Source organism: Pristiophorus japonicus, unplaced genomic scaffold (genome assembly GCF_044704955.1).
Source record: "Pristiophorus japonicus isolate sPriJap1 unplaced genomic scaffold, sPriJap1.hap1 HAP1_SCAFFOLD_138, whole genome shotgun sequence".
Lineage (NCBI taxonomy): Eukaryota > Metazoa > Chordata > Chondrichthyes > Pristiophoridae > Pristiophorus > Pristiophorus japonicus.
In genome coordinates, this window is record NW_027251050.1 from 1,237,535 (window position 1) to 1,309,623 (window position 72,089).

Consider the following 72,089-nt stretch of genomic DNA (forward strand, 5'->3'; position numbering starts at 1 on the left):
CAAAGTTTGAATTGGGATTTTGAGATATTCAGAGAAGGCACAGAAAATAAAGACGCCACTTTGAAAGTAAACAAAATGTGTTTGTGATGGAAAAAGACATAACTTACTAAATACTAGTTGATGTTTGCTGTGAAAAAGATATTGGTTTAATTAGAAAAAGAAAAAAATTTGGAAGAGGTTTAAAAACACTCAACATTTTAAATTATGAGAAAGTTTCAATGCAGTTTGAAAAGATTTCCAAAATGGACAGTGTTTATCAAGAAAAGTCCCGAACAGTCTAAACAAGCAGGAGGGTTTTGAAGATCTAAGCTATGCGAACTCAGCACAGAAAAAAAAAAACTGGGAATTAGAGAATCTTACTGCATTCTTAAATTCTTATAGAAAATAGAACTGGCACAGAAATTTAGATTTTGTGCTGAGAGAGAAATTTAAAAAAAAAATTTCAGTAAACAAAATTGCTATTAAAAATGTGTGGTCTCGTTTTATATCAATTAAAAAAAAATTTATTTGGCAAGTACTTAAATTAGAAGTTAAGAAAACATCGGAGTTTACTCTAAAATGCCGTCTTCCCTGATGAGAAGATTTTTATTATTTATGCTGTTTAACGGATTCCTAATTTCTAAGTAAGTTTTGAAGGCACAAAGACTTTTTTTTCAGATGATTACGTGAAGTCATGTAATGACATCAGGTCTTCTTACAAACCTGGAAAGGAGTTAACCCTTTCCATTGACAGCCGTTTAAGATACTGAACATTATTAGTCTGGATTTCTTAATAGAAAAAAAAGACTCACCTAACAGAGGAAACATGAAATAAAAACAGAACTAGCTTATGTAATAATACTTGCCTGATAAAACAAATTGAAGAGTTAAAATCTAAGATAAACAGGCTGGAAGAGATAATGGGACTAGACGGATAGTGCAGTGCGCAGCCATAGCACCATCACCTATGGCAATAGAGCCAATGTACCCCACGGTGGGTAGGTGTAGTCCACAAACCCAACCTAACGGTAAAGCAGACAACGATGTTTGGAGGAATAGCTTTGGCCTTGGTCATAATAGGAGTTTGGGTAATATTTAAGTGGGTAAAGACACGGGCGCACGCCCCACAGATTCAACTCGAAATGGTTCAATTATAACCTTGTGCTTCTGATTTTGCAGGGTGACAGGGATACTCGTAGAGCAAAAAACTTAACCCCTGGTGACGACCAGGTCGTCTGTTTAAAATTACAGATAATACTTACCGGAATGGGAATACGAACGGCGCTACTCGTAATATGGATAGCCCTGCGACATGCACGTACCCTGGTATACACCGACGGACAGCAGAGCACGCTGGAAATAAACAACTACATGAACTATGGAGTCTTGTTTAATTTAACAGATGGAATGTGCATCCCACCAGCCAAGGACTGGAGCAAGGACAGGACTTATTTTAATGCATGGTTACAAGTGAATCCTAATAAGAATCCTAATAAGAATAAGAGTATGTGTACAGTGCTCCACGGGTATAAGGAGCAGCTGCATTAAACGGAGAGATGTCAAAGGGCCCGATGAATATATTTTCGGCATAATTTGCGCGCCTCCGGGACAATCCCAGCAATCAGTCATCCGCAAAAAGGGAGTGGGGCTGTGTGGGTACTACGAGGAGGTGGGGCCGGCTGCAATATCATTGTATGTATGTTTCTCACCCCCTCCAACACCGCGCCCCATAAGAACCACTACATTGCCCGAGGAACTGCCTTGTCCCATAACTACTAAGGGACCAGAGAATGGGATTGTAATGTACAACGAAGGGGAATTATTGTATGATAATGTTAAACATGAAATTGTGCCTGTCCTAATCAATATTTCAGGCATCCAGATGCCGGAATACTGTACCGAACAGTCAAGGAAGATGTACAATGTATTAAGTAGAATTGTAATGCAGCAGGTTGCCGATGCAATGGGTGCCAGTAGGTTCCGGGGACAGGGGTTAGCCCCCAGGATAAAGAGGGGAATAGTTAATGATGTTGCTACCGTTTTCAATACAGGGACCTCCGTAGTAAACTCGATAGATATACAAGGGTTAAACGAGAGGGTGGAACAGCTTAGAGGGGTGATGAAGGGGTTATTAGAAAGGGTGGAGCAAAACCAGGAAGACCAAGCCAACCTAGGAAAGGAGGGTGCCAAAATCCAGTTGGATGGCATCTCAGTCCTGGAAGCTCACGCCAAAACCATCAATCACCTCATTGATAGAGAAAAGGAAGATAGAGAAAAGCAAAGACAGAGGCAACTCTGTCACGCTTATGGTCTGTGGATGGTGGGACAGATCCGCCACAATCTCGACAAGATCCAACGTGGGGAAGTACAGTTCACATTTAGCTCAGTTGGCTAACCAGAGGGGGACACTGGATAATTGTACTCTGAAGGGACTGACCCGAGTATACCCAGCAATCCCAGATTGCCAGATGGGTAGCAATACTGGGATAGGGATAGTCCTGATGATCCCTATAGCCACGCCGGACTCAGGGCCGTTCTTCCTATACCAACTGGAGAATATCGGAATAATATGGGAAAATGTCTCCATACGCTTCTACCTGATCACCACCTCTGCCGTTCGTCGAAACAACATACTTACCGGGATTTCCCTAGCAGATTGCAAGCAAAAGGGGGAAATCACAGTATGCCCTCACCCGGTGGGCCGAGGTGAGCTAGACGAGTGCGGGTTTAACCGAACCGACGGGTGTGTACTAGAAATAGTGCCCGCACACAGACACTTTGCGAGGGCAGGCTACGGAGGGAAGGGAAAATACTACGTTTCTACCACAGAGTGTTCATACCAGTATAATGACCTGCAGTGCCCGATACCACAGCCGAACTTTTGCTTTACACCACTACGACCTGTCGCGATCGGGCAAGTGCATATCACCCAGGTTAGGCGGCGGAAGTCCGAAGTTATTGAGGTTACCGATCAGCTCCACGATCATTTACAGGATTATGACGAGCCAGATCAGGTCCCTATCCCACATCTAACCGAAGTATTACGAGAGTTGAGGCTCAGAGTGGGTCAATCCATAAAGCTCTATCACCAACTGCAAACTAAAATCAAAGTACTGGAAGAAGATATCGATGTAGACTTACAAAGTCAGAGTTGGTGGAGAAAGGTCTGGGACTGGGGAATAAATGTGAACATACATCCTTGGATTCGAAAACTTTCACACATACTGGTCGGGATACAATTGATCTTAGCAATAACATGGGGCATAATGGCCTGCCAGGCATGCAGACATCACGCACAGCGAAGAGGGACAAATCACCGTTCCCCGGATACTAAATAAATCTGTTTAATAAGGGGGCAGGAGGATTTGGCCTTTGTCAATTTGATTTAAGCAACCGGGACTCCTGAAACCACATGACTGGCCAGCACGTTGAGGCAGGGAGTACCGGGCTGTGCACAAAAATCTAGTAAAGGTAGAATGGTCGGTTAAAAGGGGACTAGGACTAGTCCCTTTACCGAAAGGGGGAGTTGTTGTAGGAATTAGGCACCTGCAGAATATATCAAAACACTAGGCATTAGGCACCTGCTAAATATATCTAAACTCATATAAGTTTAAAGTGGCCACACATAAAATGGCTGCCCAGGCATGATGGGAAATCAGGTAGTCAAGCTGTGAACTATTGACTGAGCAATGACCGAGCAATAACCCTGTGAGGCCCACTACCAGGAATGCCTTGGATGCAGGATAAGAATAATAAACCAATTAATTCCCCAGGAAGAAAGAGATAAGAAGGGAACCCATCTCCTGTAAACAAGGTCATAAACCAATTATTTCCCCAAGAAGAAAGAGATAGGAAGAGAACCTATCTCCTGTAACAAGGTCATCAATCAGCTCGAGCTGACAATAACCGAACATGTAGTTCCTGAGACACCAGGGGAATTCTATTGGGTTAAAAGAACCTATATGTAATCTATAATCGTTGTGATTGGCTTGTGTCCAGCCGTGATGGGCTGTGTAATTGTAGTAAACTGTTGTAACTGTTGTGAAACATATAAAAGTCCATGTAACCCTTTGTTCTGTGGAGAGAAGCCTGGATACAGTCCTGAGCCTTCCTCCCCGCTAAGCGTTAATAAAGGCCGCAACGGCGTTGGAACCGACTCTGAGTGCTGAGTGATTCTTCTGAGAAAACATTCACGCTAACAGATTCCCTCTCATTCTTCTAACCTCTAATGAATACAGGCCTAGTTGATCCAATCTCTCCTCATACGACAATCCTGCCCTCCCAGGAATCAGTCTGGTGAACCTTCGTTGCACTCCCGCTGTGGCAAGTACATCCTTTCTTAGCTCGGGAGACCAAAACTACACACAGTACTCCAGGTGCAGTCTCACCAAGGCCCTGTATATATGTTGTAAGACATCCTTGTGCTCCTGTACTGAAATCCTCTTGTAATGAAGGCCAACATACCATTCGCCTTCCTAACTGCTTGCTGCACCGGCATGTTTGCTTTCAATGACTGGTGTTCAAGGACACCCAGATCCCTCTGTACATCGACACTTCCCAAGCTATCCCCATTTAAATAATACTTTGTCCTTATGTTTTTCCTACCAAAGCGGATAACTTCACATTTATGCACGTTATACTGCATCTGTCATGTGTTTGCCCACTCACTCAACCATCTAAATTGCCTTGCAGCGTCTTTGCATCCTCCTCACAACTTTCAATCCTTCTTAGTTTTGTGTCGTCAACAAAATTGGAAATATTACTTTTGATTTTCTCATCCAAATGATTTGTATATATTGTAAATCGAAACATAGAAAATAGGTGCAGGAGCAGGACATTCGGCCCTTCGAGCCTGCACCACCATTCAATATAATCATGGCGAATGATGCAACTTCGGTACCCCACTCCTGCACTGAATAACTGGGGTCCAAGCACTGATCCCTGTGGTACCCCACTAGTCACTGCCCAACACCCTGAAAAGGACCCATTTATTTCTTCTCACTGTTTCCTATCAGTTAACCAATTTTCAATCCATGCCAGTATATTACCCCCAATCCTATGTGCTTTAATTTTGCGCACTAACCTTTTATGTGGGATTTTAACAAAGGCCTTCTGAAAATCCAAATAGACTACATCCACTGGTTCTCCCTTATCTATTAGAAACACAGAAACATAGAAAGTTACAGCGAAGAAGGAGGCCATTTCGGCCCATCGTGTCTGCGCTGGCCGGGAAAGAGCCGCAACGGCCCTCGGTCAGCAGCCCTAAAGGTTACATACAAACCCATGAACAATAACGGAAAGGCAAAGAGCAGCCAGACCAACCAGTCCACCCCACACCACTGCAACACCTCTTCCACTAAAAATATCTGCATTCCACCCCAACTGGAGCCATGTGATCTCCTGGGAGAGGCAAAAAAACAGGTAAAAACGCAGGCCAAATTAGGGAGAACAAATCTGGGAAAATTCCTCTCCGACCCATCCAGGCGATCGAAACTAGTCCAGGAGATCACCCTGGCCGTATTCTATTCCCTGCAGTATTTACCATTATATCTGCACCAGCCAACAAAAGGTCATCTAGTCTAATCCCAATTACCAGCTCTAGGTCCATAATCCTGCAGGTTATGGCACTTTAAGTGCCCATCCAAACCTCTCTTAAAAGTGGTGAGGGTTTCTGCATCCACCACTCTTCCAGGCAGCGAGTTCCAGATCCCCACAACCCTCTGCCTAAAGAAGCCCCCCTTCAAATCCCCTCTAAACCTTCCACCAACCACCTTAAAACTATCCTTCTCATAATAGCCCCCTCCACCAATGGAAATAAACCCTTACTATCCACTAGGTCCAGGCCCCTCAATATTTTGTACACTTCGATGTGGTCTCCTCTCAACCTCCTCTGCTCCAATGAGAACATACCCAACCTATCCAATTTGTCCTCACAACTAAGATTCTCTATTCCAGGCAGCATCCTCGTAAATCTCCTCTGCACCCTCTCTAGTGCAATCACGTCCTTCCTATAATACGGCGACCAGAACTGCATGCCATACTTCAGATCTGCCGAAACAAAGTATTATACAATTTAAGCATAGCCTCCCTGCTCTTATATTCTATGTTTTGGCCAATAAAGGCAAGCATTCCGTATGCCTTCTTAACCACCTTATCAACCTGACCTGCTTCTTTCAGGGATCTGTGGACAAGCACTCCAAGGTCCCTTTGTTCATCTACACTATTAAGTGGCCTACCGCTTAATGTGTGTAGCCTTTCCTTATTAGCCCTCCCAAAGAGCATCATCTCACACTTCTATGAATTAAATTCCATTTGCCACTGCTCTGCCCACCTGACCAATAGATTGATATCCTCCTGCAGCCCATGACTTTCCTCTTCATTATCAACCACACAGCCAATTTTAGTTTTGTCTGCAAACTTCTTAATCATACTTCCAATATTCAAATCTAAATTGTTGATATATACCGCAAAAAGCAAGGGACCCAGTACTGAGCCCTGTGGAACCCCACTGGAAACATCCTTCCAGTCACAAAAACATCCATCAATCATTGCACTTTACTTCATACCTCAAAGCCAATTTTGGATCCAGCTTACCAGTTTGCCCTGTATCCCATGGGCTTTAACCTTCATGACCAGTCGACCATGTGGGACCTTATCAAAAGCCTTGCTAAAGTGCACTTTAACGAGTCATTCCACTCCTGATAACAACGACGATGATCGCTGACACGTTCACAACCCCGGACCTTCCGATGGGCAGTGACTGTGTGGCTCAAAACGTTACGTCATCTACTTCAAACTGGGAAGAGCAATGTTTTATTATCTGTACCATTTTTTGTGCTGGGCGATGTCCAGTCCTGGGTCCAATTTACTGCGTGATACTGGGGAGTATTTTCAATGGTTAGTGTGACTGGAAGAATTAGGGAGAACATGCTGGGTATTTACTCTTGAAATGTAATACCCCTTCATACTGACTGTACTTAATTCTACTTTGTGATAATGGGGAGTGTAGTTACTACAGTTGCGGATACTGAAGCTATCAGAGAGAACAGGCTGTTTATTTATTATTTAAATAAATGCAGGTTGTCGTGAATTATCGGAGAATATTCTGAGTAGTGACAAAAACACATTTGATTGTATCGTGCGTGGGGAAATGTTTTAACCCACTTTTTTAGCCCTTTTTTGCATTCCAGGTAAAAATCAACTTAAAATCCCGTATTCCATGTCCCAAGGAGTGTCGCAGACTCTCGGGAAATACTCTGCATTAAAACGAAGAGAATGTCTATTAATATTTATAAGAACATAAGAACATAAGAATTAGGAACAGGAGTAGGCCATCTAGCCCCTCGAGCCTGCTCCGAGATCATGGCTGATCTGGCCGTGGACTCAGCTCCACTTACCCGCCCACTCCCCATAACCCTTAATTCCCTTATTGGTTAAAAATCTATCTATCTGTGATTTGAATACATTCAATGAGCTAGCCTCAACTGCTTCCCTGGGCAGAGAATTCCACAGATTCACAACCCTCTGGGAGAAGAAATTCCTTCTCAACTCGGTTTTAAATTGGCCCCCCAGTATTTTGAGGCTGTGCCCCCTAGTTCTAGTCTCCCCGACCAGTGGAAACAACCTCTCTGCCTCTATCTTGTCTATCCCTTTCATTATTTAAAATGTTTCTATAAGATCACCCCTCATCCTTCTGAACTCCAACGAGTAAAGACCCAGTCTACTCAATCTATCATCATAAGGTAACCCCTCATCTCCGGAATCAGCCTAGTGAATCGTCTCTGTACCCCCTCCAAGGCTAGTATATCCTTCCTTAAGTAAGGTGACCAAAACGGCACACAGTACTCCAGGTGTGGCCTCACCAATACCCTGTACAGTTGCAGCAGGACCTCCCTGCTTTTGCACTCCATCCCTCTTGCAATGAAGGCCAACATTCCATTCGCCTTCCTGATTACCTGCTGCACCTGCAAACTAACTTTTTGGGATTCATGCACAAGGACCCCCAGGTCCCTCTGCACTGCAGCATGTTATAATTTCTCCCCATTCAAATAATATTCCCTTTTATTGTCTTTTTTTCCAAGGTGGATGACCTCACATTTTCCGACATTGTATTCCATTTGCCAAACCTTAGCCCATTCGCTTAACCTATCTAAATCTCTTTGTAGCCTCTCTGTGTCCTCTACACAAACCGCTTCCCCACTAATCTTTGTGTCATCTGCAAATTTTGTTACACTACACTCTGTCCCCTCCTCCAGGTCATCTATGTATGTTGTAAACAGTTGTGGTCCCAGCACCGATCCCTGTGGCACACCACTAACCACCGATTTCCAACCTGAAAAGGACCCATTTATCCCGACTCTCTGCTTTCTGTTAGCCAGCCAATTCTCTATTCATGCTAATACATTTCCTCTGACTCCGCGTACCTTTATCTTCTGCAGTAACCTTTTGTGTGGCACCTTATCGAATGCCTTTTGGAAATCTAAATACACCACATCCATCAGTACACCTCTATCCACCATGCTCGTTATATCCTCAAAGAATTCCAGTAAATTAGTTAAACATGATTTCCCTTCATGAATCCATGTTGCGTCTGCTTGATTGCACTATTCCTATCTAGATGTCCCGCTATTTCTTCCTTAATGATAGCTTCAAGCATTTTCCCCACTACAGATGTTAAACTAACCGGCCTATAGTTACCTGCCTTTTGTCTGCCCCCCTTTTTAAACAGAGGCGTTACATTAGTTGCTTTCTAATCCACTGGTACCTCCCCAGAGTCCAGAGAATTTTGGTAGATTATAACGAATGCATCTGCTATAATTTCCGCCATCTCTTCTAATACCCTGGGATGCATTTCAACAGGACCAGGGGACTTGTCTACCTTGAGTCCCATTAGCCTATCCAGCACTACCTCCCTAGTGATAGTGATTGTCTCAAGGTCCTCCCTTCCCACATTCCTGTCACCAGCAATTTTTGGCATGGTTTTTGTGTCTTCCACTCTGAAGACCGAAGCAAAATAATTGTTTAAGGTCTCAGCCATTTCCACATTTCCCATTACTAAATCCTCCTTCTCATCTTCTAAAGGACCAACATTTACTTTAGTCACTCTTATCCTTTTTATATATCAGTAAAAGCTTTTACTATCAGTTTTTATGTTTTGCGCAAGTTTACTTTCGTAATCTATCTTTCCTTTCTTTATTGCTTTCTTAGTCATTCTTTGCTGTCGTTTAAAATTTTCCCAATCTTCTAGTTTCCCATTAACTTTGGCCACCTTATACGCATTGGTTTTTAATTTGATACTCTCCTTTATTTCCTTGGTTATCCATGGCTGGTTATCCCTTCTCTTACTGCCCTTCTTTTTCACTGGAATATATTTTTGTTGAGCACTATGCAAGAGCTCCTTAAAAGTCCTCCACTGTTCCTCAATTGTGCCACCGTTTAGTCTGTGTTCCCAGTCTACTTTAGCTAACTCTGCCCTCAACCCACTGTAGTCCCCTTTGTTTAAGCATAGTACGCTCGTTTGAGACACTACTTCCTCAACCTCAATCTGTATTACAAATTCAACCAAACTGTGATCACTTATTCCGAGAGGATCTTTTACGAGGAGATAGTTTATTATTCCTGTCTTATTACACAGGACCAGATCTAAGATAGCTTGCTCCCTTGTAGATTCTGTAACATACTGTTCTAAGAAACAATCCCATATGCTTTCTATGAATTCCTCCTCCAGGCTACCCCGAGCGATTTGATTTGACCAATCGATATATAGGTTAAAATCCCCCATGATTGCTGCCATTCCTTTTTCACATGCCTCTATTATTCCCTTGATTATTGTCCGCCCTACTGTGAAGTTATTATTTGGGGGCCTATAAACTACACCCACCAGTGACTTTTCCCCCTTACTATCTATAATCTCCACCCACAATGATTCAACATTTTGTTCATTAGAGCCAATATCTTCTCTCACAACTGCCCTGATATCATCCTTTATTAACAGAGCTACCCCACTTTTTTCCCTTCTTGTCTATCCTTCCGAATTGTCAGATACCCCTGTATGTTTAATTCCCAGTCTTGGCCATCCTGCAACCACGTTTCTGTCATGGCCACCAAATCCAACAGTCTGAAAATGCTGAACGTGCTTTCCTTCACGATGTAACCATCACTTGATTTTGATCGATCGTCATAATAGTTCGAGTTAAAAGAATTAGATTTTGCTGTTTATATTTTGTCTGAAAGTTTCAGTGTTATATTTAAGTAACAATTTTAAAGCAGAAAGAATGTATTTCGGATCATTGCCCTGTCTGTATTATTAAAGTAATACATTGATCTGTATGGATGAAACAATTCTGTAACAGAGATTAAGAACGTGTGTTTATTAATGAATTGTTTATAGGAAGTTCATTTTGCAATCGCTTCAATCAAAGAGGATTTTGAATCCGCAGTGAGTCAAACTAATTGTCTGTCTCTTTTAACTCCCTTTATTGTAACTGTTCCCTCCACCGCCAGATACTTGATGTAGAGAGACAGATGCATTCTCATAATGTAAGTGTTGATGTACAAAGCATTTAAAAATACCTAATACGTTTATTAAATATGTTAGTTGGAATTTGTGCCTTAATCGATGTTAATGTATATTTCAGTTACGGAACATACACTAATTCCTAGGTACAACACAATGTTGTTTTTCTGCACTCCGCCTATTTCAGGCGAATGTGAAGTCTAGCAAGAGACCAGGAGAATCTGAATAGAATTTCACGGCCATTGTTTTGGAACTTTAATTCTAAAAGCTAAGGGGCGGGGGGGGGGGGGGAATTCAATTGATTAGCACCTCCCGTTAATGCCTGCAGAGGGCGATAATGGGGTGCTGATGAAGTAGGACCGGGGCGAGGCGATTCTAGCGCCGCACAGTAAATACGGACCCCCATTACGCTGCCGGTACCAAGTACCGCCGGGGACGCCGAACTGCCAAATTCAATATGGGCACTTACACATTGCGCCTCCACCAGAGAACGACATGGACAGGAGGCACAGAGCTGCAGGACACTGGCTCCAGGGATGTTATTTAACGGCATCTGCATTAAACACTCTCAGCTGTCAGGGCAGGTTAGTTTATCTGGTCTATTGTCAGTTTCAGCTAGTGGATGATTAACTTCAAGGTTCTTTTGATCAGCATTGTACTACCAAGTGCAATTTATTGTTCAAAGATTCAAACTGCTACACTTGGCAAAGTTAATGGGGCTACACTGGCACGGCATCTCGCCTTCCAGGATCTATGGCAGAGGGAGCATAGGCAGACAACAATTCGGAACATATGTGCAGACAGATGAGGAGGGAAATCAGGGCTGTCACCAGAATGACCTCATTCCGTTTGTGCACCACATGCCTATCATACCGTCCGTGTGCCATTTCATATTGCAGTGTCACCTTGGGTGCAAAGGTGTAATGAGAGGGACCAAAAAATATTACAAACTCCATTCAAAATATCACACATATCACATTCACTCTAATAAATAATGACCATTGTGCCTCCCATATTTCAATAGCTGTCATTGTGTGCAGGGTTTGAGATGTGGATGTGATCGTTGCTAGTTTGAGATTGTTGGTGGGTGAGTGCTGGGGGTGTGCTGCTTTGGGTAATGTGTGAAGCTTATGGTAAAGATGGTGGCATGTAACATTTCTTATAGCATTCAATCACCCTGACTCCCAACTGAGGTGGATCTGCCATGAGCCTACCTGCTTCAGTCCTCCAGCTCTTTCGCCTTGTTGTGCTTCTTCTTGCTGAGGCAACTGCACAGCCAGAAATACTGAGAATGAGGTGCTGTAGTATCAATGGACCTCACTTTTAAATATTGGGAAATGATGAGTTGAGACTAGACTGGACCCGATATTGGTCCAACCTTTGAGTGTAACATCACTGATCTAGGTCTTTAAGAATTGATTTAGTGCCCCACTCATTTCTTTGATCAGAGAATGAATTTTCGTGCAGTCTAAACCATTACCACCTGGCGCTAATTCTCAAACTTTTCATTAAAAAATACTGCCCGTTCCTGGGCTATAATGAATAAATATTTCAGTTGTTCACTAGCTGAGGGCTGGTTACTCAATTGGGAGAACGACTGTACTGTGCATTATCTGCCAGCAGGTGGCAGTCCTTATTCCATCAATATAACTACTGCAAGGCAAGTATCCACCAGCAGAGGGCGACCATTATTATAAATAAAAAAGGGAGAATGAAGGAAACACTCAGTACGTCAGGCAGTATCCGTGAAGATAAACAGAGGTTACAAATGCGATTGATTTCTTCAGAAGTGTAATATATTAGAGATTAACTACTTTCTGCAAATAGAGAGTCAGGGAAAAGGGAGGCATGTAAAGACCAAAAGGGTTTGTGACAGGATGGAGAGCAGGAGCGATGACATGAATCCTCAGCTCACTCACTATGAGCTATGTCCCTGTGCACTTGCAGCCTTCCATTCTCTCAGGTACAACCTTGACATTATAATTAAACCTTCTGACAAGCGAATCACCTTATGCTGTTTGGTGAAAAGAGCTCCCCTTTGTAGATCCTAAATGCAAACTCTCTGACATCTCCTCCGCCCTCCCCAGACCATGAGCCGACAACCGAACATCAGAACATTCTTTCCCAGACTGTCACTGATCTCATCTCCTCTGGCGAGCTTCACCCTATGGCCTCGAACCTCACCGTCCACTAACCAGGCACAGCCCGTGGCCCATGCTACCTCCATTCAAACATTCACAAACAGGAACACTCAGGTAGACCAATCATGTTAACCTGTTACAATAGAAAGATACTGCAGATGCTGGAATCTGAAATAAAATCAGAAAGTGCTGGCAATCTCATCGGGTCAGGCAGCATCTGTGGAGAGAGAAACAGAGTTAAAGTTTCAGGTCAGAACTGTCGAATGCTTGAAATAAATGGATTCTTAAGAAGCACTGAACGTGGGAGGGGAGGAAAGAACAAAAGGGAAGGTCTGTGATAGGGAGGAAGACAGGAGAGATTTGAGAGACAAAGAGAATGATAGGCTGACTGAGATGGTAATGGCAGTAGTTAGAAAACAATTAGCTTAGATAGGTTACGAATGGCAGGATAGCTCCCAGCAGTCATGGGAAACAAAGAGAGTGAAACAATGCATTTGATAAAAATATATGCAGAGGTTAAGGTCTGAAATTGTTGAACTCGATGTTGAGTCCAAAAGGCTATAAAGTGCCTAAACAAAAGATGAGGTGCTGTTCCTCGAGCTTGAGTTGAGCTTCATTGGAACAGTGCTAGAGTCCGAGGATGGAGAGGTCACTGGGGAATTAAAGTGACAAGTGACCAGAAGCTCAAGGTCACACTTATGGACTGAACTGATGTGTTCCACAATGTGGTCAGCCAATCTGCGTTTGGTCTGCCCAATGTAGAGAAGAACACATCGTGAGCAGTGAATACAGTATACTAAATTGAAAGAAGTACAAGTAACTCACTGTTTCACCTGGAGGGAGTATTTGGAGACCTGGACAGTGTAAAATGGCAGGTGTTGCCTCTCCTGCACTTGCACGAGAAGGTGCTGTGGGAAAGTGAGGGGGTGTTGGGGGGGGGGGGGGGGCTGCTGGTGGTCACTACGAAATGGTGGCAGAGGAAATGGCGGAGGGTGATCCGTTGAATATGAAGGTTGGTGGGGTGAAAGGTGAAGGCAAGGAGAACACTATTGTGTTTCGGAGAGGGAGGAGAAAGGGTGAGAGCAGGGGTCGGGAGATAGTACAGACATGGTCGAGGGCCATGTTAACCAGAGTGGAAGGGAATCCTTGGTTGAGGAAAAAGGAGGATGTAACAGAGGCACTAGTGTGGAATGCGGCAGTGTCAGGGCAGATGCGACGGAGACAGAGAAACTGGGAGAATGGAATGGACTCCTTACAGGATGCAGTGTGAGAGGACGTGTAGTTCAGGGAGCAGTGGAAGCCAATGGGCTTACTGCTACTGCCCCACTGAACTAATTTCTTCCGATCTCAACTCTAACTTTTCTCCCCCTGTCTAATCTCTTATGATGTCATCCACCATTGGAACCATCTCCAGTTTCTTGGCTATAGTTCTTTCCTTTTCACAATGGCCGCCCAGTCCTTCTACAACTCCATCCCCATGAGGATATGCAGGCCGCTACAACTTCAACACTCATGGGGACGTCCCGTCTCTCTACACCTCTATCACTCACCAGGATGTCCAGTGCCTCTACATCTCCATTTCTCACCAGAATGTACAGCCCTTCTACAGCTCCGTCTCTTTCCAGTCTATCCATTGCCACTACAGCTCCATCTCTTATCAGGACATCCAGTCCCTTTAAACCTCCACCCCCTGTGGGCCTTACGCTTCTTCCTTGCATGATGGCTCAACTAATCCCAATCCACAACCACCCTACTCCACCTGGCCTGACTTATTCTCACATTGAACAAATTCTCCTTTGACACGACTGACATACTCCAAATAAATGTGCCACTATAGGAGCCCATATGTGTCCTAGCTACGCGTACCTTTTATTGATATATGTGGAACATTACTTGGTTCAACCCTAGTCAGGTCATCCCTGAAATATTTTCCCAATACATTGATGACTGTGTCTGTGAGGCTTCCTACTCTCGCCCTCAACTGGAAAATATCATCAATTTTGATTTAACGTCCACTCCTGCCTTAGCACCACATGGTCCATCTCCAACTCTTCCGTTCCCTTCCCTTCCTCCACTTCCTATCTCTATTTCTCGGGTTATTTTGCTCACACTAGCTACTACAGGGTCACCTTCTCCCTCAGTTACTTGGATTATACTCCCTCCCATCCTGCTTCATGTACGGTTTCTATTGTATTCTTCCAGTTTCTCCGACTCTGCCACATCTGATGTGACGATGCCACCTTCCACACCCGTGCTTCTGAAATGCCTTCCTTTTTGATCCGCCGAGCGGTCATCTCCAGAGGTTGACAGGGCCCTCGACAATGTCCGCCCATCTCCTGCACTTCCGCCTTCACTTCCTCCGCACTGGCCTCATGAAAGTATTCCCCTTGTCCTCATCTTCCACAACACACCTTCACAATCAGCAGGTTTCTGCAATTTCTGCCACATGCAGCACGATGTCACCATCAAACACATCTTCCTCTCCCGTCACCATTCAGCATTCCAAAGGGACTATTCTCACCGGGACACCCTGGTCCACACTCCATCACCCCGAGCACCGCTCACCTTCCCCCGGAAACATTCCATGCAAGTATCGGAGATGTAACACCTGCTCTTTGCTCTGCACTCTGTCCACCGTGCAGAGGGCCAAACAGTCCATCACCATCAAAGTCATTTACTTAGACTTCTTCCAACTTATCATACTATATTCACTGCTCACGGTGTGGTCTGTTTTACATTAGAGAGACCAACACAGATTGCGAGATCCATTTGCTGAACACCGATGTTCAGTCAGCACCTTAACTTTATGTTCGGCACTTTCAGCCTGTATGTTCAGACAGCAGGTGCTGGTAATGGAGGATACATGGAGCAGAGCAAGTGGGAGTGGAGGATGTGTGTGCTAGTGCTTCGTGTGGGGATCCCCTGCCGATAGAGGACCAGTGGGGTTGTCCTGGGGTCTACCTGTCCTGTCACATTCAAGGACGTGGCCAAGGCAGCGGCGGATTTACTGATCGTTATCATTGACCTGATATTGATACCTATTGCTTTTTGGGAATAATTTAGTTTAGTGGAGTCCACTCAGGTCGTTAATATCTGCACAGTCCTGATCTGTGCAGCCATAGGCTGTTCTGTCTGGTACACAGTCTTTTTCATCTTTAGATCATTTGTTGCCAAAAGCTGAAAACGAAACATTGCCCCGAGATAATGGCGGCTGGAGGTCTCGGAACAGTGACTGTGCTCAGCTGCTTTTAAAAAGTGCTGGTGCTTTCTGTTAAAAGGTTAGTACATGCTTGGGAACTCGCCCTGGTTTTGTTTTGTAACAAACTCGGTTCACATTTGACGGATGTGGGGAGCTATCGATGTTCTAACCGCGTGTCCCATTTTTCCTGATTTTGGGTTCAATGCTTCAACTGTCAGACACATTTTAGTGGTCACCAAGGCCGTGCCAAATAGCGAATGTTATTCCTGGCATGTTGCAGTCAGTGTTGGCGCGGAGCTGCCGGGAGCGCAGGCACTCCGTTCCCTCGAGGCTGACGCGCACCAAATGTCGCAGTCCTGCTGAGCCGTTCGAGTGCGCAGGCGCATTTCTTAATTGTAACCCAATGGTTCGCAGGAGCGGGATTCTGCGCCTGCGCACTCGACCCAGCTCAGCGCCCACGTGCAGGAAGCAGCCACAGCCCTGACCCTGAGCCCAGACGTGCTGCCGGGGAACGCTGTGATTATCCACAGGGCACTTTGTACAATCTTCTGCGGCGTGCCGGCACAATACCCAACAGCTGCGGCCTTACAGTGTGACCACGTTTTCTTCAGCTGCGTTGGAGTACTGGCTGGGAGGGGAGGAGTGGGAGAGGGAGAGAGAGAGAGAGAGCATGTGGAGACGGAGAAAGAGTCTGGAGGGAGAGAGAGAATGGGAGAGAGATACTGGGGGAAGGGGGCAGAGAGAGAGAATGGAGAGAGAGAGATAATGGGGAGACGGAGAGAGAGACTGTGAGGGAGATACTGAGGGAAAATGATTGGGGAGAGAGACTGAGGAGAGAGAGAGAGAGACTGGGGGCGGGGGGGGGGGGCAGAGAGAGAGAGAGAATGTAGCGAGAGAAAGAGAATGGGGAGAGGGACTGAGATGGAGAGAGAGAGACCATGGAGAGAAAGACTGGGGTGCGAAAGAGAGATGGGGAGAGAGAAAGAGAGAGATTGGGTGGGGCAGAGAGAGAGAATGGGGGGAGAGAGAGAATGTAGAGAGGGAAAGAGAGACTGGGAGGGAGAGAGACAGGTAGGTGACAGGGGACAGAGAGAGAGAGAATGAGGAGAGGGAGAAAGAGACTGGGAGGGAGAGAGAGACTGGAGGGAGAGAAAGACTGGGAAGAGAGGGAGAGAGAGAGAGAGAGAGACTGGTGGAGAGAAAATGGGTGAGAGGGTGAGAGAGAGAGACTGGGAGACATAGAGTGGCTGGCGAGAGAGAGAGAGAGACTGGGGAGAGAGAGAAACATAGAAACATAGAAACAGAAAATAGGTGCGGGAGTAGGCCATTCTGCACTTCGAGCCTGCACCAACATTCAATAAGATCATGGCTGATCATTCCCTCAGTACCCCTTTCCTGTTTTCTCTCCATACCCCTTGATCCCTTTAGCTGCAAGGGCCATATCTAACTTCCTCTTGAATATATCCAATGAACTGGCATCAACAACTCTCTGCGGCAGGGAATTCCACAGGTTAACAACTCTCTGAGTGAAGAAGTGTCTCCTCATCTCAGTCCTAAACGGCCTGTCCCTTATCCTAAGACTGTGTCCCCTGGTTCTGGACTTCCCCAACATCGTGAACATTCTTCCTGCATCTAACCTGTCCAGTCCCATCAGAATCTTAAATGTTTTTATGAGATCCTCTCTCATCCTTCTAAACTCCAATGTATAAAGGCCCAGTTGATCCAGTCTCTCCTCATATGTCAGTCCAGCCATCCCTGGAATCAGTCTGGTGAACCTTCGCTGCACTCCCTCAATAGCAAGAATGTCCTTCCTCAGATTAGGAGACCAAAACTGAACACAATATTCCAGGTGGGGCCTCACCAAGGCCCTGTATAATTGCAATAAGACCTCCCTGCTCCTATACTCAAATCCCCTTGCAATGAAGACCAACATACCATTTGCCTTCTTCACCGCCTGCTGTACCTGCATGCCAACATTCAATGACTGATGAACCATGACACCCAGGTCTCGCTCCACCTCCCCTTTTCCTAATCTGCCGCCATTCAGATAATATTCTACCTTCGAGTTTTTGCCCCCAAAGTGGATAACCTCACATTTATCCACATTATACTGCATGTGCCATGTATTTTCCCACTCGTCTAACCTGTCCAAATCACCCTGCAGCCTCTTAGCATCCTCCTCACAGCTCAAACCGCCACCCAGTTTAGTGTCGTCTGAAAACGTAGAGATATTACACTCAATTCCATCATCTAAATCATTAATAAATATTGTAAAGACCTGGGGTCCCAGCCCTGCGGCACCCCACTCGTCACTGCCTGCCATTCTGAAAAGGACCCATTAATCCCGACTCTCTGCTTCCTGTCTGCCAACCAGTTCTCTATCCACGTCAGTACATTACCCCCAATACCATGTGCTTTGATTTTGCACAGCAATTTCTTGCATGGGACCTTGTCAAAAGCCTTTTGAAAGTCCAAATACACCACATCCACTGGTTCTCCCCTGTCCACTCTACTAGTTACATCCTCAAAAAAATCCAGAAGATTTGTCAAGCTTGATTTCCCCTTCATAAATCCATGCTGACTTGGACCAAACCTATCACTGCTTTCCAAATGTGCTGCTATTTCATCCTTAATGATTGATTCCAACATTTTCCCACCACTGACATCAGGCTAACCGGTTTTATCTCTCCCACATTTTTAAAAAAGTGGTGTTACATTAGCAACACTCCAGTCCATAGGAACTGATCCAGAGTCGATAGACTGTTGGAACATTATCACCAATGCATCCACTATTTCTCGGGCCACTTTCTTAAGTACTCTGGGATGCAGACTATCAGGCCCCGGGAATTTATTGGCCTTTAATCCCATCAATTTCCCTAACACAATATCCCGCCTAATAAGGATACCTTCAGTTTCTCCTTCTCACTGGACCTTCGGACCCCTAGTACATCCGGAAGGTTATTTGTGTCTTCCTTTGTGAAGACAGAACCAAAGTACTTGTTCAATTGGTCTGCCATTTCTTTGTTCCCCATTATAAATTCACCTGAATCTGACTGCAAGCGCCCTACATTTGTCTTTACTAATCTTTTTCTCTTTACATATCTATAGAAGCTTTTGCAGTCATTTTTTATGTTCCCAGCATGCTTCCTCTCGTACTCTATTTTCCCCCTCTTAATTAAACCCTTTGTCCTCGCCTGCTGTATTCTAAATTTCTCCCAGTCCTCCGCTTTGCTGCTTTTTCTGTCTAATTTGTATGCCTCTTCCTTGGATTTAACACTATCCTTAATTTTCCTTGTTAGCCACGGTTGAGCCACCTTCCCCGTTTTATTTTTACTCCAGACAGGGATGTACAATTGTTGAAGTTCGTCCATATGATCTTTAAATGTTTGCCATTGCCTATCCACCGTCAACCCTTTAAGTATCATTTGCCAGTCTAATCTAGCCAATTCGCACCTCATACCATCAAAGTTACCTTTTCTTAAGTTCAGGACCCTAGTTTCTGAATTAACTTTGTCACTCTCCATCTTAATAAAGAATTCTACCATATTATGGTCACTCTTCCCCAAGGGGCCTCACACAACAAGATTGCTAATTAGTCCCTTCTCATTACACATCACCCAGTCTAGGATGGCTAGCTCTCTGGTTGGTTCCTCGACATATTGGTCTAGATAACCATCCCTAATACACTCTAGGAAATCCTCCTCCACCGCATTTCTACCAGTTAGGTTAGCCCAACCAATATGTAGATTAAAGTCGCCCATGATTACTGCTGTACCTTTATTGCACACATCCCTTATTTCTTGTTTGATGCTGTCCCCAACCTTATTATTACTATTTGGTGGCCTGTACACAACTCCCGCTAGCATGTTCTGCCCTTTGGTGTTCCATCCAACTGATTCCACATCATCCAGGCTAATGTCCTTCCTTACAATTGCATTAATTTCCTCTTTAACCAGCAACGCCACCCCGCCTTCTTTTCCTTTCTGTCTATCCTTCCTAAATGCTGAATACCCTTGGATGTTGAGTTCCCAGCCTTGGTCACCCTGGAACCATGTCTCCGTGATGTCAATCACATTGTATCGATTAACTGCTATCTGCGCAGTTAATTCGTCCACCTTATTCCGAATACTCCTCGCATTGAGGCACAGCGCCTTCAGGCTTGTCTTTTTAACACACTTGGACCCTTTAGAATTCTGCTGTAAATTGGCCCTTTTTGATTTTTGCTTTGTGTTTCTCTGCCCTCCACCCTTACTATTCTCCTTTCTATCTTTTGCTTCTGTCTCCATTTTATTCCCCTCTTCCTCCCTGCATCGGTTCCCATCCCCCTGCCATATTAGTATAACTCCTCCCAAACAGCACTAGCAAACACTCCCCCTAGGATATTGGTTCCGCTCCTGCCCAGGTGGAGACCATCCGGATTGTACTGGTCCCACCTCCCCCAGAATCGGTTCCAATGCCCCAAGAATTTGAATCCCTCCCTTCTGCACCACTCCTCAAGCCACGTATTCTTCTGAGCTATCCTGCGATTCCTACTCTGACTAGCACGTGGCATTGGTAGCAATCCTGAGATTACTACTTTTGAGGTCCTACTTTTTAATTTAACTCCTAGCTCCCTAAATTCGTCTCGTAGGACCTCATCCCGATTTTTACCTATATCGTTGGTACCTATATGTACCACGACAACTGGCTGTTCACCCTCCCGTTTTAAAATGTCCTGCATCTGCTCCGAGACATCCTTGACCTTTACACCAGGGAGGCAGCATACCATCCTGGAGTCTCGGTTGCTGCCACAGAAACATCTATCTATTCCCCATACAATTAAATCCCCTATCACTATCGCTCTCCCACTCTTTTTCCTGCCCTCGTGTGCAGCAGAGCCAGCCACGGTGCCATGAATCTGGCTGCTGCTGCTCTCCCCTGATGAGTCATCCCCCTCAACAGTACCCAAAGCAGTGTATCTGTTTTGCAGGGGATGAACGCAGGGGACCCCTGCACTACCTTCCTTGCACTACTCTTCCTGTTGGTCTTCCATTCCCTATCTGGCTGTGTACCCTTCTCCTGCGGTAAGACCAACTCACTAAATGTGCTATTCACATCATTCTCAGCATCGTGGATGCTCCAGAGTGAATCCACCCGCAGCTCCAGTGCTGCAATGCGGTCGGTTAGGATCTGCAGGTGGATACACTTCCTGCACACGTAGTCGTCAGCCTGGGACTCTGCCGCTCCGTCTCTCGACCTCCCGCTGGGCCTCTCCGACTCATGCTGGCCTTTTGTAGGCCTGGGACGCTGCCACTCCGCCTCTCGACCTCCTGCTGGGCCTCTCCGACTCACGCTGGCCTTTTGAAGGCCTGAGATGCTGCCGCTCCGCCTCTCGACCTCCCACTACCACTGGGACATGTTATATGGGGAGGGATGCTGGAACAAGAGGATAATATTTATTAATGGAAGTGATTGAAGTTGAAAATACGGATACCCGTTATTGTTCATGTGGTGTATGTAGCACACAAATCACTGACTCCACACGGTCTGGTGTAAGTCTAACTGCTGTGACCTTCGTCCTTTATTGTTCAGCTCCAGAGTGCCTCCCAGGTGTGGTGGTCAGCCTTATATAGCCTTTGTTACAGGTACTACCAGGGTTTCCCACCACAGCGCCCTCTGTGGTGTGGCATAGTACTTACATTACATTTAAGGTACTGGGACGATACACACATCATCACATAACATCACCTTCCCCCCCCACCTGGACGCAAGACAACGATACACACATCATTACATAACATCACACTTGTCCAATGGAAGGCAGGTGGGCATAGACTGTGCGTTAGTATGGTACATATTATCTGGTACATTAACTGGTTATTGACTGGTAGCGGAACCTTGATTTCCTTGTTAGCCGTCATCATTAATTGTACTTCATCCATTATCTTACACAAATACAGTGGCCATTCAGCATAAAAAAAGTAATTCTTATTATAAATTCACTATCTCACATTAACATAGCTCATTTTAGACTCGCTCTGCCAAACAGAAGTCCTTTGTGAGGACCACCTCTTTGTAAGGCCCTTTTAAGACTCCCGGGTGCATTTCCTCTTTAAGGCGCCATCTTTGATGCAGGAGGATTCCACGAGGCTTCTCCTTGGGTGCCGCCATCTTTGATGCTCTGCAGCTCCGACACGATGCCGCCGCCATCTTCTTCTCCGCCGCTCCGGATGCCCTCCGCCGTCGCAGCCTCCGCTCCCCTCCGCTGCCACCTGACTTGCCGCCTCTCCTGCGGCCATCGTGGCCTCTCCAGCGGCCGCACTTGCCGCGTCACCCGCGGCCTCCCCTGCGGCTGCCATGGCCGCCGACCGACGCTACCAGCTCCTCTGCGGGGCTCTTCCGAACCGCCGGCCCCTGGATCTCTCAGCACCCCTCCCGCAGAGCCCCGCCGGCTCAACCCCCACCCCCCCTTGGGCCCCTCTGTGCAGGGCTGCTTGCCTGTGAGGGCTGGGGCTGCAGGGTCTCTGAGGCCCGGGCCTGGGACTTGCCTGTGGGGGCTGGGGCTGCAGGGTCTCTGAGGCCCGGGCCTGGGACTTGCCTGTGGGGGCTGGGGCTGCCGGGTCTCTGAGACCCGGGCCTGGGACTTGCCTGTGAGGGGTGGGGCTGCAGGGTCTCTGAGGCCCGGGCCTGGGACTTGCCTGTGGGGGCTGGGGCTGCAGGGTCTCTGTGTGAGGCCCGGGCCTGGGACTTGCCTGTGGGGGCTGGGGCTGCAGGGTCTCTGTGTGAGGCCTGGGCCCGGGACTTGCCTGTGGGGGGATTGAGGCTGCAGCTCCAGCTCGGTCGGCGCTGCTCTCTGGGGACCCGGGGCAGGGCAGCACCCCGGGGAGCAGCAGCCTGTGGAGTGGTGAAGTCTTCCCAGCTCCCACGCACCGTCCCCATCCACCTCCGGCCGAGGAGTGTCGGCCCATCGCCTGCAACGACCCACAGAGGTAAAGCGTGCGTCTCGTCCCGGTGGGATACCTGCACCATCGCTCTGCCGAGAACAGGTATCAGTTCCCTGGTGTAGGTACGCAGCTTCGCCGTGACCGGGACCAGCTTGGGTCGTGCAGCTGGGTTAATCCACAGTTTATCAAAAGTTCTCCGACTCATCAACGACGGACCCGAGCCCGTGTCCACTTCCATACTCACTGGGACTCCGTTGATTTTTACTTCACTGATCACTGGGGGCGAATCGTCGGTACACGTATACAGTCCCAACACCTCATCATCTTCTACCTGCTCCTCGCTGAACAGTGGATCATCCCCCATCTCCTCAGCCACGCGGTGAGTCCGATTTCTTTTACACATATGCTGAAGGTGGCCTTTAACGTGGCAAGTATTGCACGTATACTCCGCAAACCTGCACCGGTGAGCCCCATGGCTTCCTCCACAACGCCAGCATGGTGCTGCTTGATTGGCCCCCCTCGGCGGACTCTGAGTTCCAGGATCCCGAGGTCCGTGCTCTCTGCCCCGGGCAGAGCCACGTTCTGCAGTTTTGTCCATGGTGGGTGCTATCCTGTGGACAGTGCCTGCCGGGTTCGAGACTGTGTGGATCATTTGCTTGGTGCTGCAAGTCGAGGTCATATATGCCCGGCTGATGGCGATGGCCTTTGTCAGGGTGACTGTGGGTTCCATGGCCAGCAGCTTGTGAAGGAGGCCCTCGTGGCCAATCCCCATGACGAAAACGTCCCGCAAAGCCTCGTCACGGTGTGCGCCAAAATCACACGGCGCCGCGAGTCTCCTGAAGTCCGCGGCATATTTGGTGACATCCTGGCCCTCGGGTCTGCAGTGATGGTAAAATTTGTATCTGGCCGTGAGGATGCTCTCCTTCAGTTTCAACTGGTCACGAATGAGTTCAGTCAGCTCCTCGTATGACTTGTCCCTGGCGCTCCCAGGTGCCAGCAAATCCCTGACGAGACAGTAAACCTCATCTCCACAACTGGAGAGCAATATCGCCTTACGCTTCTCTCTCATTGCGTATGTGTCCTCCGTCAGGTCGATTGCTGTGAAGTAGTACTCGAGCCTTTCCGTAAAGGCCTCCCAATCATTGCCCACGGTAAAATCCTTTAGCGAGCCCAGAGTAGCCATGGTTGCGTGGAGTTCGTCCGCTTCCTCGTTGCCAATGTGGTGTATGTAGCACACAAATCACTGACTCCACACGGTCTGGTGTAAATCTAACTGCTGTGACCTTCGTCCTTTATTGTTCAGCTCCAGAGTGCCTCTCAGGTGTGGTGGTCAGCCTTATATAGTCCTTGTTACAGGTACTACCAGGATTTCCCACCGCAGCGCCCTCTGTGGTGTGGCATAGTACTTACATTACATTTAAGGTACTGGGATGATACACACATCATTACATAACAGTTGAATTGTTCAAACCTTTTTAATACTGTTAACTAAAGACTATAGCACTTTATATGTGTTGTTTGTCTGGTTGAATTGCGGTAAATATACTACTGTCAGCACCAGAGGTAAGTTGCTGCTTGTGCAGACATTGATTCTGTGACATGAGCGCTTGATTAATACGTTAGAAAACATAAAAATTAACACTAATTGTGCCTCTTTCTGCTTAAATTGGGTGTTTGGATTGTTTGTCGATGTATAACCGTGTAACTGCGTGGCGTTTCTGAAATGTGATTGTATTATTATGCAGCTCAGTCAGTTCTGACGTCGTTTTTTAAAAACGTACAGTTTGTACATGACCAATTGAAAGCTTATAAGTAATGATACCATAAACAATCTTGAGGAATGGACATGTAAATGGCAAAATAACTTAAATATAAATAAATGTGCAGTGGTGCATTTCAGTCGGAGGAATAAGGAGGCTACATACTCCTTGGAAAATAAAAACCCAAATGGGGTCGAGGTGCAAAGGGATCTGGGGGATGGATTCACAAATCATTCAAAGTAGCTACTCAGGTTAACAAAAGTTCAAATAAAGCACTGGGTTCATTTATGGAGGAATAGAATTCAAAAACAGAGAAGTTATGTTAAATATGTATCTATTTGTTGATCCTTGTCTGATTGTCTCGTGATTTGAGATAGTGGGTGGCAATATGGCATTTCAGTCTTAATGCTGTTAAGTGGTTGCTATTGCTGATGTTGTAACAATTGTTGATGTAAAAGTTGTTGTTGTGAAATTGGGCCACGCATGAAAAGTTCGCGCTCAAAGAAGTTTGTGGCCCATTAAGTACAAAAAATTTCAGACAGAACATTGTGTAAGTGGTTTCCACTAGGTTTTTTCGAAGCACCACACTTTACAATAGTTCTAGCGCTGGGAGTGATTACTGTACTGAATAGATGAATGAGTCAGGGACGAATACCTTGGTCTCAACCGGAAATGCTTTTAATCACACCCTGCACCCAGCAAAACCACACACAACCTGGTGTATAAAAGAAACAAATACAGTGCAGCACACAGTCTGACCAACCAAAACAGGCCCCTATCGCAAAGTACTCACGTCTAAAACCTTCCCTGAAAACAGCTAAAATATGGTTGGGAGAACGCACGATACCCCCTCACACTGTGGCTGTAATCTTAAAAAACGGATGTGCTGGGATGATGCTCACCGATTCGCTGGCTTACTCGCTGCTTCTCCTGATGAAAACATGTCTCTTCTGGTTTTCTTCTCTCCGTCTCATGCGGAGGGCTTGGTCCTTGTAGAGGTGAGGCGAGCGAGAGCAAGAGAGCGAGCTGTGGCCAGTCGGCCTCTTTTATGCCCCCATACTGTCCGCCCTTTCAGGCTGAATAAAGTTTGTTGTTGTTTCGAGGCTTCCTGTGGGTGTGTGTTCTTTTTGCCCAATAAAGTTTCCTTGTTTTCGAGGCTTCCTGCTTTGAGTCCAGTGATGGGTTTTCACTTCTGACTGGTCTGGACTTAATGGCTTTCTATTGTTCTGGTATCTCATCTAGGTAATGACTCGATCATTGATCAGTTCACCTGATTTACCTTTGATGAGTTCATTGCTGAACAATGGACTCTCCATCTGTTCATCACCTGCGATGAATTGCCTTATCTTGGCCATTGTCTTCCCAGATCCCCTCCCCATCATTCTAATTCTAACATGGAGAAATACCTGGGCCCCTCCCACAAACAGCTTCCAGCTTTTTTCTGCGGTGAGGAAAATATGTCCAACGAATCCTTGGGGATTAAAACGCACTGTCCAGATCCTTGGGGAATCGATGCTTACAGTTGGTTACAGTGACATTATTTTAACTCAATGGATATACCTAATCTAAATTCGATGAATATTTGGAGAAGTATATCCAGCAACACAAGGGTATGGACATTACCGTTGATATTGTCTCAAAAGCTGATCCATTGGATCGGCGCAGATTTTGCTTTGAGCAAGAATTAGATTTAATTATTTTTTTAAACGGAGAAAATGCGTGATGCTCCAAAGCTTACTTATGGCACGTAAAGCAATCTCTAAGCAGCTATGGGAGTGTGAAATCCAGTGTAAGAGGCTGAAACTGCTAAATTAGCAGAGAAACAAAGGTAGCAGGGTGAGAATCAGACAGTTAAAAACCTGACTGTCTCCCTGGCTCACCAGTTAAACAGGTTTATATGAAAATATGGATTTGGAGGAGGTGAATGCTTGAGTCGAACATGAGAATTTACAGCTGAGCGATGATGTGTCAGAGATAGATCGTGCATTTAGAATGGTGTTTCTGGAATGAAAGAAAGACTTGCATTTCTATAGCGCCTTTCACAAGGCATTTCTTTCGCACATATTTCTCAGTCAAAGAGCTTTCTGGCCCCTGTGTGATACAGGAAATAGAACTAAAATACATATGTTGTTCAGCGATAGGGTGCTGGACAAGGTCTACAAATATTTTATAATAAAACTCACGAGAAGTTGATCCAATATTGTTTCAATTAGCATGAATTATTAGTGTAATTATTTTGAAGTACATGCTCCAAAAATTACATGACTGAAATTTCGTAAATCATGGGAAATTTGCTGTGTGAGTATTATATTTTAGTTAGTGATAATCTTCAAAATTCTGCCAGTTTAATATTAAATTAATCTTCCTATTTCGTGCAGTTACAAGCACAGTTTCTGGTAATAATTAAGATTTCTCAATCACCTTCCACATTCCATATTTTGATATACAATGTGATGTAGTGGATAGTGGGATACATAAGAACATAAGAAATAGGAACAGGAGTAGGCCATACGGCCCCTCGAGCCTGCTCCACCATTCAATAAGATCATGGCTAATCTGATCATCGACCCAGCTCCACTTCCCTGCCCGCTCCCCATAATCCCTTATCCCCTTATCGATTAAGAAACTGTCTATTTCTGAATTAAATTTATTCAATGTTCCAGCCTCCACAGCTCTTTGACGCACCGAATTCCTCAGGTTTACTACCCTCTGAGAGAGGAAATTTCTCCTCATCTCTGTTTTAAATGGACGGCCCCTCATTCTAAGATCGTGCCCTCTAGTTCTAGTCTCCCCCATCAGTGGAAACATCCTCTCTGCATCCACCTTGTCAAGCCCCCTCATAATCTTATACATTTTGATAAGATCACCTCTCATTCTTCTGAATTCCAATGAATAGAGGCCCAACCTACTCAACCTTTCCTCATAAGTCAACCCCCTCATCTCCAGAATCAACCTAGTGAACCTTCTCTGAACTGCCTCCAAAGCAAGTATATCCTCTCGTAAATATGGAAACCAAAACTGCACGCAGTATTCCAGGTGTTGCTCACCAATTTCTTATATAGCTGTAATAAGAATTCCCTGCTTTTATACTCCATCCCTTTTGCAATAAAGGCCAAGATACCATTGCTGTACCTGCATACTATCCTTTTGTGTTTCATGCACAAGGACCCCCAGGTCCCGCTGTACTGCGGCACTTTGAAATCTTTCTCAATTTAAATAATAACTTGCTCTTTTTCTGCCAAAGTGCACGACCTCACACTTTCCAACATTATACTCTATCTGCCAAATGTTTTCCCACTCACTTAGCCTGTCTATGTCCTTTTGCAGATTTTTTGTGTCCTCCTCACACACTGCTTTTCCTCCCATCTTTGTATCATCAGCAAACTTGGCTACGGTACACTCAGTCCCTTCTTCCAAGTTGTTAATATAGATTGTAAATAGATGGGGTCCCAGAACTGATCCCTGAGGCACCCCACTAGTTACTGGTTGCGAACCAGAGAATGAACAATTTATCCCGTTAGTTAGCCAATTCTCTATCCATCCTAATATATTATCCCCAACCCCGTGAACTTTGATCTTGGCATATTTCCAAATCTTCTTTCATTTGTTCGATATTATTTGCTGAGCTTTTTGTTCAATGACTCCGCTCAGTTTCCATTTTATCTTTCTCTATATTTATTATTCTATATTCAGTAACAAAAGCTGGTTCACTGACTTGGAAACGTTCCCACACAGTTAATTAGGTTTTTAGCGAACTATATTTCCTTTTATAAAACTGATTGGATCCTAAAATTCAATTCATTACCCTCATTTAATGAACATTTTCTGCAAATAGTAGAAGAGAGTAAAAAACATCAAATGTATCTCACTCACTGAATCTTTTTCATAAATCATGTGCATTGTAAGGGTCGAAAATCCAGTGCCACACAAAAAAAAGGCACCCGGTAACAAGGAAACAGAGCATGGGACCATTCCATATACCCTTTTAATCGAACTTTGGCCAAGGCAAGCCGCAGGAAGAAAGGCAGGCTGGGAAATATGTCTGTGGCCAGACACTATGTGAATTCGGGGGCCACAGGCAGGCTGAGAAGCCAGCCAATCCCGGGAAAGTGCATCCTGGGCCGGCCAATCAGTGAATCGTCCGGGCCAGAAGCAGGGAAATCGTCGACCAATGGGGAATACCTGGCCCATTTTGTAAAGAACAGCTTACCTGGATCTAATCAAGGAGATGGGCCTATTACCAGCCCATTACCCATGTACATAAAGACAATAGGAAAGCCTCACACCTCAGTAAGCCCTGACCCTGACACAATAGCCAGCCAGACGATTAGGCTCCGAGGTGCACAAGAAACAATGCTTTACATTTAACACGTCATCCCCATCTTGACTCAAACAATGAGACATTGATTCAGTTTAGTGCAAAAGGGGGCAGAACCGAACCGGATATAAAGGCAAGAGCAAGAAGGACACACAGGCGGAGAAGGAGATGCACACAAGAAGGACACACACTCGGAAGGAGACACGCTCAGACAGAGACAGAGACCCGACGACAACTCGAAGGAAGAGAGAGGGACTCAGCCTCGCAGCAGATAAAACCTCCGAGGACGACTGGAGAAGCCCGATTTAAGGTGGGTCCCACTATACCTGTCACAAGGGAAACTGTGAGTATCACCCTGGAGTCTTTTCCCAACTGTCAGCTTAGGCTAGTTAGGTGTAAAGGAGGGGTTGGGTGATAGAGTGGGTGTAAGGATTTTAAACTTGTGTAAAACTCTCGATGTGTCCGTTCCTCCCATAGACAATTTCTTAGATCAAGATGGTTCAACAAGCCAGTGCGTCGACCTTGTATTTCACTTGGTCCACACTTTGGGGGATTGTACCAAATATACATGTGTGTATTAGCCTTTGTGTTGTTTCAGCAATGCAACCTTGTTTAAATGCTCACCTGGGTTTTAATAAAATAGGACTTATCTGAATTTTCCAGGAACATTTCTTGCCTTTTGCATCTCTGAGTGTTTTATTGTGGGAAGCTCACTATCCACCTAAATTCTGAGGTCAGAGCCAGATAGGGGTACAGGATGTCTCAAAACGTCAAGGTTGCGATTGGATATAAGCAGCCTCAGTCATATTGGTGGTATCAAACATATCACTAAGCTGTAATTGGGCATAAGCCGGAAAAAAAAGCGTCCACTGGTGATAGCAACTCAAATCACCATAGTCTGAAGGTTGCGCCCGGTCACCAGCAATTGTAGAAGGAAAAACCCCGACAGCATTTCAAAATATGCCATGATGTCATCATCCGAGCCAGGGATCGCAATGTTGTGCGCATCAACCAACCATGACAGGAGCCGACAGCTGCTGGACGGACACTGCCTTTTGACAAGGTCCCACAGAAGAGATTAGTGTGCAAAATTAAAGCACATGGTATTGGAGTAATTTATTGACGTAGATAGAGAACTGGTTAGACATAGACATAGACATAGAAAATAGGTGCAGGAGTAGGCCATTCAGCCCTTCTAGCCTGCACCGCCATTCAATGAGTTCATGGCTGAACATGCAACTTCAGTACCCCCTTCCTGCTTTCTCGCCATACCCCTTGATCCCCCGAGTAGTAAGGACTTCATCTAACTCCCTTTTGAATATATTTAGTGAATTGGCCTCAACTACTTTCTGTGGCAGAGAATTCCACAGGTTCACCACTCTCTGGGTGAAGAAGTTTCTCCTCATCTTGGTCCTAAATAGCTTACCCCTTATCCTTAGACTGTGACCCCTGGTTCTGGACTTCCCCAACATTGGGAACATTCTTCCTGCATCTAACCTGTCTAAACCCGTCAGAATTTTAAACGGTTCAATGAGGTCCTCTCTCATCCTTCTGAACTCCAGTGAATACAAGCCCAGTTGATCCAGTCTTTCTTGATAGGTCAGTCCCACCATCCCGGGAATCAGTCTGGTGAATCTTCGCTGCACTCCCTCAATAGCAAGAATGTCCTTCCTCAAGTTAGGAGACCAAAACTGTACACAATACTCCAGGTGTGGCCTCACCAAGGCCCTGTACAACTGTAGCAACACCTCCCTGCCCCTGTACTCAAATCCCCTCGCTATGAAGGCCAACATGCCATTTGCTTTCTTAACCGCCTGCTGTACCTGCATGCCAACCTTCAATGACTGATGTACCATGACACCAAGGTCTCGTTGCACCTCCCCTTTTCCTAATCTGTCACCATTCAGATAATAGTCTGTCTCTCTGTTTTCACCACAAAAGTGGATAACCTCACATTTATCCACATTATACTTCATCTGCCATGCATTTGCCCACTCACCTAACCTATCCAAGTCACTCTGCAGCCTCATAGCATCCTCCTCGCAGCTCACACTGCCACCCAACTTAGTTTCATCCGCAAATTTGGAGATACTACATTTAATCCCCTTGTCTAAATCATTAATGTACAATTTAACCAGCTGGGGCCCCAGCACAGAACCTTGCGGTACCCCACTCGTCACTGCCTGCCATTCTGAAAAGTACCCATTTACTCCTACTCTTTGCTTCCTGTCTGACAACCAGTTCTCAATCCACATCAGCACACTACCCCCAATCCCATGTGCTTTAACTTTGCACATTAATCTCTTGTGTGGGACCTTGTCGAAAGCCTTCTGAAAGTCAAAATATACCACATCAACTGGTTCTCCCTTGTCCACTTTACTGGAAACATCCTCAAAAAATTCCCGAAGATTTGTCAAGCATGATTTCCCTTTCACAAATCCATGCTGACTTGGACCTATCATGTCACCTCTTTCCAAATGCGCTGCTATGACATCCTTAATAATTGATTCCATCATTTTACCCACTACTGATGTCAGGCTGTTTTCTCTCTCCCTCCTTTTTTAAAAAGTGGGGTTACATTGGCTACCCTCCACTCGATAGGAACTGATCCAGAGTCAATGGAATGTTGGAAAATGACTGTCAATGCATCCGCTACTTCCAAGGCCACCTCCTTAAGTACTCTGGGATGCAATCCATCAGGCCCTGGGGATTTATCGGCCTTCAATCCCATCAATTTCCCCAACACAATATCCCGACTAATAAAGATTTCCCTCAGTTCCTCCTCCTTACTAGACCCTCTGACCCCTTTTATATCCGGAAGGTTGTTTGTGTCCTCCTTAGTGAATACCGAACCAAAGTACTTGTTCAATTGGTCTGCCATTTCTTTGTTCCCCGTTATGACTTCCCCTGATTCTGACTGCAGGGGACCTACGTTTGTCTTTACTAACCTTTTTCTCTACATATCTAGAGAAACTTTTGCAATCCGCCTTAATGTTCCCTGCAAGCTTCTTCTCGTACTCCATTTTCCCTGCCCTAATCAAACCCTTTGTCCTCCTCCGCTGAATTCTAAATTTCTCCCAGTCCCCGGGTTTGCTGCTGTTTCTGGCCAATTTGTATGCCACCCTGATTTCCCTTGATAGCCACGGTTGAGCCACCTTCCCTTTTTTATTTTTACGCCAGACAGGAATGTACAATTGTTGTAGTTCATCCATGCGGTCTCTAAATGTCTGCCATTGCCCATCCACAGTCAACCCCTTAAGTATCATTCGCCAATCTATCCTAGCCAATTCAAGCCTCATACCTTCAAAGTTACCCTTCTTTAAGTTCTGGACCATGGTCTCTGAATTAACTGTTTCATTCTCCATCCTAATGTAGAATTCCACCATATTATGGTCACTCTTCCCCAAGGGGCCTCGCACAATGAGATTGCTAATTAATCCTCTCTCATTACACAACACCCAGTCTAAGATGGCCTCCCCGCTAGTTGGTTCCTCGACATATTGGTCTAGAAAACCATCCCTTATGCACTCCACGAAATCCTCCTCCACCGTATTGCTTCCAGTTTGGCTAGCCCACTCTATGTGCATATTAAAGTCACCCATTATAACTGCTGCACCTTTATTGCATGCACCCCTAATTTCCTGTTTGATGCCCTCCCCAATATCACGACTACTGTTTGGAGGTCTGTACACAACTCCCACTAACGTTTTTTGCCCTTTGGTGTTCTGCAGCTCTACCCATATAGATTCCACATCATCCAAGCTAATGTCTTTCCTAACTATTGCATTAATCTCCTCTTTAACCAGCAATGCTACCCCACCTCCTTTTCCTTTTATTCTATCCTTCCTGAATGTTGAATACCCCTGGATGTTGAGTTCCCAGCCCTGATCATCCTGGAGCCACATCTCCGTAATCCCAATCACATCATATTTGTTAACATCTATTTGCACAGTTAATTCATCCACCTTATTGCGGATACTCCTTGCATTAAGACACAAAGCCTTCAGGCTTGTTTTTTTTAACACCCTTTGTCCTTTTAGAATTTTGCTGTACAGTGGCCCTTTTTGTTCCTTGGGTTTCTCTGCCCTCCACTTTTCCTCATCTCCTTTCTGTCTTTTGCTTTTGCCTCATTTTTGTTTCCCTCTGTCTCCCTGCATTGGTTCCCATCCCCCTGCCATATTAGTTTAACTCCTGTTGGCAGACAGGAAGCAAAGAGTAGGAATAAACGGGTCCTGTTCAGAATAGCAGGCAGTGACTCATGGGGTACCGCAAGGTTCAGTGCTGGGATCCCAGCTATTTACAATATACATTAATGATTTAGACGAAGGAATTGAATGTAATATCTCCAAGTTTGCAGATGACACTAAGCTGGGTAGCAGTGTGAGCTGTGAGGAGGATGCTAAGAGGCTGCAGGATGACTTGGACAGGTTAGCTCCGTGGGCAAATACATGGCAGAAGCGGTATAATGTAGATAAATGTGAGGTTATCCACTTTGGTGGCAAAAACAGGAAGGCAGATTATTATCTGAATGGTGACAGATGAGTAAAAGGGGAGGTGCAACGAGACCTGGGTGTCATGGTACATCAGTCATTGAAATTTGGCATTCAGGTACAGCAGGCGGTGAAGAAGGCAAATGGCATGTTAGCCTTCATGGCGATAGGATTTGAGTATAGGAGCAGGGATGTCTGACTAAAGTTTTACAGGGCCTTGGTGTAGCAACATCTGGAATATTGTGTACAGTTATGGTCTCCTAATCTGAAGAAGGACATTCTTGCTATTAAGGGAGTGCAGCGAAGGTTCACCAGACTGATGCCCGGGATGACAGGACTGACATATGAAGAATGACTGGATCGACTAGGATTATATTTAATGGAATTTAGTAGAATGAGAGGGGATCTCATAGAAACATATAAAATTCTGATGAGATTGGACAGGTTAGATGCAGGAAGAATGTGCCCGATGTTGGGGAAGTCCAGAATCAGGGGTCACAGTCTAACGATAAGGGGTAAGCCATTTAGGACCGCGATGAGGAGAAACTTCTTCACTCAGAGAGTTGCGAGCATGTGGAATTATCTACCACAGACAGTTGTTGAGGCCAGTTCGTTAGATATATTCAAAAGGGAGTTAGATGTGGCCCTTATGGCTAAAGGGATCAAGGGGTATGGAGGGAAAGCAGGAAAGGGGCACTGAAATGCATGTTCAGCCATGATCATATTGAATGGTGGTGCAAGCTCTAAGGGCCGAATGGCCTACTTCTGCACCTATTTTGTATATTTCTATGTTTCTAATCCGATACATAATCAACATTAACATTGCCCCAAAGCAGAGGGGACAGCAGAAGCAGTGATGCAAAAAATAAATGCCAGGGTGCTTAAAGACCCAGGTAAGAGAGATCTATACAGCCAGCAGCTCACATCTAACCTGGTGTGCCTTGATGACCCTGAGATGCTGAATGCCAATGTTGGGGAAAGTTCCTTACCAGCGGATCCATCACAGACCCAATTCATGTCTGGACCGGGGTCAAGCAGGGCTGCATCATTGCCCCAACCCTCTTCAAAAATTTTCCTCACTGCCATGCTCCACTTCACAGTTGATAAGCTCCCCGCTGGAGTGGAGCTAAACTACAGAACCAGTTTGAAGCTGTTCAACCTTCGCCATCTCCAGGCCAGGTCCAAGAACACTCCAACCTCTGTCGTCGAGCTACAGTATGCGGACGACGCCTGCGTCTGTGCGCACACAGAGGCTGAACTCCAGGACATATTCGACGTAGTTACCGAGGCGTATGAAAGCATGGACCTTATGCTAAACATTAGTAAGACAAAGGTCCTACACCAGCCTGTCCTTACCACACAGCACTGTCCTCCAAACATCGAGATCCACAGCATGGCCCTGGACAACGTGGACCACTTCCCCTATCTCAGGAGCCTCCTATCAACAAGAGCAGGCATTGATGATGAGATCCAACACCTCCTCCAGTGCGCCAGTGCAGACTTCGGCCGCCTGAGGAAAAGAGTGTTTGAAGATCAGTCCCTCAAAACTGCCACCAAGCTCATGGTCTACAGGGCTGTAGTAATACCCGTCCCCCTGTATGGCTCAGAGACATGGACCATGTACAGTAGACACCTCAACTCGCTGGAGAAATACCACCAGCGATGTCTCCGCAAGATCCTGCAAATCCCCTGGGAGGACAGATGCAGAAACATTAGCGTCCTCGTCCAGGCCAACATCCCCAGCATTGAAGCACTGACCAGGCTTGATCAGCTCCGCTGGGCAGGCCACATTGTCCGCATGCCAGAGACGAGACTCCCAAAGAAAGCGCTCTACTCGGAACTCGTCCACGGCAAACGAGCCAAAGGCCAGCAGAGGAAACGTTACAAGGACATCCTCAAAGCCTCCCTGATAAAGTGCGACATCCCCACTGACACCTGGGAGTCCCTGGCCATAGATCGTCCCTAGTGGAGGAAGTGCATTCGGGAGGGCACTGAGCGCCTCGAGTCTCATCGTCGAGAGCATGCAGAAATCAAGCGCAGGCAGCGGAAGGAGCGTGCAGCAAACCAGGCTCCCCACCCACCCTTTCCCTCAATGACTATCTGTCCCACCTCTGACAGAATCTGTGGTTCCCTTATTGGACTGTACAGCCACCTAAGAACTCATGCTAAAAGTGGAAGCAAGTCTTCCTCGATCCCGAGGCACTGCCTATGATTCTTTAGCAGTCGGTTCGTTGGTCTCGGAATATGATTGTCGCTTCGGAGGCTGTGGTTTGTAAATTGAGAGTTGTCCTGGCTTTATGTCCCGGATGAACCCTGATTTGTCCAGCGGCGTTTGAGAGTGTTACAAAGAAACACTTTACCTCAACCTCAGTAGCAGCAGAATTTATCCCCCCACACTCTGTAGCCTCCTAGTCCGGCATATCTCTAACTCTACCATTACCGTCAATCCAGCGACCAAACCTGGTTCAATGAGATGTGTAGCAGAGCCTGCCAGGAGCAACAAATGGGGTACCTAAAAATGAGCGGCACTAAAAGGAAAATTGCAAACATATTTGTTTGATCTTTTGAACAACTAGCAAATTCAGTGCAACAGTTGAAAACATTCTTGCCTCTGAATCAGAAGGTTGTGGGTTCCAGTACCACTCCTGAAACTTGAGCATAAAATCTAGGCTAGCACTTCAGAGCAGTACAGAGGCAGCGTTGCAATGTCGGAGGGGCAGTACTGAGGGAGCGCTGCACTGTCGGAGGGGCAGTGCTGAGGGAGTCCTGCACTATCAGAGGGTTAGTACTGAGGGAGCGCTGCACTGTCGGAGGGGCATTAGTGAGGGAGCACTCACTGTCGGAGGGGCAGTACTGAGGGAGCACTGCAATGTCAGAGGGGCATTACTGAGGGAGCACTGCACTGTCTTTCAGACGAGTTGTTAATCTGAGGCAATGTCTGCTCTCTCAGATAGATGTAAAATATTCTTTGGCACTATTTTGAAGAGGACGAGAGGAGTTCTCCCTGATGTCCGGGCCAATATATACGCCTCAATCAAAATCACCAGAAAAACAGGTGTTCTCTGGTTATTATCATACAGTTGCTAGTAGGACCTTGCTCTGCTGACCCATTCCCTATGTTACAACAGTCATTACATCTCAAATTTGCTGTAGAAGCTGAGTAAAATGACATTTTCAAAGTTGAGATTGAAAGATATTAGTTAGCTAAGGATACGGATAAACTGAGGGGCTAAAATTGGATGAGGTACAGAGGAACCATGATCTAAGTTAATGATGAAACAGGCTCGATCGGCTGAATGTATTTTGCTCCTATGTTTCACTGACTAAATTTGCAAGTTTCAGGTTTTTCCTGTGTGCCATGTTGTGTAGTCATTTCCAGAGCCCTAGACTGCTCTAAATTTTAAAGGGTAACAGTTCAATATTGTCTGGAAATGCAGACACATTGCACAAAGCTCTTACAAGCTCCTTCTTTAACAGCGTCTGTGAGACAATATGTGTTTGTGTGTATCCAGCACAGTGGTGGAAGCAGATTCAACAATAACATTTAAAGTACAAGTGGATATATATTTGAAAGTGAAAAAGGCAGGACCAAGGGGTAAAAAGTAAAAGATTGGGACTAATTGGAAAGCTCTTTCAAACAGGAACTGAAATACCTCGTTCTGTATTATTCGATCATTCTACATGATTCTATTGCAGTGCATCTCAAGGCCAGGTTAGTGTTTAATAGATCGTTTGAAAGTGGCGCAATATTTGCACTGGATAGTACGGAGCTGATGCTTTAGGTGGTCTTCAGACTGTCAGGGCTGAGGTGCCTGTTGTGTGTCACAATTTTCAGGGATACTGGAGAGTTTACCATTTTTACAGGACAGCCAGGGAATGATTTAGTATTCTGATAGCATCCAAATGAGCCTTTTAATATTCAGTAATACGTCAGTGTGTTCAGAGATCTGTAGGAGTGTTAATATCCTGTAGCAATGTATCAACATTTACAGGGATCTTGGAGAGTGTCACTATTTACACAGACTTGTGGTGATTTTACACATTCAGGCAGTTCACAGACTGTGGCAGCATTTGCAGGTATTTTTGGAAGTATGTCTGAGGTGTACCTCAACTCTTCCCCGAGGACTCCTCAGGGGGAAATCTAGGATATGTTCCGATATAGGGTGGTGTCCTTGCGAGTGAGTGAGCATTTACAGGGCATGTCAGAACTGGCACTGATTTACACTTTGCCCCCACGCCGCCCCCTTGGTAGTCTTTACAGGGACAGTGAGGGAAGGTGGTCAGCCGAAAGGTGTCTGTATTTACAGGCCTAATCGGAGCTGTATCACCTTCGTACAGTGAGTCCCCAGAAATATATCAGTATTCCAGGGAATCCCATCAATCATCCCATATTGTCTGACATGTGTGCAACTGGGTCAATATTGGAAGGGTGGATCATGAAGACTGGTCATTCTTTACAGGTGTTTGTAGGACTGAGTCAACATTTGCAGGATGCTCCCAGGAAAGTGGATTGTGATAATATTCCCAGAAGAATCTATAGCATTTTACACTATGTACGGGGGTAGAGTGTGAATCTTTGTAGGTGAACCAAAAGATGGTTAGGTATTTACAGTAGGTTGTAGGTAGTGGTTCTTTATTTAGATGGTTCTCTAAAAGTGTTAATATTTGCAGAGTTTCCGCGAGTCAGCCAGTGTTCCGCTCAGAAGGAAACACATTGATCCATTGTAAAGTGATCCGGAGTTCACGGATATCACAGGATTACATTGTATCACCGAAACTGTCTCGAAATGTAAACAGACCTCCTCTCACTTGTCATCTGCATACAAAGACACACAGAGTAATATTCCTGGTTTTTCCATCAATTCATCGAATAGCATTCTGAGCTCTGCTGTTTTCTCACTGCCGTTAACATAACAAGTAATAAATGTACTTTGTTCTATCAAAAGTTTGGGAGTGGAAGGGAACAGCTGACTCTGTGTGTTCAGTGATTGTAATTAATGTCAGTCTCCATGGACCATAATTGACTCATGAGAGGGCTTCCAGTATTGTACGTACGAGGGCTCGTCTCGCAGTGTCAGCGGACTCTGTTTTTCCCACAGAAAGGGTGACATGGTTCGGAGTGAAATGCTGGAGTTCCACAGATCATCAGAGTTCGCAGAAAGTAAAATGACAGGGTGGTCTTTACTGACACTGCTCAAGATACATTTTGTTTTTCAGGATATACAGAGTATTTACTATCCAGTCCTGGCTGCTTTTGGTGTTCCTTGTAAGTCACTCTTTCCAGATATGTTTTATGCAATTCCTTCTTTAATGTATTACTGTTCTTGCCATTCATTATCACATCCTCCCTGCTGTTAGTGAACCAGCTGAATCCTTCTATCAAGTTGTAAACTCTGTAAACCATGTTAGGTAGTGCTAATTTTAATTAACATTTGTTCTCCTGCTTTTGCTTCTGTTACTGGACCAGGTAAGTCACTATATTCAACTGTTAGTTCTACAAACACTCTTCGACTTTATTAATTTCACAATACCTGTGGTTCCTTCTGTTGAGTATATTGAATCTGCTGTATGGATAATAACGTAGCATTTTCCCCTGACATGATTGTTTTCCAATCACTTGTTCACTGGTCTGAGCTCAGTGTCTTCATTTCTCACCATTTGTTTGATTTGGGGCATTCAACGTTCTTTCAAGTTATCACACCATCAGTATTGTTGGATGAGTCTTCATATTGAACATTTTGTGCTGCGTGATTTGCATTGATCACATGCATCAAACTAGAAATCTGCCTTGCAGAACATTGATCTTCGCTACAGAAATATTGTGTTATGGAGAGTCAGAGAATGAATCCAGATAGTCAGATGATCAGTACAATTGGAAATAATTCAACTCCATTAGCTATCTTACACTCCCTTATTTAGAGGTTAGCAATAGTATCACTACGTTTCAATGGTTCGGTTATGATTTCTATAAATCATGTTCAACAGCATCACTATTCTTATCATTAAGTACGCTATAATCATGCCTTATTTTTAAGTATGTTTAACTATATTGTAAATATCTTCTGTACCCTCTCTAATGCATTCACATCCTTCCCAAATAGTGTTGCCGAGAATTGCACACAATACTCCAGCTGTGGCTGAACGTGTTTTATGTAGGTTTATCACCTGCTGGCATTTGTACTCTAGGTCTCCACTTATAAAGCCCAGGGTCCCATATGCTTTATTAACTGCTGTTTTAACCTCTCCTGCCACCTTGAATGGCTTGTGCACATGCTCCCCCAGGTCTATATGTTCTTGCACCCCCTTTAACATTGCACCATTTTGCATGTATTGTCTCTGCAGATTCTTCCGACAAAAATGTATCACTTCACACTTCTCAACATTGAATTCCAGCTGTCCTGTGGCCGCAATACACAACTATTTCTGCATTCGCTCCTCAAAGTGTAATAACCAAAGATTACATTACTTACTCAAGCTTCCGAAGAATTATTGAGATACTAAACTCAAAGAGACTAAATGTTAGATTTCTCGATAAGAATCTCGATACTAACCTTAGTATCTTCATGTTCTGTGGCTTCACTCCTTCATTCGAGCTAGGTGTTAGAATCACCTTCCTCCTCTCCACCGAATTCCTACTCTCACCACATTCTCAGCATCCACTCTGTCTGCGAGCCACTCCGATTGTGAGTCACCCCGCTGTATCCTCATTACTCACTAACAGCTCATCGCTCCGCAGGATAGCACATTTCAAAATGTTTTTGCATATTTTGTTCATAAAACATTCACGATATTTTGAAATTGCCCTTCATATTTTCAAATGATCTGAAGTGAGAGGCTGTTCTGAAGACAGAAAATTAAAACTTGCCTTTCTATGGCACATGTCACGGTCTCAGTATGTCCCAAAATGCTTTAGAGCCAGTGAAGTATTTCGCAAGTGTAATCACTGTTGTATTGTGGGAAAGGTTCTGGTCAAGATTTTTCGAGAAATTGGAGAGTTTGAACAAAGGTATGTGTATTACATACATGTTATGTCCAAGCTCTGATTTCAACATGTAACGATTAGCGAATACATTTTCAAGATTAACATTGAATGATTACTGAACGAATGTTGATTTTATCAGTTATTTTCTACAGTTATTTTTATTCACTTTCCAATCTTCCAGGTGTCAGTACAGCAGCTCTCCAACATACCCGAGCTTTTATCGCAACCGATACTGTTCCCAACCGTGGTCCACTCATGATCTGCTTTTCCAGATATCTTCTGTCAGTCCCTTCTCATTATACCCTGTTCAACTATAACTCATTTCATCATGTCAATTTTCAAAACTTTGTTTCAATTCACTTGGGTCATTTTGAATTCTCCTCAACACGGTGGGACTAGAGGTGTCGAGATTGTTCTCCTTGGAGCAGAGAAGTTTAAGGGGGAGTTTAATAGAATTGAAAATCATGAAGGGTTTTTGTTAGGGTAAATAAGGAGAATCTATTTCCACTGGCAATAATTGTCAGTACCAAGAGGACACCGATTTAAAATAAATAGTATTGGAGATAAGGAGTAATTGTTTTATACAGAGAGTTGTTGTCAAATACACTCACTGAAAGGGAAATGGAAGCAGATTCAACAGTGACATTCAAAAGTCACTTGGATAAATATTTGAAGAGGAGCAACTTTCAGGGTTACGGGGAAGGAGCAGGAGAGTGGGACTATTCGGATTGATCTTTCAATGATCTGACATGTGCCTTTTAGATTCTATGATATGAACTAAAGTTGCTGATCTGAGCTAGGTTTAGTTACACGTGTCCCTCACCTTCCACCTCTAAGTCTCTATTCCTAATGTCGGAATCGGGATGGTGTCTGAAGAAGCTTATTACAGCTGACGCGAGCGTATTTTCACCTGAAATCAGCAAACGTACATTACAGCAGCAGATATTGAACAATTGACAGGAGCGGATACATGGGCTGGTTCCTCCTCCGCAAGACACTGTCACTTGATGATTAGGGCAGGAACCTTGGCTGGGCACCTTACTTCATATGGAGTCACTGAGTTGTGACTAGGAGTCGGATCTCGGGCTCATTTACCTTGGCCAATCCAGTGCCACTGAGCCCAATTCAATTAGTGTGACTGCGAGCTCAACACACTCCGAGAACTTGGCTTGGTACATTCTGTACTGTTCGTGTCATGTATCTCACACTACTGTACAGAACTGTATCTTACCATGCTATACATGACTGTAACTAGATATGATCTGTAACCACCAGCATACCTTACCACTAGGGGTGCACTTGCAGGAGACACTGGATACCTGTCCCAGACAGGTATATAAAGACAGGCCTCAGGCAAGTGTGGCATTCGAGTGCTGTGTAATAAAGCTGCAGGTCCTGAGTGACCTTGACTTCAACATGTGCCTCGTGTGAGTCTGTACTACGGGGACAGGACTTTATAGTGGCGAAGAATTATGGGATTACAGAATCCACAGAATGGCGACAAATGGCTCAGATAAAAAATACAATGCTGGAGATAATTGGGAGGACTTTACAGAAAGGCTCCAGCAAAACTTCATAACCAAAGACTGGTTAGGCGACGATAAGGCAGACAAAAGAGCCCATCTCTTAACCAGCTGTGGCTCGAAAACATACGCCTTAATGAAGGACCTGCTGGCACCCGAGAAACCAGTAAGCAAGTCGTTTGAAGAGTTGAGCACACTGGTAAGAGACCACCTGAAGCCAGCGAGCAGCCTACACATGGCCAGACACAGGTTCTACAACCACAGACACTGTGTGGGCCAGAGCATACCCGACTTCATGGCGGAACTTCGGAGGTTGGCTAGTTTATGTGAGTTCTCCGATGAACTAAGGAGAGAAGTACTGAGAGACTTTTTTATTGAAGGAATAGGCCATGCAGGCATATTCCGAAAGCTCATAGAGACCAAGAACTTGACCCGAGAGGCAGCAGCACTGGTTGCACAGACATTCTTGGTAGGGGAAGAAGAAACGAGGTTGATCTACACTGCGGGTGCGACAACTAATGAAGCATCGGAACAAGGGGTTCACAGAGTGAAACAAGCCGCTACGCCACACACAGACAAAGGCAGGAGAGCAGACCCTCAACAGCAGGCAGTGGCACCAGAAGCCATCAAGGGCCACGTGAACGGCCATTCACACCTCATCAACCCACAATGCGAGCAATCAACTACAAACTGAGAGAAGCTCAAGAGGGATCAGCCAGACGCAGCTCATCCTTCGGAAACAATGGAAGCGGTCTGTGCTGGAGATGTGGGGGAAGACACTCATCAAGGGGGTGTTGATTTCAGCACGCCATTTGCAGAAACTGCAGCTGTCAGGACATCTGGTCCGCATGTGCAGGAAAAAAGCAGCTCGGCTGGTATACGAATTGGAAGGGTCAGAAAGCGGACCAGAAGACGGTGGGGACAGTAACCGGGACACCGAGGTACAGTGGGTCAACACGATCAATGGCCACTGCTCTTACAACAAGATGCCTCCAATAATGATGAAGGTCCTACTCAATGGGATACCCGTCAACATGGAGCTGGATACGGGAGCGCGTCAATCTCTCATGAGCGCTCAACAATTTGAACAGCTGTGGCCGCACAAAAGCAACAGACCAAAATTCACAAGGGTCGACACCAAAGTAAGGACCTATTCCAAAGAAATCATCCCAGTCCTCAGCAGCGCCATGCTCTCAGTCACACAGAAAGGGACAGTGAACCAACTTCCCCAGTGGATTGTTCCCGGAGCACTGCTGGGGAGAAGCTGGCTGGCAAAACTAAATTGGAAATGTCGTCATGTCGTCAGAGAAACGGATCTCCTGCTCAACAATTCTAAGTCGATTTGAACATTTCTTTCAGCCAGGTGTGGGCACCTTCAAAGAGGCTAAAGTCAAAATCTACATCACACAGGATGCTGGACCGGTGCATCACAAGGCTAGAGCTGTGCCCTATGTGATGAAAGACAAGATTGAACATGAACTAGACAGGCTTTTGCGGAAAGGCATTATATCACCTGTGGAATTTAGCGACTGGGCAAGTCCCAACGTCCCAGTCATGAAGTCTGATGGATCCGTATGAATCTGTGGGGATTACAAATCTACCATAAACCGAGGCTCTCTATAGGACCAATACCCGCTGCCCAGAGCGGAAGACCTATTTGCCACATTGGCTGGAGGAAAACTTTTCTCAAAACTAGATCTCACATCTGCGTATATGACGCAAGAACTGACCGAAGAGTCTAAGCTACTCACCACCATCAACACACAGCGAGGCCTTTTCATGTACAATCGATGCCCATTCGGCATCAGGTCGGCAGCTGCTATATTCCAGCGCAACATGGAGAATCTGCTCATGTCCATCCCGGGGACGGTTGTATTTCAAGACGACATACTTATCACGGGCAGGGACACCAACTCCCATCTCCGCAATTTGGAGGAAGTACTGAAGCAGTTGAATCGGGTAGGCCTAAGAGTTAAGAAATCCAAGTGTCTGTTTCTCGCACCCGAGGTTGAATTTTTGGGCAGAAGGATTGCTGCTGATGGAATCCGCCCAACAGAGTCCAAAACAGAAGCAATTCGCCTGGCACCCAGGCCCTGGAATGTCTCAGAACTGTGCACCTTTCTCGGGCTACTCAATTACTTTGGGAACTTTATGCAGAACCTAAGCATGCTGCTGGAGCCTCTCCACGTGCTACTCAGAAATGGGTGCAATTGGTTTTGGGGGGAACGCCCTGGAGTGCGCCTTCAATAAGGCACGCAACCTTCTATGTTCCAACAGTGTTTTGACTTTCTTTTATCCAGGTAAAAAGCTAGTTCTTACATGTGATGCGTCAGCATACGGGGTTGGGTGCATTTTACAACATGTCAATAGTGCGGGCAAATTACAATCCATAGCTTATGCTTCCAGGTCACTTTCGCGGGCGGAGCGCGGGTTCGGTATGGTGGAGAAGGAGGCGCTCGCGTGCGTGTATGGTGTCAAAAAGATGCACCAATAACTTTTCGGGGCAAAGCTCGCATTAGAAACTGACCACAAGCCCCTCACATCCCTTCTATCCAAGAGCAAGGCAATAAACGCCAACGCCTCGGCGCGAATTCAACGGTGGGCACTCATGCTGGCGTCTTACGGCTATACCATAAGGCACAGACCAGGTACAGACAACTGTGCCAATGCACTTAGCAGGCTACCCCTGGCGACCATGGAAGGGTCTGACGAACAGGACTGTGAGATAGTCATGGCAATCAATGCCTTTGAGTCCACAGGTTTGCCCATGATGGCTCGCCAAATCAGAGCCTGGATGGCCAGCGACCTCACGTTATCCTTAGTAAAAAGATGCCTGCCCCGAGGAAGTAAAACCCTTCCACAGGCGCATGCATGAGCTATCACTACAAGCAGACTGCCTAATGTGGGGCAGCCGAGTAGTCAAGCCTCTGCGAGGCAGAGAGGCATTTGTCCGGGAGCTCCACCGCGAGCATCCGGGGATCGTTCTCATGAAGGTCATAGCCAGGTCCCACGTCTGGTGGCCTGTCATTGACGCGAACTTGGAGCTCTGCGTCCGAAGGTGCACCATTTGTGCCCAACTAAGTAATGCCCCCCAGGAAGGCTCCCCTGAGCCCCTGGCCCTGGCCCACCAAACTGTGGTCGCGGGTGCACGTAGACTATGCGGGCCCATTCATGGGCAAAATGTTCCTCCGAGTTGTAGATGCATTTTCAAAAGTGGATCGAATGCACCATTTTAAACTTGAACACCACCTCCACCACTGCGGAGAGCCTCGCAACCATGTTTGCAACGCACGGAATCCCTGACATATTGGTCAGTGATAATGGTCCGTGCTTCACCAGCGCAGAATTCCAAGATTTTTAAATGACCACGGCATAAATCATATTAAGACGGCACCGGTCAAGCCGGCCTCCAACGGCCAGGCAACGTGAGCAGTGCAAATCATTAAACAAGGCATGCTCAAAATCCAAGGTCCCACGCTGTCGCGACTGCTACTGGCATACAGATCTCGTCTGCATTCATTGACTGGGGCTCCCCCCGCGCAACTCTTGATGAAAAGGACCTTAAAGACAAGACTCTCATTAATCCTCCCAGACATGCATGAAATCATTGAGGCAAAGTGCCGTAAGCTAACCGAGTACTATGACCGAAATTCGACGGGGAGGTGGAATGAGATAGGGGACAAAGTGTTTGTACAAAACTATGGCAGGGGTCCCAAATGGCTTGCATGGACAGTAATGGGCAAGGAAGGAAACAGGCTACTGGTATTACAAATGGACAATGGCAAAACCTGCCGGAGGCATGTAGACCAAGTCAAAAGCAGATTCACCAACAACACTGCTGAACCAGAGGCAGACTACAATGTGGAACTCACACCACACCTGGGGACAGACAGAGGGAACAACCTGAGGAAAGGGCAATCCCAACAGATAGCCCAGGCGAGACACCAAAAATCATACTGAACGAAACAGACAGCCCAGGCAAGATACCAGCAACCACACCAAAGAAAAACAGGCACCAAGGCAAACAACTGAACCACAACTAAGACGCTCCACGCGAGAGCGTAAACCACCTGAGAGACTGAACCCATAAAGACAATAAGACTGTACACAATTGTATCTTATCATGCTACACATGACTGTAACTAGATATGACCTGTAACCACCAGCATACCTTACCACCAGGGGTGCACTTGCAGGAGACACTGGATACCTGTCCCAGACAGGTATATAGAGACAGATCCCAGGCAAGTGTGGCATTCGAGTGCTGTGTAATAAAGGTGCAGGTCCTGAGTGACCTTGACTTCAACATGTGCCTCGTGTGAGTCTGTACTGCAGGGACAGGACTTTACAGTTCGGTTTCCTACTACAGCACATGTTGCTTTGGACAAATAAAGTGGGGCAGGAGCTCATCTTTACCCCAGATCATTTTCTGTTTAATTTTCATTATGCTATTCCTTTGGTATATTTTATGTCAACCATTTAATGATTTCCAATGCAAAATTGGTTATTTTATTATAGGTCAAATGTGGCGAGCAAACAGTGCTTTTCACGGGTAAAATAATGGTTTTCCTTGCACCAATAACTCCATCAAACAGACGCCTTCACGCCGACGAAAGGCCAACGACCTGAACCGTTAACTCACTCAACAGATGCTGCCTCACCTGCTGAGTGTTTCCAACATTTGCTATTTTTATTTTGCTCTGATTCTGATCCTTTCTCATTTCATTCCTTACAGTTAATGTGGTGACGATTGTGATCCTGTCTCGGGGAAAGTGCGGTCTCTCCAAATGTGTCACTCACTACCTGGTGGCCATGGCAGCAGCAGATCTACTGGTCGTTATCCTCGATCTGATTCTGAGACATATCCCTGTTGTTTATTATGCAGAGTTCCTTTTCATGCGGTCTATCCCAGTGTGCAATATCCACGCTATGCTGCTTTACACAGTCACAGACTGTTCTGTCTGGTTCACGGTCAGTTTTACATTTGATCGATATATAGCCATTTGCTGCCAGAAACTGAAAACTAAATACTGTGTGGAGAAAACGGTGCTGGTGGTTATATCAACAATTACTATGATGTCCTTTTTAAAAAAATACTTTCTGGCTCTTTATGTACACGAGTAGATACTGGTTCATCAACCAATCCTGGTTTTGCATTGTAAAAAATGGTGTTTCATTGTCAATAGTTTGGGGTGCAATTGAATTCTTTCATTATATTTTAAATCCATGCATTCCTTTTATTTTGGTCTTGGTGCTCAATGCTTTAACGGCCAGGTATATTTTTGTGGTCAGCAGAGCCCGCAGGAGACTCCGGAGTCCCGTCGGTGAGGAGATTCCCAGTGACCCAGAGATGGAGAACCGCAGGAAATCAATGATTATACTGTATGCTGTCTCGGGGAATTTCATACTGTTTTGGGCGCTATATATGATATATTGTATTTATTGGCGAATGGGCTACATGGGATATAAGGCTGTGTATCTACCTGTGTATATACGGGAGTTAGGGTTCATGTTTCAAACACCTGTATTTATGCAGTGACACAGCACAAGTTCAGAGATGAGTTGAAGATTCCATTAAATTATCCCTTTTCTGTAATTCTTAAATTAATTAAAAAAGTGAGAACAACTCAACACTAGAAATTCATCTTGGCTCAACTTCTTTCAGTTCCACTCTTTAGCAGCCTCAGTGATTGGTACATAATGGGCTTCGGGCACTGTACACCGTCACGTTTGTGGATAAGACTAAGTCAGGAGGGGCGGTAAGTAGAGCTGGTGGAAGCAGACAGTTTCAGAGGGACATAAACCAAAGAAGAGAGCGACCAACAATATGGCACATGGAATCCAACAAGGGCAAATGCGAGGTTATCTGCATGGCCGCAAGGAACAAAAATCGGTGAATTTTCTAAACATTGAGAAAATAGGATCAGTAGAGGAGCAAACTGATTCGGGTGTCCATGTACACAAATCATTGAAAGCTAATAGGCAGGTACAAAAAGTAATCACAATTGGTCGTGGCATATTTGCTTTATCTCAAAGATCTGGAATACAGAGGTGTGGATGTTACACTTCAGTTGTATGGAGTCTTGTTCACACCCCTATGGAGGACCACATTTGTGTTTTCGACACGCACCTCAGGAAGGATATGGTGACAATGCTAGAGATGCAGTGCAGGTTCACCGGATTAATACCCGGGCTTAGAATATCAAATGATGAGGAGATGGTGCATAAACATAGTTTGTATTCCCCTGAGTGCAGCAGATTGAGGGGTGTTTGAGCAAGGTGTCTAAAATTGATAAAGGTATATTTTAGCCTAGTTGGGTTGATACTGTGGAACTATGTCCTCTGATGTTGGGATCAATAAGGAAAGGGACACAATTTTAAAGTTAGAGTTAGGAAATTCAGGAGAGAAATCAGCAAGCACTTTTTCACTGTTCCATCAACATCCTGAGGTTCACCAGTGACCATACACATAAATGAAACAGTCAGTAAATACTGTGGCAACAAGAGCAGGTCAGACTCAGGGTATTCTGTGGCGAGTGACTCACTTCCTGACTCCCCAAAGCCTTTCCATCATCTACAAGGCACAGGAAAGGTGTATGATGGAATATTCTTCACTTGCCTGGAGGAGTGCAGCTCCAACAACACTCAAGAAGCTCGACACCATCCCGGACAAAGCAGCTCGCTTGATTGTCACCCATCAACCACCATCAATATTCACTCCCTCCACCACCGGCGCACTGTGGCTGCCGTTTGTACCATCTACAAGATGCACTGCTGCAACTCACCAAGGCTTCTTCGGCAGCACCTCCCAAACCCGCGATCTCTACCATCTAGAAGCTCAAAGGCAGCAGGCACACGGGAACACCAGCATCTTCAAGTTCCCCTCCACGTCAGACACCATTCTGACTTGCAATTATATCACCATTCCTTCATCGTCACTTGGGTAAGATCCTGGAACTCCTTCCCTAACACCACTGTGGGAGCACCTTCACCCGACGGACTGCAGCGTTTGAAGAAGGCGGCTCACCACCACCTTCTCAAGGGCAATTAGGGATGGGCAATAAATGCTGACTTTGCCAGCGATGCCCACATCCCGTGAACGAATAAATAAATAACAATAATGGGGCATAGCAATGTGACACTCCCTCCCCGACAGGTTTTGGATACTGGGAGACATTTGGAGTTGTTTAAACTGCGATAGTAATTGTGACCTGGGCTTATGACCACATGGCCGCTGCAAATGGGTAATGGACATTTTCTGGCGGAGAGTGGGGATATTTTCCCAAATACTGCCCAGACAATGCCCGCAAAACCCTTACTCCTGGTAAAATAAGGTGTAGGGAGCTTCAGTTACCAGCGTAAGGATGAAAATAAATATCTTCAAAAAATTATTTCAGCAGAAAACATTTAACAATGTGTTATAAGTTATTTTGAGCCCTTTTAAAACTGTTGTACTTATTATTCAAAAGAAATGTTTTATTTCAAATATTTAATTTGATAGTACAGGTATTTTAATTAAGTTTGAACATGTAATGTTTATTTTTATTTACGTTTTGCGAAATATGTTTTTTTAAGTTTCTTTCTATTATGCTTATACGGATTCCAAACGTAAATTGAATCCCTGTAAGCATAATGGTGAGCCATCTTTCTAATTGGTCGAACTGGCCCACGTGACCCAGGAGCACTGGCAAGCCGCATTGCGACCTGGGATATGTGGGCTTTCCTGCAGGTGTACGGGGAGAGGCCCAGGAGCACCAGTCTATGAAAATCCAGGACCATCAGCTAGTTTTGTATTTTTGTTGCGGTTCCGAGCCATTCTCCCGGTGGAAGTCTCCGAGCCCAAATTCAGGTAAGAGTATCAAGTGATACGGAAGAAAGGTGAGTAACCAGAGTTAAGATGCAGATCATCTGCGATCTAATAGGACGAATGGCAGGTTCGAGGGACTGAATGACCTGCTCCTAGTCCTAGTGTTCCTATGCAAAGCCAACCTGATCCAAATCTAGAGATGGTTTATCTGTAGAAGGTGCCTGGCATTGTAGTTTATGGAGAAAAATCTCTGCAGGTATCCATCACTTGATCTTGCTCCGTCATTCAATTAAATCAGGATTGAATTATACCTCAGCTTTATTTATCCCATTTTATTTTATATACAATGATAACCCTCTGCACAAAACTCGCTCAGTCCTTACAAAGCTCTGTGAGCACAAATAGACCCCCAGCATCAACAGCATTTGTTGGGGAGAGATTTCCAGATTTCCACTACCCTTTGTGTCAAAAAGTGTTTCCTAATTTCACCGTGAACGGCCTATCTTTAATTGTATATTATGCTGCTTGTTCCAGATTCCCCCGCCAGTGCAACTAATTTCTTTAATTCTACACCATCAAATCCTTCTTTTTATCAGTTTAAATTGATCCATTGAACGGCCCCCTCAAACGGCCAAACCCAAGGAAATACAACCGAAGTTTATGCAGCCTGTCCTCATAACCACCGTTACATCATTCTGGTGAATCAGCATTGCACCCCCACCAAAAGCAATGGCCCTGAATTCGCAGCCCCCACGGGCGTGTACGTGGTGCGCATGTGTCTGTAGGGGCCCCGCAAGTTCCGAGTTTAGGCATGTGAAGTGCATGCACCTAAACCTGGAACATGCAATCTGTCAAGATACCTCCTGACAGATTGGACGCATCAAGAAGTGAAGGGTTTCCACACGTGGAATATTGGGCGATTCGCCCACCTGCCCAGTGATTGCCCAAGAAATTCACAAAACTGATAAAATCAGGCGTAAGGCTTGCTTTTATCAGCGTAAGCCTTTGAAAGAACAAAATGATACATTTTCCCCAATTTAAACATTAAAAATCATCTTATATAAGGTAAGTTTATTTTTAGACCCTTTAAAATATGTAAATTTATTTTTCAAATAATTAAGTTTGTGTTGAAATTAATTAACTAAATTCCAATTTGATTTATTTTAAATATGTTTTTTAATTTATTTTAAGCGTTTTGGGGTTAGTCCCATTCACAGTTATTGTGACTCCGTACATACAGAGCTCACCACAAGTATCAATGGGAATACCACTACTTTGATTGGTTGAGCCGGACCACGTGGCCCCAGGGATGCGTACGAAGTGCCAAAGTCCCTCGAATATGTGGACCTCAATGCAGGCCTTTATGTAGAGGACCAAATGTCTCCGAACCTCCAGGATTACCAGATAGATTTCCAGAAATGTTCCAGATCGGAGGCATCTGCCCGCGGGAAGCTCTCACCTCAAGTGTTCGGCCATAATCTCCTGCTCAAAACTGTAAACAGTAATCTCGCTGTGGTCTGATCAAGGCTCTGAACAATTGTAGCATAACTTTCATCCCTCTCGTATTTCAGCCTCCTTGAGATTAACATTATTTTAGACAATTTATTTGAGTTTTTCCCACGATATGAGCTGTATATTTAAATTTTTTGCTGGTGTAATGGAAGCATTGGAAAACTATATTGAAGGACATTGTTGCTGGCCTCTGCAGTTGTCTAGCACAACACGCAGCTCTTTCAAAGAGCTACACGAATAAATGAAAGATGGCCCACTCAGTTGATACCGACATGTAGAAGTGAACCCGACAAAGGCACAACCAGCCCAGTGAATTGTGCACACTCATCCTGATCGATATCTGGGGACTTGTGCACAGGGAGCGAGCCCCATCCCATTGACTTGTCACATAACAGACTGACACTACTCAGACTCACAGAATGTCCAGATTCGCCCATCATCATCCCTGGATAAATATTTTCCCACCAGTCAGAGGGACCCACCAGAGACTGGGCATAGTACTTTATAGTCAGGTGGTCAGTCCCTGGGAATCCTTGTCATTGATTCCAGACTTCATGAAACCTCATGGGTTCACGTCTAACATGGCAAGGATACTCACACTGAGTAACATCGATTGCCCTCTCTCAGCTGATGAATCAGTACTCCTCCATGTTGATTACCACTCAGAGGAACATAAGAACATAAGAACATAAGCATTAGGAACAGGAGGAGGCCATCTAGCCCCTCGAGCCTGCTCCGCCACTCAACAAGATCATGGCTGATCTGGCCGTGGACTCAGCTCCACTTTCCCGCCCGCTCCCCATAACCCTTAATTCCCTTATTGGTTAAAAATCTATCTATCTGTGATTTGAATACATTCAATGAGCTAGCCTCAACTGCTTCCTTGGGCAGAGAATTCCACAGATTCACAACCCTCTGGGAGAAGAAATTCCCTCTCAACTCAGTTTTAAATTGGCTCCCCCGTATTTTGAGGCTGTGCCCCCTAGTTCTAGTCTCCCCGACCAGTGGAAACAACCGTGCTGCCTCTATCTTGTCTGTCCCTTTCATTATTTTAAATGTTTCTATAGGATCACACATCATCCTTCTGAACTCCAACGAGTAAAGACCCAGTCTACTCAATCTATCATCATAAGGTAACCCCCTCATCTCCGGTATCAGCCTAGTGAATCATCTCTGTACCCCCTCCAAAGCTAGTATATCTTTCCTTAAGTAAGGTGACCAAAACTGCACACAGTACTCCAGGTGCGGCCTCACCAATACCCTGTACAGTTGCAGCAGGACCTCCCTGCTTTTGAACTCCATCCCTCTCGCAATGAAGGCCAACATTCCATTCGCCTTCCTGATTAACTGCTGCACCTGCAAACTAACTTTTTGGGATTCATGCACAAGGACCCCCAGGTCCCTCTGCACTGCAGCATGTTGTAATTTCTCCCCATTCAAATAATATTCCCTTTTACTGTTTTTTTTCCCCAAGGTGGATAATCTCGCATTTTCCAACATTGTATTCCATCTGCCAAACCTTAGCCCATTCGCTTAACCTATCTAAATCTCTTTGCAGCCTCTCTGTGTCCTCTACACAACCCGCTTTCCCACTAATCTTTGTGTCATCTGCAAATTTTGTTACACTACACTCTGTCCTCTCTTCCAGGTCATCTATGTATATTGTAAACAGTTGTGGTCCCAGCACCGATCCCTGTGGCACACCACTAACCACCGATTTCCAACCCGTAAAGGACCCATTTATCCCGACTCTCTGCTTTCTGTTAGCCAGCCAATTCTCGATCCATGCTCAAACATTTCCTCTGACTCTGTGTACCTTTATCTTCTGCAGTAACCTTTTGTGTGGCACCTTATCGAATGCCTTTTGGAAATCCAAATACACCATATCCATCGGTACACCTCTATCCACCATGCTCGTTATAGCCTCAAAGAATTCCAGTAAATTAGTTAAAGATGATTTCCCCTTCATGAATCCATGTTGCGTCTGCTTGATTGCACTATTCCTATCTAAATGTCCCGCTATTTCTTACTTAATGATAGCTTCAAACATTTTCTCCACTACTGATGTTAAACTAACTGGCCTATAGTTACCTGCCTTTTGTCTGCCCCCTTTTTTAAACAGAGGCGTTACATTAGCTGCTTTCCAATCCAATGGTACCTCCCCAGAGTCCAGAGAATTTTGGTAGATTATAACGAATGCATCTGCTATAACTTCCGCCATCTCTTTTACTACCCTGGGATGCATTTCATCAAGACCAGTGGACTTGTCTACCTTGAGTCCCATTAGCCTGTCCAACACTACCCCACTAGTGATAGTGATTATCTCAAGGTCCTTCCTTCCCACATTCCCGTGACCAGCAATTTTTGGCATGGTTTTTGTGTCTTCCACTGTGAAGACTGAAGCAAAATAATTGTTTAAGGTCTCAGCCATTTCCACATTTCCCATTATTAAATCCCCCTTCTCATCTTCTAAGGGGGATTTACTTTAGTCACTCTTTTCCGTTTTATATATTGGTAAAAGCTTTTACTATCTGTTTTTATGTTTTGCGCAAGTTTACTTTCATAATCTATCTTTCCTTTCTTTATTGTTTTCATTCTTTGCTGACGTTTAAAATTTTCCCAATTTTCTTGTTTCCCACTAACCTTGGCCACCTTATATGCATTGATTTTTAATTTGATACTCTCCTTTATGTCCTTGGTTATCCACGGCTGGTTATCCCTTCTCTTACCACCCTTCTTTTTCACTGGAATATATTTTGTTGAGCGCTATGAAAGAGCTCCTTAAAAGTCCTCCACTGTTCCTCAATTGTGCCACCGTTTAGTCTGTGTTCTCAGTCTACTTTTGCCAACTCTGCCCTCATCCCACTGTAGTCCCCTTTGTTTAAGCATAGTACGCTCGTTTGAGACACTACTTCCTCACCCTCAATCTGTATTACAAATTCAACCATACTGTGATCACTCATTCCTAGAGGATCTTTTGCTTGGAGATCGTTTATTATGCCTGTCTCATTTCACATGACCAGATCTAGCACTGAGGGTAGCAAGGGCACGGAATATACACTGGATGGAGAACGTCAAGGTCCATCACCAAGAGTGGCTCGGTACAATCTGAATCATCGTAAGTGACCGAGAGCTGAAGGACATAACCGACACACTGGGATTGTGGCAAGCGGAGAGAGAAATAAAGACGATGGAATAACATTCACCGTCTCATTCTCACGCATCTACCTGTCACAGATGTTTCTCTCCATAACTGTACTCTTAGGTGTGCCCACTTCAGTCCTTGTGGAGACCAGGTTCTTCCTTCAAACTGAGGACACCCTCCATCGTGTCATGTCGCAGTACCACCGTGCGCAACTCAAAACTGAGCATCCATGAGGTGCTGGGGCCCATCAGCTGGAGCAGAATATTATTACACCACAATGTGTAAACGCACGGCCTGGCATGTCCCTCACTCCTCAATGTCACAATCAAGGCAGATGACCAATCCTAGTTCAATAATGTGTGTGGGATAGCTTGCCGGAAGCAGCACTGAAAATGAGGGCCATTCTGGCAAAGCTATGGCACAGGCCTACATACATGCTAAACAGTGGGAACAGCATGATGTAAACATAATGTTCATGATCCCACAATCAACGGATCACATCAAAGCTCTGCAGCCCTTGCACATTCAGTTGCAAATGGCGATGCCCACATTCCGAGGTTAAATAAAACAAATACTATTTTCACTGAGGAGTTAGTGGCGGGCCATCCTTGAACTGATGACTCTCTCAAAGTTGAATGAGGCATGCACGGATTTTGAGCTATCAATGCTGAAGGAGCACGGTGGATGCCCAAGCTAAGCTGAAATCTGATGGTCTATTGGTTCGGAATCGGCGCCCACACTGGCCGTGACCCGCACGCGATTCTCAGCCAGAAAAGACTTCCGTGAACACAGTCTCTTTGGTAAGGCAATAAGTAGTCTTTAGTGTTGGTGAATCTGTTGCTGCTTCCACCTCTGCTGCTGAAAGAGAAGAAACATGCGGAAACAGGAAAGCATGAGGAATGACATGGGGTTTGATCCCTTGGGTTTAATGCAACATGGAGCATCACAGTTTCAATTAAACATGCAGGAAAGATGGTGTGTGTCTGGGAGGGAATCTAGGCGATGATGTGTTGCTATGTTGTTACTGACTAGCCCCCAGTCACAGAGGGTGGCTATAAGACAACCTGAATAAAGTTAATGCTGCAGTGGGGATCAAAGGCATGGATAATGTTGCACGGGCACCAAGGACACAGACGGTTATGTTTGGACAGTGTCGAGCTTTCTTGCGTGTTTTGTTGGTTGCCCCAATGCAGACCCTTGGGATTTCTGTGTTAAGTGGATTGAGTGGAGAAGCAGTGAGTGGTCGGCAGATGAGCCACTCTCGGAGTTTTATCACTTTGCTTGTAGCAGTTTTTGATATCGCCGTCTAGTTAATCTTCTTGTCCTTAATGTTTGTGAAGGTTGGAGGATGGGAGGCCAGCTAAGAGAGCATTGGGATAGTCAAGTCTAGAGGTAGAAAATGCATGTATGAGGGTTTCAGCAGCAGATCTCTGAGCCAGAGGCAAGTTGTGCAATGTTACAGAGCTGGAAGTAGTCGGTCTTGGTGATGGAGCAGGAATGTAGTCGGAAGCTCATGTCGGAGTTAAATAACGCACCAAGGTTGCGAAATGTCTGGTAGAGTCTCAGACAGTTGCCAGTGAGGATGGATGGTGTGGTAGTTAGAGAATGGAGTTCATGGTGGGGACCAAAGGATGATATCGATGGGGGGAAGCCTGTTGATGTGACATAGAAGGGTGCCAAGGATCGATCATTGGGGGTCTCCAGAATAAAGGTGCGTGAGTGGGAAGAGAAGCTGACAGATTGAGAAGGATGATGAGCGATAGTTTACCACGGTCACAGTCACATCGAATGTAATTTGAGATTTCAATAAGGGCCATTTCAGTGTCGAGGCAGCAGCGGGAACTTGAGATTCAAACCTGGAGTTGTGGGTAAGATGTTCACGGATTTGAGGGGCGACAACATAACCTCTAAACTTGACTGTTCCAATGCTCTATAAATGTATTAAGAGCAAGAGGATAACTAAAGAAAGGGTAGGGCTATTGGAGATCATGAGGGTAATCTGTGTGTGGAGGCAGAAGATGTTCTTAATGAATACTTTGCACCCATTTACAGAAAGGAAAGGGGCAATGCAGATACTGTTACTGAGGAGGAGTGTGAAACTCTGGACGAAATAAACATAGTGAGAAAGGAGGTGTCATGTATGTAACCAGCATACTACTGTAACCCTTATGCAATTGTAACCCTCATATAACCACTACATATTGTACATACTTACTAGAAATGCACACCTTGACCACAGGGGGTGTACTTGTGGGAGACACTCCTTACCTGGAGATTCAGGTGTATAAGGGGAGGTCCCTCGCAGGGCCGGGACTCCTTGGTCCAGGCAATAAAGGTGAAAGCCACAGAGTGACTGTGTCTGCAGTACGTGTCTCGTGTGATTATGTTTAAGAGTTAAGGATTCAACACCTGGCGACGGGAAACGGGAATCACTGAACCCAGAGGATGGCCACCGGTAGCTCAGAGAAACGTTACTGTGTGGGTGAAGACTGGGATGATTTTGTGGAGAGACTCCAGCAGACCTTTGTCACGAAGGACTGGCTGGGAGAGGATGTGGCTGACAAGCGGAGGGTGCATCTACTAACAAGCTGCAGGACAAAAATGTATGTGCTGATGAAGGACCTGCTCGCACCCCACAAGCTGGCCGACAAGTCTTTTAAAGAGCTCAGCCAGCTGACCAGCGAACACTTAAAACCGGCGAGCAGCATACACATGGCCCAGCACCGGTTCTACACACACCGACGTCGGGAAGGGCAAAACATCTCGGACTTCGTGGCAGACTTGCAGCACTTGGCCAGCCTCTGTAAGTTCTCAGATGCCTGCAGGGTGGAGATGTTAAGGGATTTTTTCATTGAGGGCATTAGCCATGCCAGGATCTTCAGGAAGCTCATAGAGACCAAGGACTTAACTCTAGAAGGGGCAGCATTGATAGCTCAAACTTTCATAGCCGGGGAAGAAGAGACCAAGCTAATTTACGCGAGTAGTCCTGGGTCCAACGTGGCGACGGACCAAGGAATTAACGTGATAAACGCGGCTCAAGATCTCGCAGTCAGGCAAAGCATTTTGAAACTGCACCAGTCAGACAAAGGCATTTTGTGACTGCCCAAGCTGAAACCGACTCTAAGGTGGGCCCCCGACAGGGACAATGGCGAGGGGAGCAGCAATTCACGCCATCAAGGGGACCATTAACACCCACCATCAGAGTGTTTAGAAACAACCAAGGGAACAATCAGAGAGGAATGCCTGCTAACAGTCCTTTTGTGAACAACGATCTCAGCCAATGCTGGAGATGCGGGGGCAGACATTATGTGAAAAGCTGCAAATTTCAGCAGTTCGTCTGTAGGAATTGTAATGCCAGAGGACATTTGGCTAGGGTTTGCAAACAGCCGGTAGCAAGGCTAATCTATGAGACAGAGGAATCAGGCGAGGGGCTTGCAGTGCAGGACAATGCCTAGGGTAAAGCCATGGATGCTGAAGTTCAGCAGGTTCATGTGGCTGATGTCCACAGCTCATACACCAAAACGCCACCCATGATGATGAAAGTTTTATTGAATGGCATCCCAGTGCGCATGGAGCTGGACACGGGAGCTAGCCAGTCCCTCATGAGTGCACAACAATTTGAGAAACTATGGCCACACAGAGCTAGCAGGCCCAAAATGGAACAAATTAATACGCAACTACGGATGTACACCCAAGAGATCATTTCAGTGCTAGGCAGTGCAAATGTGGTGGTAACACACAATGGGTCACAGAACCGGCTGCCACTCTGGATCATTCTAGGAAATGGCCCCGCGCTTTTGGGAAGGAGCTGGCTAGCCGAGATGAACTGGAAATGGGAGGATGTGCACACTATTTCATATGTGGAGCGAAGCTCATGCTCACAGGTACTACAAAAATTCGGGTCACTGTTTCACAGTGCACCACAAAGCCAGAGCGGTGCCGTATGTGATGCTTGAGAAAATTGAGAGTGAACTGGACAGGCTGCTCAGAGAGGTCATAATATCGCCCGTTGAATTCGGTGACTGGGCAAGTCCCATTGTTCCTGTCCTTAAAGCTGACGGCTCGGTTAGGATCTGTGGTGTCTACAAAGCCACCATCAACCGGGTGTCACTACAGGACCAATACCCGCTTCCGAGGGCGGAGGACCTTTTTGCCATGTTGGCAGGTGGCAAGCTGTTCACTAAATTGGACCTCACTTCAGCCTACATGACTCAGGAATTGGCTGAAGAATCCAAGCTTCTGACCACCATCATGACGCACAAGGGTTTATTCATCTACAACAGGTGTCCTTTTGGCATCCGTTCAGTGGCCGCCATCTTTCAGAGAAACATGGAAAGCTTGCTGAAATCCATTCCCGGCACAATCGTATTCCAGGACCACATCCTAATAACGGGTCGAGACACCGAGGAACACCTCCACAACCTGGAGAAGGTGCTACGCCGACTGGACCGGGTAGGCCTGCGGCTGAAGAAGGCCAAGTGTGTGTTTTTGGCCCGAGAGGTCGAGTTTTTGGGCAGGAGGGCTGCCGTAGACAGGATCCAGCCTACCGAATCCAAAACAGAGGTGATCTGTCGTGCACCCTGGCCCAGCAACACATCGGAGTTGCGATTGTTCCTGGGACTTTTGAATGATTTCTGGAACTTCCTGCCAAACATAAGCACATTGTTGGAGCCGTTACACGTGCTCCTGCGTAAGGGTTGCGAATGGTTTTCGGGGGACTGTCAAGAACAGGCTTTCAACAGGGCGCGGAACCTACTTTGTTCTAACAAACTGTTAACATTGTATGACCCCTGTAAAAAACTAGTTTTAACATGCGATGCATCATCATACGGGGTTGAGTGTGTGTTGCAGCAGGGTAATGGAGACGGACAACTCCAACTGGTGGCTTATGCCTCCAGGTCGCTCTCCCAGGCAGAGCGTGGATATGGCATGGTCGAAAAGGAAGCACTCGCTTGCGTTTATGGTGTGAAAAAAATGCACCAATACCTTTTCGGCAGACCGTTCGAGTTAGAAACGGACTACAAGCCGTTAACTTCTCTGTTATCCGACAGCAAGGCAGTCAATGCAAATGCGTCAGCTCGCATACAGCACTGGGCTCTCACGCTGGCTGCGTATGACTACACCAAACGGCACCGGCCAGGCACTGAAAACTGCGCTGACGTGCTCAGCAGGCTTCCCCTGGCCACCACTGAGGGGGCGACGGAGCAAAGCGCCGAGATGGTCATGGCCGTTGAGCCTTTTGACACCGTAGGCTCCCCCATCACAACCCGCCAGATCAAACTCTGGACCGACAGGGACCCCCTCCTATCCATGATAATGAAATGTGTCCTGACTGGGGATTGAGCGCCCATGTACAGGGCGTGCCCTGAGGAGGTCAGACCATTTCAGAGACGGATGGATGAGCTCTCCATCCAAGCCGACTGCCTGCTATGGGGCAGCTGAGTGGTCATGCCCCAGAAGGGGAGGTAAGCATTCATCAAGGAACTCCACAGCGAGCACCCTGGAATTGTGCTAATGAAGGCAATTGCCCGGTCACATGTATGGTGGCCGGGTATTGACCCAGACCTGGAACACTGGGTTCGCAGGTGCACAACGTGTGCCCAGCTGGGCAACGCCCCCAGGGAGGCCCCGCTCAGCCCATGGCCCTGGCCCAACAAGCCTTGATCACGCATTCACATGGACTATGCGGGCCCGTTCATGGGAAAAATTTTCTTGATAATTGTCGATGCATACTCGAAATGGATCGAGTGCATCATATTAAACTCGTGCACAACATCCATCACCGTGGAGAGCCTGCGCACGGTTTTTGCGACCCATGGCTTACCGGACATTCTGGTAAGCGACAATGGCCCGTGTTTCACCAGCCATGAATTCCAGGAGTTTATGTCGGGTAATGGCATCAAACATGTCCGGTTGCCGCCGTTCAAGCCAGCTTCCAATGGCCAGGTGGAACATGCGGTCCAAGTCATAACGCAAGGCATGCTCTGCATCCAAGGGCCCTCTCTGCAGTACCGCCTATCGTGCCTCCTACTGGCCTATAGGTCCCGGCCACCCAATCCTGGCAGACATTGTTGAGGGCAAGCGCCAGTCCCAAACCGAGTGCCACGATCGTAACTCAAGGGAGAGGTGTATAGAAATGGATGATCCGATATTTGTACTTAACCATGCATTGGGACCCAAGTGGCTAGAGGGTATCGTAATTGGTAAAGAGGGTCATAGTGGTCAGACTCAATAATGGGCAGATATGCCGCAAACACTTGGACCAAGTAAAGAAAAGGTTCAGCATAGACACAGATGAATTTGAAGAAGAGCATGAGATGTCAACCACATCACTGCCAGTGGATGAGCAACAAGGACAATCACCAGCATGCACAGTTCCTGCGGCCAGCCCGGACAAGCCGGAATCACCTCAGGTGACAGAAATGTATGCCAAGGCTCAGCCACCAGAGCCTCAACTGCGGCGCTCCACGAGAGAGCATCGACCACCTGATAGACTTAACCTTTGAGTCAAAAAGACGTGAGGGGGAGGTGATGTCATGTATGTAACCAGCATACTATTGTAACCCTTATACAATTGTAACCCTCATGTAACCACTACATACTGTACATACTAGAAATGCACACCTTGACCACAGGGGGTGTACTTGTGGGAGACACTCCTTACCTGGAGATTCAGGTATATAAGGGCTGGTCCCTCGCAAGATCAGGACTCCTTGGTCCAGACAATAAAGGTGAAGGTCACAGAGTGACTGTGTCTGCAGTACGTGCCTCGTGTGATTATGTTTAAGAGTTAAGGCTCAACAGGAGGTATTAAGGGGTTTATCATCTTTGAAGGTGGATAAGTCCCTAGACCCAGATGAAATGTATCCCAGGCTGTTGAGCGAATTAAAACAGGAAATAGCAGGGGCTTCGACCCATCATTTTCCAGTCCTCCTTGGATTCAGGCATGGTGCCGGAGGAGTGGAGGACTGCTAATGTGGTGTTCTTGTTTAAGAAAGGAGAAAGGGCGAGGCTGAGTAATAACAGGCCTGTCAGTCTAACCTCACTGGTGGGAAAATTATTGGAAAAAATCCTGTAGGACAGGAGAAAATCTACATTTGGAAAGGCTAGGATTAATCAGGGACAGTCAGCATGGATTTTTTATGGGAAGATCGTGTTTCACTAACCTGATTGAATTTTTCGAGGAAGTAACCAGGAAGATTGATGAGGGTAGTGCATACGATGTAGTGTAGTGTATTCAAGCACTCAGCCTTATCGGTAATGCTTGTATGCTAATGTATATTTTAATAGCAGTGTAAAATTAACAGTTATTATATTGTATGGATTACATGTCTGCCTCTAAACAGGAAGTTGTGTAAATAAATACCAATAAATTGTCAGTTTGGATGACAAAATAAAATAAAATGCTGATATATGCAATAAGTCCAGTGACCTGTTTAATTAAACGTTTTAGTGGATTTAGAAGTTTTAAAATGTTTTAAAATATTTTAACATGTAATTTCAATGAAAAAGACAGAGACCTTTGTTTGGGCGTGACTTCCCTGACGCTGTCTGGACAGAGCTGTTCCACAAAGTGGTCACCTAATCTGCATTGTCTCCCCAATATCGCGAAGGCCAACTGATGAGCAGCAAATACAGGATACTAAATTGTAAGAAGTACAAGTGAATGGCTGTTTCTGCTGGAAGGAGAGTTTTGGTTCATGCATGGTGCGAACAGAGGTTGCAGAAAGACAGGTGTCCCATCTCCTGTGCTTGCACGGGAGGGTTCCGTGGGAAGGGGCTGGTAGTATTGGGGGTGGGTCAGGAGTGAACCAGTGTGTCACGGAGGGTTCAGAATGCTGAAATGGGAGGGGAGAGAAAGATGCCTTTTGTGGTGGCATCGCACTGGAGGTGGAGAATAATCTTTTGAATGTAAGGGCTGGTGGTTTAGAAGGTGAAGACAAGGCAAACCGTATCCTGGGAGGAAGGGGAACCTGGGAGGGAGGGGAAGGGTAGCAGTAGAAGTGCAGGAAATGTGACGGACACGGATAGTGGCCCGTCAAAAACGATGGAGGGTAATCCTCAGGTGAGGAATAAGGAAGACATATCGGAAACATGGTTTTGGAATGTGTCACCATCAGAACAGATGTGACAGACATGGAGAAATTGGGAGAATGGTAGAGAGTCCTTACAGGAAGTGGGTGGAGGAAGTGTAGTCCAGGTACCTGTGGGAGTCAGTGGGCAGAAAGTGAATATTGGTCGGTAGCCTTTCCCCAGATGTCGAGATAGAGAAGTCGAGGAAGAGAAGTGATGATTCGATGATGGACCATGTGAAGGCGAGGGCAGGCTGGGAATTGGAAGCAAATTGTAATTCGAGGCGAGAGCAGGAACCGGCCCCAATACAGTCATCGATGGACCAGATAAAGAGTTGAGGGAGGGGACCTGAGCAGGACGGCAGCAAAGAATGTTCCATCTATCCCACGGAAGGAAAGAAAGACAGAATTGGAAGAAAAACGGAAGACACACATAGCTAGGATCCAGACGCGTTCCGATAACAACACATTTTATTTGGAGGAAGTGAGTGGAGTCGAAGGAGATGTTATTCAATGGGAGAATATTTTCAGCCAGGCAGAGGCGAGTGGTGGAGAATGGGAACATGTTGGTTTTCTGTTCAATGAAGGAGTGAACGGCCCTCAGGGCATGAAGTGGAGGAATGGAGGTTTGGAGGGACTGCACGCCCATTGTGAAAACGACCAGGACACTGTTTAGGCAAATCATATTTGACTCATTGGATCGAGTTCTTTGATGAAGGAATGGTCCATGCTGCATGTATGGACTTTCAAAAGGCACTTGACAAAGGATCACATAAATAGACTTGTTAACAAAAGTTAACAGAATTAATGGCCATGGGATTAGGGGAACAGTGGCTGCATGGGTATATAGAAACATAGAAACATAGAAACATAGAAAATAGGTGCAGGAGTAGGCCATTCGGCCCTTCTAGCCTGCACCGCCATTCAATGAGTTCATGGCTGAACATTCAACTTCAGTACCCCATTCCTGCTTTCTCGCCATACCCCTTGATCCCCCTAGCAGTAAGGACCTCATCTAACTCCTTTTTGAATATATTTAGTGAATTGGCCTCAACAACTTTCTGTGGTAGAGAATTCCACAGGTTCACCACTCTCTGGGTGAAGAAGTTCCTCCGCATCTCGGTCCTAAATGGCTTACCCCTTATCCTTAGACTGTGACCCCTGGTTCTGGACTTCCCCAACATTGGGAACATTCTTCCTGCATCTAACCTGTCTAACCCCGTCAGAATTTTATATGTTTCTATGAGGTCCCCTCTCATTCTTCTGAACTCCAGTGAATACAAGCCCAGTTGATCCAGTCTTTCTTGATAGGTCAGTCCCGCCATCCCGGGAATCAGTCTGGTGAACCTTCGCTGCACTCCCTCAATAGCAAGAATGTCCTTCCTCAGGTTAGGAGACCAAAACTGTACACAATACTCCAGGTGTGGCCTCACCAATGCCCTGTACAACTGTAGCAACACCTCCCTGCCCCTGTACTCAAATCCCCTTGCTATGAAGGCCAACATGCCATTTGCTTTCTTAACCGCCTGCTGCACCTGCATGCCAACCTTCAATGACTGATGTACCATGACACCCAGGTCTCTTTGCACCTCCCCTTTTCCTAATCTGTCACCATTCAGATAATAGTCTGTCTCTCTGTTTTTACCACCAAAGTGGATAACCTCACATTTATCCACATTATACTTCATCTGCCATGCATTTGCCCATTCACCTAACCTATCCAAGTCGCTCTGCAGCCTCACAGCATCCTCCTCGCAGCTCACACTGCCACCCAACTTAGTGTTATATAATTGGCTAAGGGTTAAAAAGCAGTGAGTGGTGGTAAACGGTTGTTTTATAGCCTGGAGGGACGCAGACACTGGTATTCCCCAGGTGTCGGTATTCCGACTACTGCACTTTTTGATATATATTAATAGCCTGGACTTGGAGACACAGGGCATCATTTCAAAGTTTGCAGCTGAAACAAAAGTCGGAAATGCAGTTAACAATGAAAAGGATAGTAACAGACATGAGGATGACAGAGATAGACTGGACAGACACGTGGCGGATGAAATTTAACACAGAGTTAAAAAGGGATAAATTTTGAGATGAAGAATGTGGAGAGAGAATAGGAACTAAATAGTACAATTTTAAACAGGAAACAAAATGGAGAGACCTAGGAGGCAAATCATTGAATAGAAACACAGAAATTTACAGCACAGGAGGCCATTTCGGTTCATCGTGACCGCGCCGGCCGACAAAGAGCCGCACGGCCCTCGGTCAGCAGCCCTGAAGGTTACATATAAAACAATGAACAATGAACAATGGCAGACAGATAAAGAGCATCCAGCCCATCCAGTCCACCCCACAGAACTGCGACACCCCTGACACTGAAACATTCTCAACTCACCCCAACCGGAGCCATGTGATCTCCCGGGAGAGGCAAAAACAAGATAAAAACCCAGGCCAATTAGTGAAAAAAATCTGGGAAAATTCCTCTCCGACCCATCCAGGTGATCGAAACTAGTCCAGGCGATCACCCTGGCCTATTCAATTCACTGCAGTATTTACCATCGTATCTGCGCCAGCCAACAAGAGGTTATCCATCTAATCCCACTTACCAGCTCTAGGTCCGTAACTCTTCAGCTTACGGCACTTTAAATGCACAACCAAGCACCTTTTAAATGTGATGAGGGTTTCTGCATCCACCAACATTCCAGACCCCCACAACCCTCTGTGTGAAGAAGCCGCCCCTCAAATTTCCGCTGAACCTTCAACCAACCACCTTAAAAATATGCCCCCTCATAATTGACCCCTTCACCAACGGAAATAGGTCCCTGCTATCCACTATTTACAGCTCCCACAAAATTTTGTACACCTCAATGAGGTCTTCTCTCAGCCTCCTCTGTTCCAATGAGAACAAACACAGCCTATTCAATCTTTTCTCATAGTTATGATTCTCCATTCTACGCTGCAACCTAGTAAATCTCCTCTGCACCCTCTCGAGTGCAATCACTTCCTTCCTATAATACGGCGACCAGAATTGCAATCAGTACTCCAGCAGTGGCCTAACCAGAGTATAATATAATTTAAGCATAACCTCCCTGTCCTTGTATTTTATGCCACGGCCAATAAAGGCAAGCATTCGGTAAACTTTCTTAACCACATTATGCACCTGGCCTGGTACTTTCAGGGATCTGTTTTCAATCACTCCAAGATCCCTTTGTTCATCTACATTTTTATTTGGCCTACCAGTTAGTGTATACACCCTTTCCTTATTAGTGCTCCCCAAGGATACTTCACCAAATTAAATTCCATTTGCCACTGCTCTGCCCACCTGACCAGTAGATTGATATCTTCCTGTAGCCCATGGCTTTCCTCTTCATTATCAACCACGCTGACAATTTTAGTTTCATCTGCACATTTCGTAATCATACTACCTATATTCAAATTAAGATCATTGATGTATATCTCAAAAAACAAGGGACCCAGTACTGTGCCCTGCGGAACCCCAATGGAAACATCCTTCCACTCACAAAAACATCCAACAACCATTATCCTTTGTTTCCGACCTCTAAGCCCATTTTGGATCCAACTTGCCACTTTACCCTGGATCCCATGGGGGTTAATCTTCGTGACCAGACTACCATGTGGGAACTTATCAACAACGTTGCTAAAGTCCATATACACTACATCGTACACACTACCCTCATCGACCCTCCTGGTTACCTCCTCACAAAATTCATTTAGGTTGATCAAACATGATCTTCCCTTAACAAATCCGTGCCGACTGTCACTAATTAATCCTTGCCTTTCCAAATGTAGATTGATCCTGTCTTTCCTGATTTTTTCCAATAATTTTCCCATCACTGAGGTTAGCCTGACAGGCCTGTAATTACTCGGCCTATCCCTTTCTCCCTTCTTAAACAAACGTACCACATTAGCAGTCCTCCAATCCTCCGGCACCATGCCCAAATCCAAAGAGGACTGGAAAATGATGGCCAAGGCCTCTGCTATTTCCTCTTTTACTTCGCTCAACAGCCTGTGAGTCATAGAAACATAGAAACATAGAAAATAGGTGCAGGAGTAGGCCATTCGGCCCTTCGAGCCTGCACCGCCATTCAATGAGTTCATGGCTGAACATGCAACTTCAGTACCCCATTCCTGCTTTCTCTCCATACTCCTTGATCCCCTAGTAGTAAGGACTACATCTAACTCCTTTTTGAATATATTTAGTGAATTGGCCTCAACAACTTCCTGTGGTAGAGAATTCCACAGGTTCACCACTCTCTGGGTGAAGAAGTTACTCCTCATGACGGTCCTAAATGGCTTACCCCTTATCCTTGGACTGTGACCCCTGGTTCTGGATTTCCCCAACATTGGGAACATTCTTCCTGCATCTAACCTGTTTAAAACCATCAGAATTTTAAATGTGTCTATGAGATCCCCTCTCATTCTTCTGAACTCCAGTGAATACAAGCCCAGTTGATCTAGTCTTTCTTGATATGTCAGTCCCGCCATCCTGGGAATCAGTCTGGTGAACCTTCGCTGCACTCCCTTAATAGCAAGAATGTCCTTCCTCAAGTTAGGAGACCAAAACTGTACACAATACTCCAGGTGTAGCCTCACCAAGGCCCTGTACAACTGTAGTAACACCTCCCTGCCCCTGTACTCAAATCCCCTCGCTATGAAGGCAAACATGCCATTTGCTTTCTTAATCGTCTGCTGTACCTGCATGCCAACCTTCAATGACTAATGTACCATGACACCCAGGTCTCGTTGCACCTCCCCTTTTCCTAATCTGTCACCATTCAGAATGTTCTGCTCCTGTTCCTAAGTTCCATCTCTCCCTTTCCCACTTCCTGTCATTTCATCCGGGCCTCGGGACTTATCTACTTTCAAAGCTGCTAAACCCCTTAATACCTCCTCTCCCACAATGTTTATTTCATCCACAATTTCACACTCTTCCTCGATAGCAGTATCTGCATTGCCCTTTCCTTTGAGAAAACAGATGCAAAGTATTAATTAAGAACCATACCAACACATTCTGCCTCTACACAAATATTACCCTCATGGTCTCTAAAGGCCCTACCCTGTCTTTAATTATCCGCTTGCTCTTAATATATTTATCGAACATATAAAGGGTTTTCCTTACTTTTACTACCCAAGAATTGTTCATGCTCTCTCTTAGCATTCCTAATATCCTCTTTATTTTCCCTCTTAACTTTCTATATTCCTCCAAAGATTCTGCAGTATTTAGCCATCGGTATAGGACATAAGCTGCTCTTTTTTTCTTTATCCTCCCCTAGACATCCAGGGGGCTCGAGAATTGTTATTCCCACCATTTTTCTTTCAGGGTATATGTTTGGCCTGAGCCCTCCGGATCTCCTCCTTGAATGTGGCTGGACAAGTTCCAAAGGCTGTTAAAAAAATTTATGGGATCCATGGCGTTATTAATAGAGGCATAGAGTACAAAACCAAGGAAGTTATGCTAAACCCTTATCAAACACTGGTTGTGCCTCAGCCAGAGTATTGTGTCCAATTCTGGGCAGTCTCTTTAGGGAGGGTGTCAGTGCCTTGCAGTGGGTGCAGAGGAGATTTACTAGAGTGGTCCCAGATAATGTTCTTCAGTTATGAGGAGAGACCGCAACAATTATGTTGTTCTCCTTTGAGCAGGAAAGGTTAAGAGGACATTTGATACAGTTGTTCAAAAACATGATTGGTTTTGATTACTATTCGGGTCACGAGAAAATTTGCGCAGGATAACTAAGATCAGAGAGATGAAGGTGTGGGTCAAAGATTGCTGTGAGAGAAATGAGTCACGGGCCACTGGTATCAGTACTGGGATAAGAGGGAGTAGTTTCCTCGGGACGGACCTGACTTGAACCAGTGTCCTGGTGAATCAAATAACCAGGGCTGTCGATACGGTTTTAATAGTTGCGGGGGGATCAGGAGAGTGGAAATTTAAAAAGTCAAAGAGAAAGGAGAAGGTAACAGTGCAGGTCAGCGATAGGGGTAATGATAACCAGAGTGTGGCAGGAAGGGACAGAGCATATAAACAGAGTGCACCAGGAAGTGGGGTCACAGTCGGGAAAAATAGTAAAAAGACAACATTAAAAGCTCTTTATCTGAATGCACGCAGCATTTGTAATGAAATAGAAGAGAAGATGACATGAATAAAAATAAATGGGTATGATCTGACAGCCATTACAGAGACATGATTGCAAGGTGACCAAGGCTGGAAACAGAATATTCAGGAGTATTTACCATTTCGGAAGAACAGGCAGAAAGGGAGACTAGGTGGGGTAGCACTGTTAATAAAGGATGAGATCAGTGCAGCAGTGAGAAAGTATATTGGCTCCGAAGCTCAAGATGTAGAATTAGTTTGAATGGAGATAAGAAATAATCAGGGAAATATGCCGCTGCTGGGGGTAGGTTACACCCCCCGCCCCCTCCACAACATTAGCTACACTGTAGAACAGAGTATAAATCAAGAAATAATGGAGGCTTGTAAAAAATATGCAGCAATAATCTTGGGCGATTTTAATTTTAATTTTGATTGGACAAGTCAAATTGGCAAAGGTACCTTGATGAAGAGTTCATAGAGTGTATTTGGGATGGTTTCTTCGAACAATACATTGTAGAGTCGAGCTGGTCTCTAGTCGTCTTAGTTAATCCTTGCTACTGGACCAAGACCGATCTCTGTCAAGCCCGTGTGGTGGCTGGTGTGCAACGGTCACCACACGTTAAAAAATTCCATGGAAAGGCATCTTCCACCCTTCAGGATTTAGTTCGGGAACTGGAATGTTAGGTCCTTCATTGAAACACCTGTGAACTTTTTGACATGGAAGCAAATTATCTTCGATTTGAGGGACTGCCTATGATGATGATGACATTGTGGAACCAACCAGGGAGCAGAGTAGTTTAGATCTGGTACTGTGTAATGAGACTGGATTCATCAATTATCTCATAGTAAAATATCCTGCTGGGAAGAGTGATCGTAGCATGGTAGAATTTCAAAGTCAAATTGAGGGTGATTCAGATTCATTGCGAGAGGGATGGAATACAAAAGCAGGGAGGTCCTTCTGCAACTGTATAGGGTATTGGTGAGGCCGCACCTGGAGTACTGCATGCAGTTTTGGTCACCTTACTTCAGGAAGGATATACCAGCTTTGGAGGGGGTACAGAGACGATTCACGAGGCTGATTCTGGAGATGAGGGGGTTACCTTATGATGATAGATTGAGTAGACTGGGTCTTTACTCGTTGGAGTTCAGAAGTATGAGGGGTGATCTTATAGAAACATTTAAAATAATGAAAGGGATAGACAAGATAAAGGCAGAGAGGTTGTTTCCACTGGTAGGGGAGACTAGAACTATGGGGCACAGCCTCAAAATATGGGGGAACCAATTTAAAACCGAGTTGAGAAGGAATTTCTTCTCCCAGAGGGTTGTGAATCTGTGGAATTCTCTGCCCAAGGAAGCAGTTGAGGCTAGCTCATTGAATGTATTCAAGTCAGAGATAGATAGATTTTTAACCAATAAGAGAATTAAGGGTTACGGGGAGCGGGCGGGTAAGTGGAGCTGAGTCCACGGCCAGATCAGCCATAATCTTGTTGAATGGCGGAGTAGGCTCGAGGGGCTAGATGGCCTACTCCTGTTCCTAATTCTTATGTTCATATGTTCTTATTAAAGCTGGGTCTCAATCTAGCGTCCTAAAATTAACTAAAAGCAAATACAAAGATCTGAAAGCAGACTTGGCTAAAGTGGAATGGGAAAATAGATTGAAGTGTAAGACGGTAGATACGCAGTGGAAAACATTTAAGGAGATATTTCATAACACTCAGTAAAGATGTTTTCCAGTGAGAAATAAAAACTCTAAGAAAAGGTAAGCCTTCTGTGGCTAACTAAGGAAGTAAAAGATAGTAAAAAATGAAAACAAAGGCGTACAATGTTGTGAAGAATAATGGAAGACCAGAGGAATGCAAAATTATTAGAAAGCAGCAAAGGATGACTAAAAAAATAAGAAAGAAGGAGAAGAGAGTTTTTGAGAGTAAACGAGCAAGAAATATAATAACAATCGGCAAGAGCTTCAACGGGTATATAAAAAGGAAGAGCGTAGCTAAAGTAAACGTTGGTCCTTCAGGGGATGACACTGGCGAATTAATAATGGGAAACAGGGAAAGGGCTGAGATTTTGAACAAATATTTTGTATTGGTCTTCACTGTAGAAGACACTAAAAGCATCCCAATAATTGATAATCAAGGGGCTATTGTGAGACGGGAACTTAAAACAATCACTATCACTATAGAAAAAGTACCAGGCAAACGAATGGGACGAAAGGTAGACAAGTCACCTGGGCCTGATGGCCTGCATCCTAAGGTCTTAAAAGAGGTGGCTGCAGAGATAGTGGATGCATTGGTTGTAATCTCCCAAAATTCCACGGATTCTGGATTGGAAAACTTCAAATGTAATGCCCCTATTTAAGAAAGGAGGGAGACAGAAAGCAGGAAACTAGTTAACCTAACATCAGTCGTTGGGAAAATGCTGGAGTCCATTATTAAGGATGTAGTAGCAGGACATTTGGAAAATCATAATGCAGTCAGCATGGTTTTATAAAAGGGAAAACATGTTTGACAAATTTGCTGGAGATCTTTGAGGAAGTAACGAGCAGGGTGGATGAACAGGAGCCAGTAGATGTTGTGTATTTGGATTTCCAGAAGGCATTCGATAAAGTGCCACTTAAAATGTTACTGCACAAGATAAGAGCTCACTGGGTTGGGGGTAATATATTAGCATGGATAGAGGATTGGCTAACTAACAGAAAACAGAGAGTCAGGATAAATGGGTCTTTTTCTGATTGGCAAACAATAACTAGTGGGGTGCCAGCGGGATCAGTGCTGGTGCTTCAACAATTTACATTATATATTAATCATAGAATCATATAACTTTACAGCATGGAAGGAGGACATTTCGGCCCATCGTGTCCATGCCGGCCAACAAGAGCCTATCCAGCCTAATCCCACTTTCCAGCTGTAGGTCCGTAGCCCTGCAGATTACAGCACTTCAAGTGCACATCCAAGTACTTTTTAAATATGGTGAGGCTTTCTGCCTCAATGAGTTCCAGATGCCCACAACCATCTGGGTGAAAATGTTTCTGCTGAAATCCCCTCTAAACATCCCCCCAATTACTTTAAATAGAAGCCCCTTGGTTGTGGACCCATCTGCTAATGACTTTCCACCCACTATATCTAGGCCCTTCATAAATTTATATACTTCAATGAGGTCTCCGCTCAGCCTCCTCTGTTCCATTAAAAACAAAACCCAGCCTATCCAATCTATCCTCATATTTAAGATTCTCCACTCTCGCAACATCCTCTTCAAACTCCTCTGTACCTTTTCCAGGGCAATCACATACTTCCTGTCATAAAGGCCAAGAGCCCATTGGCCTTCCTGATCACTTGCTGTACCTGCATATTAACCCTCTGTCTTTCATGCCCAAGTACCCCCAGGTCCCGTTGTACTGCAGCACTTTGCAATTTTTTTCCATTTAAATAATAACTTGCTCTTTGATTTTTTTTCTGCCAAAGTGCATGGCCTCACACTTTCCAACATCATACTCCATCTGCCAAATGTTTGCCCATCACTTAGCCTGTCGATGTCCTTTTGCAGATTTTTGCGTCCTCCTCACACATTGATTTTCCTCCCATCGTCAGCAAACTTGGCTACATTACACTCCATCCCT